The sequence below is a fragment of the Euprymna scolopes genome, chromosome 33 (genome assembly GCF_053919585.1).
Source record: "Euprymna scolopes isolate OS-2025 chromosome 33, ASM5391958v1, whole genome shotgun sequence".
Lineage (NCBI taxonomy): Eukaryota > Metazoa > Mollusca > Cephalopoda > Sepiida > Sepiolidae > Euprymna > Euprymna scolopes.
Window position 1 is genome coordinate 78,608 of NC_136514.1, and position 72,089 is coordinate 150,696.

Sequence of the window (72,089 nt, forward strand, 5' to 3'; positions counted from 1 at the left end):
TTTTAGTTATTGCTACTTCTGCTACAGATCAGCATGACTGTTTAGTATTTGGTGATAAGCAGACTTCAGGTCGAGTGTTGTAAATTTACTATACTGTACTATGTTGCCAATCATTTTATTGGTGTTAAGCATAGAATAGACATCCAGTTTTGTAAATCTATATTTTTTTGTTTAGGTATAGTAAAGAGCTTTAGTTTTTTGGTTGTATTTTTGCTGATAAATGTTTCCGTGCTACAAGAATCTACCATCGCATTTACAATGCCCATTTATTTCATATTTAGTTAATGTAATGTCTTTAGCTTCTGTTCCTAGTCAGACAAAACTAGGCGACAGATAGTCATGGTCGAATGATACAGCAGCATTAGGAGAGGAATATTTATATATTTTAGCCCAATGTGCATTTTCCTTTTATATTTCCTACACGACGTCGTGAGCTAGGCATGAGTATCAGAAGCAGCCATTGAAAACTTGAACAAACATCTGATTATATTGACTGTCTGTTTCGAAGCTTATAATCAATACGAAAATGTAATTTCAAACCCGTAATTTTTGGTCAATAAAATAAGGAAAGACCAAATTTTAAAATAATGAAAGGTATAATCGAAAAAATACAATTTTTTTTTCATCGGTTTTCTTAAAAAAAGATTTCACGAAATTCAAAACATTTTAACTGATACCAAAATCTATTAAATATATATAAATGCCAAAAAATCACTTACCTGTAAAAAAAAAAAACTAAGCAATAGCTGCTTTGATTCTTCATTTATAAGAATTGTCCATATCTATATTTTATATTCCATGTATTTTTTAAATAAAAGGATTTTTTAAAGCGAGGGTAATAGAAAATCGCATTTTCATAATGCTTTTTGCACCATAAGCTTAAAGCACTGCTGCTGCTAATTTGCAATTTATCAAATACGGATTCGTCAAAGGGACATTATTAATGTCTCTTTTTTATTACGTGCTGTTAATCAAAATTAGTATTTTTGATCCTCCGTAATTAAAAAAAGCACACATTCACTTATAAGTTTTTCCCGTTAAACAAACAATCCAGTCGACCAATTAAAAAAAAAAATTCTCTTAATGAAATACACGAGTTTTTGATTATTATATCTAATTTCTGCTTTATTGAGTGTTTTTTTAAATATCTAAAAAAAAAAACATTGAATGAAATAGAAAAAATTGCCGTGAGTGTCCAGTATTTACTTAAGCTTTCATTAAAAAAAAAAAAATCAACGTGGTTTTAAAAAAAAATTACACTTTGGACTTTATAGCTAAATTTCCAAAAAACATTAATTTGAATTAGAATATTTTATTTATTGATCTTTTGTCTTCAATTTGTGATATATAAAATTTTGGTACATAAATTACTTATTTAATTTTTAATAGACATTTCAAAACGGGGGAGGGGTAAATTTTATAAAAAAAACGTTTGTCTAAAATATTATATTCGGTTTAGTTAGAAATCTTTTTAACTTGTATATTTTAGATATAAAAGAATTAGCATTTATTTGCCCCCAACGAGGACAATGTTAGATGTTTTACACTTTGAAAAATGGATTTTTTACACAAGGTTTTTTTAATTAAAATGTGTTTGTAAGTAAAAAAAAACCCCAAAAAACAGTTTTTATAATTATGCATTTTTAAACTTTACATTGAATTTGTAAGTAGATTGGGGCAGATAATACGCATTAAAAAAAAGTAATTAGAAATCCTTCTGGACTGAGACAATTTTAATTTTTTTTTCTTTGGGGAGAAAGCTTCATTAAAATTCGATGTTTTATAATGCATATATATGACATCCTATTTTCTTATAATAAATCCCCACTTTAGGTCGATCTTTACCGGCATTGGAAGGTCAGTAAATAGACAAGTTTGTTTGTTCTTTTTGTATAAAATGCAAGTTGTTAAAAGATTTGTAAATAAAATTTTGTATCTTTAAATATTTTTGTTTGTTTGCTCACTATATAAAAATGTAAACTTTTTTTATTTTTATTTTATTTACAAATACGTTTTGTTATAAATACATTTTAAAAAATAAATTTTGTAAATAAAACTGTTATTAAATAAAACGCTATTTTCAAATAGTAAAATCCTAAATTAACCCTCGTAGGGAGGCAAGTAAATTTCAAAGTCTTTCATTTTGTGAAACTGTCGACGACCACTAAGAAATAATGTCCATTTAAAGGACCTGCATAATCGATATGTAACCGAGTCCACGGTGTATCAGTCTTTGGCCACGGTTGTATCTGCACAGGTGGTGCCTTTGCTGCTAGCTGACACCCTTGACACTCTCTTACGAGTTTTTCAATGTCCTGGTCCATCCTAGGCCAATACGTATATCCACGCATTAAAGCTTTTATTCTCGACATGCCTGGATGACCACTATGAAATTCTTTTAAAATTCTTCTCTGAAGCATAGTCGGTATGACGACTGTCTGCGTACATCAAGGTTTGAGCACAAATGGAAAATGGTAAAATTTTAGGGTTTTTCTTTGATTTTCTATTTAGTTGCACCAACTTTTTCATTTTCACAACATAGTCATCCTTTTTTGCTGCCTTATTTATTTCGTCTAGAGTCACTGGTAACTCTCTTATTGTGTTGCACAGTAATCCGGAGAGTTCTTTTTCCTCTGTCAATGCAGCTATTACTGGTCTTCCAAAGGTTCAGCACACTTTTGGATAAGCCTGGACAGTTCATCTGCATGTCCGATATTTTTGGATGAAATGTACTCCATTTTAAAGTTATAATTTAGTAGAATTATGCTCCATCGTTGAAGTCTGTTCGCAGTGTGCGTAGGTATGCCTTTTTTAGAGCCAAAAATAGTCAATAAGGGTTTGTGGTCGGTTTGCAAAGTAAACATCCTTCCATGAATAAATCTATGGAATTTTTTAATGGCATAAATAATCGCCAAGCTTTCTTTTTCAATTTGAGAATAGTTTCTTTCAGCCGGCAAAAGTGATCTGGATGCATGGACTATTGGCTTTGTTGATCCATCTTCAAGTTTATGGAGAAGAACTGCTCCTACTCCTAGTCACTTGCATCTGATGCAACAATCAATTCTTTCTGTGGATCAAAATGTGCTAGAGCTAAATATGATAGCAGGCATTTCTTAATATCTTCCAGCACATTTTGGCATTCTTTTGACCAAATCCACTTTTGTCCTTTTTTTAACAAATCATTCAATGGTGCTCTCAACTTATGCATGTTTGGAATATAAATAGCATAATATTGAGCCAAACCCCAAAAAGATTGTAACTGGGCAACATTATTGGGTGCTGGCATCCTCTCGATTGCTTCTGTTCTCTGAGGATCCGGTCTTCTGCCTTGGCTGTCGATAATTTGACCAAGATATTTTATCTGTTTTAAAAGGAATTCACATTTTTCGGCACTTAACTTGAAACCAAATTCCTCAATTCTTTGGAAAACTGCTCAGATGTGTTCCTTATGTTCCTGTACATTTTTACTTTTGACAAAGATGTCATCCAAATATGCGATTGCAACATCTAAATCAGCAAGCATCGTATCCATTATTTGAAATAGTGCTGGGGCCACTTTTAATCCAAAAGGAAGTCTTTTTAGTCGGAAAAATTCCTAGATGTGTATTGATACACAAATACTTAGAACATTCTTCGCTGACTTTTACCTGAAGGTAAGCTTCCGATAAGTCGATTTTGGAGAAAATTCTACCTCCATTCAGCTTTGTAAAAATGTCTTCAGGAGATGGAAGTGGATAACTATGATCCATCAGACAGTCATTAAGGCCTGTAGAAAAATCGGCACATATCTGAATCTTCTTATTTTTCTTTTTAACATACACAGTGGGGCTCGCCCACTCAGAATAGTCAACTTTTTCGACTACACCATTCTTCTGTAGTCTGCTTAGTTCAATTTCAATATCTTCTTTTGAAGAAAAAGGCACATTTCTTTTTGGTCTAAAAACAGGTTTCACATTCTGTTTTAATTCAAAATTTACTTCAATTTTGGTGCACACTCCTAATCCCTCTGAAAAAACTTTGGGGAATTCACTTTTTAACACTACCAGAAAATGGGCATTTTGTTTGGAATTTTTCTTTTCCAACGCTCTTACATTATTGCAAAATGAATTTATGGGTAGCTCCCATAAATCAAACAAAACAATTCAATCAATTCCAAAAAGGCAAGAATTTACTCTTGGAACAACTGAAAGGTTTGAGGAAAAAGTTTTTGATCCAAGAGAAACACTGCAATTAAATTCTTCCATGAATTTTAATCGCTCTCCGGAAACACCTTTTGCAATTTTTTGTGTTTTTCTCAGTTTTGGACCACCAATTCTCTTCCAGGTATCTTCGTCGATAATTGATATATCGCTACCTGTGTCTAAAAGTAGCTTCACTGAGTGACCATTTATTTGTGTGTGAACGAATTTCCGTTTCCCTCCTTGTTTTATTTCTTTTTGGACAAGACCACATTTACTTTTGGCTTCCATTTCTGTCTTTTGTCTTGCTTAGTTCGGCAGTGGGATGCCCGGTGTCTCACTAGGCTACATTTGGTACAACGTTGGTCTTTATAAGGGTAGTTTTTTCTTAAGTGCGGACCCGCACAACTCCAACATTCAAAACTTTTCCCTTTGTCTTTTGGAAATGTCTTCTGTTTTACTACCTGGACTTGGGATGTGACTTTTCCCTCTATCCTCGTAGTGTTTCTTTTTACATTTATCAATTTTTGACATTCTTCTGTCACTTTTTGCAAGTTCATTTCCGGGTCTTGTTCCATGATTGATAATATCCTTGACCTTAAATCCTTGTCCTTCGGTTCTGTCAGTCCCTGGACAAATATGTAGCACTTAAACATGTCCACTGATAAATCTTTTAATTTAAACAGTTCACACTGGGCGTTGATTTTGCCCGCATATGTGACAATGTCATCAGTTTCGTCTTTTGACATATTTAAACACCTATACCATGTATGAAAAAGACTATCTCTTTCACCGAATATAACACACAAAATTTTCACCGTTTCAGAAAAAGAGATCTCTTCCGGTTTTTTAGGCAATATCAAATTCGTGAATTTAGTATTTTCTTCTATGCCCATTTTTTGTAGTAATAGTGTTATTTTTTCCTCATCCGACCACTTCTCGCATCGTTTTGTAAATATCGTTTCAAACCTACGATAATAGGCTGGAAAAGTGTCACCTTTTTTCTGGGTCATATTTAAACTCTGAAAGCGAGTTCGCTATACCCTCAGCCGAAAAAAATCTGGATGCACCCTCCTTAGATTTTTCTGACAAAATCGTTTCACAAAATAAGCGATTATCCGTCGTTTTTTTGTATTACAAGAGTTTCGAAACGTTCTTATTGAATTAGCATTTGTTTTTGAAAATCTATTTGGGCTTTTTGTTGAGCGATTAAACTCTCAGTTAACGTTTTCGTCAACGTCGCTATTTGTTCCGATGTCATTTTCTTTTTAAATGTATCAATAGCAAGTTAACGTATACCACAGAGAAGAAAAAAATATTGTTCAAAAACAAGATGCTTATTTTCATAGAAAACTGTCAACACATAGGAAAGTACCGAAAAAAAAAAATCACCGTTAAAATAACACTTGACAAAATTTCAAGAGACTATTTTTTCGTCTACTTCAGTAGACACACGTAAACTGTCGATATTTCCTACCGACGAGTGGGGGGGGGGAAAGACGTTTAGCTTGCAACGAAAAATTACCTCGTTGCTTACAAGCAAACGTATTCTTGTAAATATAACGTGCTGTTAACAGGTGTCGTACCGGTCTGATAGATCTCTAACAACGACAAGAACAACAACAACAAGCCTACAAAGGTGACTCTTTTTATAGTCTCAATCTCTCGTTCAGCGAGATTGAAACGAGACTGGAATGTCTATTTAAGCTATAAAGAATAGACATCCTATTTTCTTCATTAACAAACACCAGGCCGGGCCGTTCACAGCCATGAGTGTCTTTCCCTTCCCACCGAGCCACCCTCGGTAAGTCAATCAACTTAATTATCACAAAACTTCTTTTAAAAATTTTCTTTATTAAATAAACACAGATTCCTCAGTATTGTTCATTCGCTGGTTTTTATCGTATTCACCAAATACAAAAAACACGTAAAAATATCTCTCATGAAGAAAGTCACAATTTACACACACACACACACACACACACACACACACACACACACACACACACACACACACACACACACACACACACGTTATATAACGTCAACTCTTTGGGAGTTTAAAAAGAGAAAAACGGAGTTTAACTCGTCAATAATATAAAAATTATTTTTTACTTGCGTAAATTTGTTGCAGACACCAGTCATTCGCTTTCTCAGAAGCTTTTTCTTCAATTAAAAGTGAACTTTGTGAACAACAATTTTCAGAATGTTCTCGGTTACCACGTGTTTCTTTTTTTTCTATTTTTTAGATGAATTTACAGTTCGTATCTCATCTTCGTCGCCAGTTGATATATCCTGCGGTGGGTGGCCGTAATAAAAGGATATTCAAGAAAGGTATTCCACCAGGGAAATAAATGGATAAAGAGGTTCTGAAGTAATAAAGAAATAGAGAAGTTTATTGAGAATATTTACAGAGACAGCATGTTACGTTTTTAAGTGTTCCCGCCCAGAGAAGGCTCTCCCAACCGGTGACCGGTGATAACGTTCTTTCGATAAAAAGTTCTGGCGGTGAATTGCTCATCTCGCCATAACAATTAAAAAAATATATTTTTAATAATTTTTTTTTTTTTTTGCGTATTATCCATTTCTGATTGATTATTTGTCTTTGTTATATATTTGAATATTTATTTAAATGTTTGTTTATTATTTGATTAAATATTTATTTATATATTCGAATTTCTTTTACACGATATTAAAAAAATACGTAAAATTTTTGAAGCAGCAGCAGCAGCAGCAGCAGCAACAGCAGCAGAAGCACCCCCACTAATCTCAGACACGAGTCGCCACTGTCAGTTACATAGTTAGGAATCCTACACTCTGCTATAGTCTTCAGTTTCATATCAGTGCAGAATACATGAATACGAAAATGAAGTTCACATAACTAAATTAATAATCTAAAAGAATGATACCATAATGTGAATATTGGTTAAAAACAAAGAAAATATAGTAAACATTTTACGATATTAAATCAGGGTGGTAGTGAATTTATTATTATTATTATTATTATTATTATTATTATTATTTCACTTACTAGGAGTTATCACACAGGCTATCATCAGTGATCGCCTACTGGCAGTCACCACTAGTGTTCCCTAGAGACAGAGTGACAAGTCTCCCCAGATTTCCAATGTTCTCCATCTCTGGACCGGACCACTTGTGCAGATGATTGCACATTATTGTAACAGTTGCTTGCCATTGATTTCTCGTTGGCATCGGCCATTGGTGTTTCCTGGGATTTGGGTGACAAAAAGCCCCCCCCCCTCAAGGTATCAGTTTTCTCTGTACACTTTCAGTGGAAAGCTGCTTAGTATTCTCTCATCTCGATCCTTCCATACTCCCTGACACTTCACAACTACAGGGTGGTCAAACAGTCAGGTAACATTTTAAAGAAAAACGATATTAGCAATACACGTATATTTAAGTACCATACATTGAAATATAAAATGAAACAAACATGAAATATGTTTATTTTGTTAATTGTCGTCCATTTCTCTCTATCAATCGCTGGAAGCGATTAACCACTGATTGTGTAACAGTAACACGTGTAATCATGTCAGCTGATATCCGCGCAATCTCCTCTTCAATAAATAACTTTAAAGACGCTATTGTATCAGGCTTCTTGCCATAAACGCTATCCTTTACATCGCCCCAAAGCCAGAAATCAGGAGGGGTAGTTTATATACTACACTCAAATATTTAAACAAATAATATTAAACGAATAGAGATTATAATGGATCATATTGTTTTTTCTACCTTTAACATGTTACCTGACTTTTTGACCACCCTGTAGTTTGTAACTGTACCCGGTCGTGAGTAAACAAAAAGGACAAGGCTTGAGGCGTTCATACTGATGTGATAAGGAATTTTATTTCGCAGTTAACCTCCTTAATTCACCGTGAAAACTGTAACAAAATAGAGCAGAAAAAACAAGAGAATCAGGCAATGATTGAAGAAGGGAAGTAACGATGCTCGAGCAATACACAAGGAAAATTAAGAGAGAAATCGATTAAATTCTTTCATCGTTCATTGATAATAATAATAAAGGGAGTATTTACCCTAGTTCACCTGCGTGGCCGTGTACAATTTAAACTTTGCGGTTTTCTCCCATTCACCGAGTCGCCGTCGTGTCCGCCATTAAGGATTGCATCTTCTTCTCCCAGATCGATCCTGCAGAAAGCAGGTTGGTCACGTGGCCGTTCAATTTAAAACACGGTTTGTTCAATTCATCTCTAACCTATGTTTCAACTAAGAAGCAAAAATGAAATAATTAGTGATGTTTTTTCAAGGAAGGGAAACCCCCCTTATTCTTTGAATTACCGTTCACATTTTATTTTTATGAATGTGGCTTGGCTCGCCCCTGAGCAGTAGCTCTACCGACAGTTAGATAATTGGCGTGGCCGTGGCGCCAGTCAAAGTACTCTACACCAGTTTTTTTTATTGTTATTAAAGTGAGTAGAGAAAAAGACAGAAATAACCTTAAAAACGGAAAGCTTTAGACGATAAAATATATACACGACTGTTTTCTTTAGAATATAGTTCTCTACTGAAGAGCGTATAGAGAAGGGGGAAATAATACACGCTAAGTCAACACGATTAAAGTTATTGGTGATGGGGGAATAACTTTGTATCGCCATATATTACATTCTCCCACCCTTAAAAGATTTAGAGTTCGTCGTATCGTACTGGTTTGCGACGCTCTCGTGTAGACTGTTACGTGTATAAACAATACCCCCCCCCTTTAGGTGTAACTCTCCTAGTAGAGGTAGGTACACTTCCCTACTTACCTCCCTTGGCCGGCATAACTCACCTTGGTGTGGGGTGTCTGTAAGATAGCCATTATGGAGAATAAACTACGATATGAATCTTGTCCCTAGCATCCGTGTTTGTTGTCCATCGGGTTAGGGTCTACACACATAACATGGTGGCAGATTGTGGTAAAAACCGAAACACGTCTCCTAAACTATAAAAACAACTGCCGGTCGTCATAAAACCGAGTAAGCTTATTTTTTTATTTTTTTGTCTTCTCTGCTGTGTTCGACGTCTGTACGGACGGTGACGGTGTCTGGTCTGTTTACTGTTAATTTCTAGTGCTTACTAGCATCACTTTGTCACTGTGACTATTTATCTGTCCTGTTTACACTACCAAGATGTCTATTGATGACACGGCAGCTACTACTACTACTGTCAGTAATCTCTCTACTGATATGGCTGGTCTACACATGGGGGCTCCTGAAAGACTCGTATTCGGTGGGAATAAGGCTGATTCATGGAACTTGTTTTTCAAAAGATGGTCCAACTATGCACTGCTAACCCGACTCGACCGAAAACCGAGAGAAATACAAGTGGCAGTGCTAGAAAACTGTTTAGGCGATGAAGCTATGAGGATATACCAGAGTATACAGTTCGACACCCCAGATACAGACCGCACTGTACAAGATATACTACAGGCTTTAAATGAATATGCTGTAGGAATAACGAATGAAACTTACGAGAGGTTTGTTTTTCGTCAGAGGAAGCAGGAGGAAGGTGAAGCTTTTGATGTTTTCTATAACGACTTAAGACTCCTGTCACGAAGCTGTAATTTTTGCTTCAAATGCTATGAGTCGATGCTCAGAGACCAGCTTGTGGAAGGCATCCGGAATCAAAACACAAAGCAGGACCTTCTAAAACTCCAAAACCTTACCCTGCAGAAAAGTGTAGACATTTGCAGGGCAGCTGAAAAGGCCTCTATATAAAGTCAAAATATGGGAACAGAGGATGCTACTGCTCTGATAATGAGGGTCAGTGAAACCAGTAAAGCTTGGGAACCAGCTCAAAAGAAGAAATGCTCCTTCTGTGGTTACTTGCATGCAGCAAAGCGCAGCAGATGTCCAGCTTTTGGTAAACGATGTAACGCATGTATGGCGAAAGGCCATTTTGAGTCAAGGGGCCCCAACAAGTCCAGTAAAGCTATGGGACAATGGAGCAACACATCAAAGAATAAAAAGTACAGTAGGCCACGACCACATGTGCACCATGTCGACACTTCATCAGAGGATGATGAGGGAGAATATGCCCACTGGGTGAATGCAGTGAAGTCAAATAAGAAGCATAGGAAAGATGCCAAGTGTCTCATGCTCCTCGACAACCAGGAAATTGTCTTCCAGATTGACACAGGGGCAACCATCAACACACTTCCTGCAAAGTTTGCAAATGAATTAACACCATACAATGGGGTTCTGACAATGTGGAACAAATCTCTTTTGAAACCACTCGGAATATGTCACAAAAATGTCAAAAACCCTAAGACGAACAAAACATATTCAGTGGAGTTTGTCGTATTCAGAGACGAATACGACTGTCAACCTTTATTGGGCCTACCTACAAGTACGCATATGGGCCTGGTTGAAATAAAACAGCAGAATTTCCACCGTGTTGCAGCAGTCAGCATAGACAATAACTATCAAGAAGTGTTTGATGGAAAATTGGGAAAGCTACCAGGAGTTACAACCCTACAGCTTAAGCCAGATGCTATTCCAGCTATAATGCCGAACAGGAGGACACCTGTGGCGGTACGACCAGAACTAAAGAAGGAACTAGACAGACTGACAAAAATGGGAGTCATCGAGCCAGTATATAAACCTACTCCATGGGTTAGCCAACTAGTCCTCACAAGGAAGAAGAATGGAGCCTTAAGAATATGCCTGGACCCGCATGAGCTCAACAAAGCACTCATGCGGGAACACTACATCATGCCTATCCTCGAGGATACCCTCCACGATCTGAGGGATGCAAAGATATTCAGCAAGGCGGATCTATCTTCAGGATATTGGCATGTCGAACTTGATGAAGCCTCCAGCAATTTGACCACATTCCAAACATGTTTCGGCCGATACCGTTGGCATCGACTACCTTTTGGTCTAAACTCGGCAGTCGAAATATTTCAAAGGAAGCTGGTAGAGCAATTCCAGGACATGAAAGGAGTCATTATCATTGCTGATGACCTGGTGGTTTATGGAACTGACCAGGAGGAACATGACAGACGACTTCACAGCCTCCTAAAAAAATGCCAGACAATAGGGATAAAATTAAACCTTGAAAAGTTAAAAATAGGCCTAGACGCTATCGTTTTCATGGGGCATCGCATAACCAAGGAAGGTATAATGGTTGACCTAGAAAAAATCAGGGCCATTACTGACATGCCAGCACCAGAAACTATTGGAGACCTACGTAGATTTCTTGGCATGGTAAACTATGTTGGGAAATTTATCCCCAACCTGACGACAATCTTAAAGCCCCTCCAAGACTTAACAAAAAAAGATGTCACGTGGACGTAGTCAGAGGCACAGCAATCGGCTTTCAAGACAGTCAAAGATATGATATGCAAAGCACCAGTGCTCTCTTACTACAACCCACTTAAAGAACTCACACTTGAGAATGATGCATGTGAGTATGGGTTGGGAGCAGCCCTGATCCAAGAAGGGCAACCAGTTGCCTATGCAAGCCGTTCCCTATCGAACACCGAAGGAAGATACGCCCAAATTGAAAAAGAGATGCTTGTAGTGGTATACGGTCTGGAAAAATTTCACCATTACACGCATGGAAGGAAAGTGAATGTCCTCACTGACCATAAACCACTTGTGGCAATCTGCCAGAAGCCACTAGCGAAAGCACCTAAACGACTCCAAAACTTGCTGCTACGGGCTCAACAGTATGATTTCTCTATCAGATACAAGCCAGGGAAAGAAATCCACTTAGCAGACACTCTCTCACGTGTGCCCATAGATGAACCAAAATCAGAAGAGCTCATGACTGTAAATAATTTGACGATGCATCCCATCAAAGACCGCAGACTTTCTGAGATCAGATTCAAGACACATGAGGATCCTATCATGAAGATATTAGCCGAGGTTATTGCAACAGGCTGGCCCAGTGACAAAAAACTGTTGCCCGACTCAGTAAAACTTTTTTTTGACTACAGGGACGAGTTGACAGCACAAGATGGACATATTAAGAGGACAAAGAATAGTAGTACCTCAATCTATGAGAGCGGAAATGAAACAAAAATGTCATGCGGGCCACCTAGGCATAAACTCTTGTCTCAGAAGAGCGAGAGAGCTATTGTTTTGGCCAGGTATGTCCGCTGAAATACGCCAATATGTCCAAGCCTGTGCCACATGTGCAACATATGCAGACCGTCAACCAGCGGAGCCCCTCATAATCACAGAAGTACCAAAGAGACCCTGGCAACGAGTTGCTACCGACATTTTCTCATGGGGTGGAAGTGAATATTTGGTCACGGTGGACCAGCATAGCAGGTTTTTGAGGTGGACAAGTTGAATGGCTCAACGTCAGATGCAGTGATCAGTCGTCTTAGAGGCCATTTTGATAGATATGGTATACCAGACATCCTCATTTCTGATAATGGACCCCAATTCTCATCTAGCATGTTTGGGAAGTTCGAAAAAGATTGGGCGTTTACTCACGAAACAATATCCCCTGGGAACAGTCAAGCAAATGGTGCTGCTGAGGCAGCTGTGAAAATTATGAAGCGTCTAATGTGAAATTGCAAAGCTTCGGGAGAGGACCTATTACTTGGGCTACTGAACATGTGAAATATACCCACTGAAGGTCTCAATACTAGTCCAGCACAGAGACTGCTAGGCCGACGGACAAAGGCAACAGTACCAACCACCGAGGCCCTACTGAGGCCCAGCTACACTTACTCACATTATGAGGCACAAAAGAAAAAAGATAAGAAGCTGAGGCGGCAGGGCAAAGGCAGAGAACTGAGCCAACTTCATGTGGGCAGCAATGTCTGGATCCAGCCTCTAAGACCTCACGTAAGAGAGTGGGAGGAAGCCACGGTAAGAAAAAGGTTACCTGGTCGGTCGTACGAAGTTGAAAATGCAAGCGGACAACGATACCGCCGCAACCGTCGTTTCATACGCCAAACAATACAACCAAAACACTATTTCTCCATACACCAACCAAGAGGCACCATCTACAACCACTCTGAGATAGAAAGACTCACCCCAGACAATGCAACAAATAGACAAAATGAGATGGAAACACCAGCAGATCAACAAGACCCAAACGAGAGACCAATATCACCAATACAGACAAGATCGGGCAGAGTCATAAGAAAGCCTGTCAGATATTGTGAATGATCTACCTGAATTTTGAAAAGGACACACTTTCTCTCTTCCCCTGTAAGGAGGGAGATGTTACGTATATAAACAATACCCCCCCTTTAGGTGTAACTCTCCTAGTAGAGGTACACTTCCCCTACTTACCTTCCTTGGCCGGCATAACTCACCTTGGTGTGGGGTGTCTGTAAGATAGCCATTATGGAGAATAAACTACGATATGAATCTTGTCCCTAGCATCCGTGTTTGTTGTCCATATTATATGCATGTCTACACACATAACATATACCGTCTCAACTTTTCAGGTTCCTGGGTTAATGGAGGATCCTCATCCTCTGCTGACGGGCGGATGCTCTCACCATCCGTCATGCTCGTCTCTGCCGGGTCATCTTCCATGTTTGGTCCTTCAGTTGGTGTCGGTGTAGGTGTGATTTCCTCATTTCTGGTGGTGGTTGTGTCTTTTCTTAAGGATAAGTCACCAACTGGAGCCAAGTCACTCATGGAAACTGTCGATTCCCTTCCGTCAGGAAAATGCACATGTGCATATTGTGGGTTCGCTTCTACTAAATGCACCTCTTCTACAAGGAGTTCATACTTATTGGTACGAACATGACGATGTAAAAGTACCGGGCCTGGTGTAGCAAGCCAGGAAAGTAGGGAGTGTCCACTTGGTGAGCGTCGTTGATAAGAAAATAGTCTCTCATGAAGGGTTGCGTTAGTTGCAGTGCAGAGCAAAGATCTGATTGCGTGTAGTACTTCTGGGAGTACGGTTTCTCATTGAACTTCTGGGAGGTTTCTAGAAGCTAGCGCCAGTTGCACGTGTTTCCAGACAATGCCGTTGTAGCGTTCACATTGTCCATTCTCATGAGGGTTATATGAAGTCGTTCGACTGGTTGCTATGCCTAAACCGGTAAGGTATTCCCGGAGTTCCTTTGACGCAAATGAAGACCCGCGATCGGTGTGGATATATTAGGGCATTCCAAAAATGGCGAATAACTGGTTTATACACTTAATCACCACAACTGTTGTCATATTTGGACAAGCAAAGGCGAATGGGAAGCGCGAATATTCGTCGATCACTACCAACATATATCGATTTTTGGAGTTGGAAGGTAAGGGTCCTTTGAAGTTCATGCTGAGTCGTTCCATTGGTTGTGTGGCCTTAGTTTCGCTGCGTCTGGTGTGTGGAAACGAGGTTTCCAATGGGCACATATAGGACACTCAGCACATACCTTTTTAACCGCTTCTATCGAGTATGGCAGGTATCTAATTTTTATGAAGTGAGTTAGTCTGATGATGCCCAGAGGACAGAGTCGAGTATGGAGGTCGAATAGTTTTTCTCTGCTAAAGACAGCTCCACAATGTGCTCTTGATAGTGTGTCAGCAGGGATGTTATTCTTGCCTGGGCGGTACATTATGTCGTAGACATAACACCCCAGCTCCATCCTCCATTTTTGGATCTTATTGCTTTTAATTTTACCTCGTCTCTCTGAGTGGAACATGTAATGCACTGCTTGTTGGTTGGTGACAATTGTAAAATGTCGAGTAGATAAATAGTGGAACCATTTTTTGTCAGCTTCGACTATGGCGCAAGCCTCTTTCTCGACTGAGGCGTGTTTACGCTCAGTAGGTGTTAGTGTACGTGAGAAGAAAGCCACAGGATGACCGGCTTGTTTGAATGTAGCCACAACAGCTGTATCAGAGGCGTCTGTTTCCACTACCAGTGGGATATTCTCATCGATGGAGTGTAGTAAGGCACCCTTGATCTCTTCTTTGAGGCCCTTGAATGCCTTTACGGCATTTTTCTTCAGGGGGAAGGAGTCGACTATAATCAAGGATCTGATCTTGTCTGAAATTTTGGGAATCCACTGAGAGTAGTACGAAAACAACCTGACAACTCGCCGTAGTGCCGCTTTATCTCTTGGGGTTGGCAGTTCCTTCAGTGGCCGTAGTCTTTCTGCGTCAGGTTTTATTTTACCTTGAGATATAGTGTAGCCCAAAAAAATCAATAGATTCTGTTGATATAACAGATTTATTTTCATTGAAGGTCAGGTTGTGTAGCCGAGCTACCTCCCTGAACTTCGTGAGGTTCTTATCATGTTCCTGCTGGGTTATTCCTACCACTACTATGTTGTCTACGTACACATAGGTACCAAGGAGGCCGTTTGTTTTACTAGATTACCTATGGTTCTTTGGAAGCAGGTCACTCCATTCGTGACTACAAAATTGGTATAATTTCCTGTTAGCTTCAAAAGCCGTATACGTTTTTTCTTCCTCCCGAATAGGTATCTGGTGATAGGCGCTTTTTACGTCTAGTGATGTGTATAGTTTATATCGGGAGATTTTCCACGCCAAGTGATCCATTCTAGGTAAGGGATAAGCATATAGTTTTGTAAATCTATTGATTGTTTGGCTGTAATCAACCACCAGTCTTTTTCTTTGTCGTTCATTCGAGACAATAAGAACTTGAGCTCTCCACGGAGATGTACTCTCTTCAATTACTCCCTCCTGAAGCATCGTATTTATTTCGGATTCGATAAAGTTTCTTTCATTGCCTCCGAATCTCCTAGATCTAGTAGCAATGGGTTTGTAGTTAGGTGCAAGGTTTGAAAAAGGTAGGGGACTGTCTACTGAAGCTGATGGTACGCTGCATGCAGTAGGGTTAGACACGACAAGATCTTTCCTAGGACCACCGAAAGCAAACAAGACTCCAGAATGTTGTCTCATGAAATCCTGATCAAGAATGACATCACTGCAAAGATTTGGTAGTACAGAGAGAGGAGTATTTGGGTAAGACTCACCTAGCAAGTTGAGGTTGACTGAGCAAAGTCCTTTTACTGGAGCGTTCAGTGGCGAAGAGGCCATGGAGACGGATCCTGAAGCGGGTTTTATTTTTAATTTATTTCTTTTTGCGTAGTCGAGCGAAATGAAAGATCCAGAGCTCCCGGTGTCCATTAATGCCGCAGCTTCATTTTTTCCAATCATTATGTATACAGTGGCTTGCCTTAGTATCGATGAAGAGGAACAAAGAGAAAAAGCTGCCGTTTAATCTGAAGCTACTGTTACGGGTGCGGACTTATTGTTGTTTGTAATAGTAGCAAGTCTGTGTGTTTCAGTTGACGAATGTATTGAAGCTGAAGTAGTTGTATTTGGCCTGGACCGACAGGCTTTCGCATAATGGCCGATTTTGTTACATCGGCGACACGTGCTTTCCTTAGCTGGGCAGAATTGGCGATTGTGACGTGGTCCGTTGCAGAAATAACACTGTGATTTTGTGTTGGGGAGCGCGGCACAATTTTCCATCGTTGAAATGTTCCCATTCTCGGTTGTAAAACCACTGACTGGTGGAAAAGAGCGCGAATAAGATTCGCAGTTTTTCTGAGCTGTGTCGAGTGCCCTAGCTTGATCAATAGCGGTATCTAGGTCGAGAGTCCTGTTTTCCAATAACCGTTTCCTGATGATGTTCAATCGTAGACCGGTAATAAAAGCGTCTCTTACACTATCATCCCGGTTTTGTGCCACGTCAACTGCTTTAAAATTACATTATTTTGATAGAAGTCGTAATTCTTGTATGTACTCGTCAATGGTTTCTCCCTCTTTTTGTGCACGAGTTGACAGCACGTGTCTGGCGAAAATTTCGTCGATGGGTTTAACGTATAATTCCCTGAGTCGATTGATTGCTGCCTCGTAGGTTTGTTGCTCCGCTACGCATTCATAGACATCCAAGGAAATGTACGTAATCAGCAGGTCTAGTTTATCGATATCATCCCGTATTTCAGTTCTCCTCATCAAAGCTGAAAAAGTCCGATACCAGTGGTTGAATATTTTCATAGAGGAAGCGCTGTTAGGAAGTGTATCCAGTTTGTCAGGTTTTAAGAATTTGTCCATCTCCATGCTTTCGTAGTTATATATATTTAATATTTTATCGTGTATTAAATTGAAGTGAGTAGAGAAAAAGACAGAAATAACCTTAAAAACGGAAGGCTTTAATACACGATAAAATATATACAGGACTGTTTTCTTTAGAATATAGTTCTCTACTGAAGAGCGTATAGACAAGGGGAGATAATACACGCTAAGTCAACACGATTAAAGTTATTGGTGAAGGGGGAATAACTCCGTATCGCCATATATTACAGTTATAATAATAATAATAATAATAATAATAATAATAATAATAATAATAATGTTTGTGCAGTGTATGCACCATGCTATATTTTAGATATTTCCAAGTTAAATTAAATTTTATGGAATCTTTTTTTCATGAAATTATTAGGTGAAAGTGCAAAATAGTTAGAAAGTCTCCATGTTAAGAATAGCTTTCTAAATAATAACGTTATTATTATTTCAGCATGGTGTGTTCACTGCACAAATACCAAAATAATAACAAGAACAACATTTATTTATAAGATAAAACACAACAAAATATATTAATTTATTTATTGCGGCCTATTATCTTCATCTTTCATAGTTGTTGTTTCACAATGTTTCGGCCAACTACTCCTCTGGCCTTCGTTAGGTGGTAACTGCAACGGGATAGGAACTCCGAATCTCCTAACTGCATTCTCAGCAATTCTTGGCATCCATAGTTGTTGTCACTCACCTTTGGGGCCCGGTGTTGAGACACTTGTAGTCTGTCTAAACTGTACGAACGAACTCACTAAACCAGGATGGCCGACTCCTATTTATATCACCACAAGCAAGGGAGGTAACCATGTAACTGAAGCAAGGGAGGTAACCAATGTCTACATTAACATTGCTGCTGTCCTCAAGTGAATAATTTATTTCTGATTTAACAAGTCCCTTAGAAGCTCAGACGAAGCTCCTGCCTTGGTCAAACAATCAGAGACCTGATCACAACCCTTGATCCATTCTATCTGTATCTCCCCTCTACTCTTCATTTCCTTCAGTCTTGCTACATCTATTCTCAATCGTCGATCGCTTACCAGATTGTTGGAATTCAATGTCTCCACAAGTGATGCATTATCTGTCTTGCAGAGAACGTCTGGCAATTTAGATAACTGAAATACCTCTTGTATCATAACCGCAGTCAAAACACCAGCATCCGCTCCCTCATTCAGAGCAAGAGTCTCTGAGGCCAATGGGCTTTTTGTCACTCTGTCCAATTTCTTTGACGCCCAACACATGGGGGCCATTTTGTCAGTACTTCCTCCAATAAAGACAACAAAACCACCCTGTGAAGATCCATCTTCCAGACTGGCATAAGAGGCATCAGTATAACACAAAATGTGTAAATCTGAGGGCTTTCCCAATTTTGGAAATGTTATAGAACCCTTCTTGGATTTCAATTTTGATAAGGCTTTATTCGCCTCAAATAAGGCTTTTACTTTGGGATGCTTTCCAGTGTTGCTCATTTTACACACATCAAAAGCTATATCAGGGCGTGTTTGAGTTGAAACCCACATCATCTGACCTGCAAGTCTCTTCAACATGCTTTTCTTCTTCATTCAGTTCATCATTTTTCCTCAGTATCCTCCCTTTGCTTATTTCTATTGGAGATATGGAAGATACATATAGATCTTGTTCTACAGTGATCCCATTTTCCTGTTGATTAACATTCAGTCCAACATATTTGAATGTTCCACTTTCATGAGATCCCACCTTAAATTTTTCTTTCAATGTTGCAATCACATCCCTTTCAAACTCTGTGTTTCCACAGAAAACAAAATCATCCACGTGCATAGCAAGAATTCCAGTCAAATTTCCTTTAATATCATGCCACAAAAACAATGCATTATCATAAGCACTTGCTACTCCTTTTAATTCAATCAAAGCCTGAGTAACTCTCTTGTACCATGCCCGTGGAGCATCATTCAATCCATAGATGCATCTTTTTAATTTCCACACTTGAGATTTAGGACAAACATCTGATGGTGGTCTCAGGTACACATCTCTCTCTAAAATACCACCTTGCAAAAAGGCTGAGGTAAAATCTATGGTCTGCAGCATCCAATTCTTTATTGATGCGGTTAGCATGACCATTCGCATAGCTTCACGGCTACATGTTGGGGAGTCCGTTTTCAGATTACTATTTTCTTCATAGCCTCGTGCTACAAGGCGAGCTTTCATTGTTTTCTGATTATCCTTGAATTTTTCAGTAATCACCCATCTTGTGGATATTGTTTTTTGACCTGTGTATGGCACACATTCAAATACTTCATAGGTGTTCATGTTTTTTATTTCTTTATGCTTGGCATCCATTACAGCTTTCGACTGCTCTTGTTCAGCGGTGAGCAGGACTACATTTTCCTGTTCAGTATATTGGGGCACTTCTCTCCAATGATCAATATGATTCCAGTTGATACAAACTTGATCCTCGTTTTCATCCTCAGGTTCTATATTGATCCAATGACTATATTTGCCAGTTGATTTAGGCTGTACTGACATAACCTTTCCTTTCTTCCACTCCTCACTTCCATTTATTTTATAAGTTATGGTCTTATTTCGGCCAGGTTTTTCAGTCTTATCTCTTAAACTGGCAGAACTATCAACAACTTCTTCTCTGTCTATATCTTCACTTTCTACCACTTGATTCTGCAACTCCTCCTCCTCAACTGAAAGGTATTCATTCTTCCCTTCTGTAGTGTTTCCCAGCATTTCAGCTTTTTTTGTTCTTTTTTCGTTGTTTTTATTCACTTTCATCAATTGGCACGGATGCATCCTATAAAATGCTCCGCCATGTCTGATTAAGACAAACTGGCCTTCTCTGCCTAACACTTTTGCTGGACCACGCCATCCTTTAAAACCCTGCCTCCGATAATAGATTTGGTCTCCGGTAGCATAATCTTCATCAGCATAAGTTCTGACATTAGACCTGAGAGCTCTCCTAATTCTCTCACTGGACTCAGCTTCCAAAAAGTTTCTCCTTGCACTATGGAGAGCATTTAAATTTTTTCTCACCATGTCACTTGTAGTAGAGGACTCCATAGCAGGTAACTGGTCTGTCAGAATTGAGGGTGTATTTAAATTGAAACCGAATACAAGTTCATTTGGACTGTGTCCAGAGTAATTGAGGAGGGCATTTTTTGCACAAATAGCCCATGCCAAGGCAATTTCAGGTTCACACTTCTCATCGTCAATTGTTTTTTTCATTGCCTCAGCAACTATCAAATTATGACGTTCTACAGTACCGTTGCTGAATGGACTTTCTGCGGCAGTAGTACAGGTCTCTATGTTGAGTTTTTCATTCATCTGTCTATAGTGTTCGTTGTTGAATTCACCCCCATTATCACTCAGAAAACGAACAGGAGATCCGAAATAGGTAATCCACATCATAAAGATGTTTTTGATGATCTCCTTCTTCTTTGTTTTGATCAATGTTGCCGCTGAATACCTGGTAGCGGCATCAATGAGATGTAGTATCCACACCTCATTGTGGATGAACTCTTTCAAATCCATGCAAACTGTGTGATTAAATCTATTGCCAAGAGGCAATCCCACAACCGGTCGCAGTGGAGCTTTTTTAAATCTAAGGCAAATTTGACAGTTTTCACAAACCTCCTCAATCGCCTTTATAAATTCCTTGTCATTGAATTTGCCACTTTTTTTTAACCAAGGAAACAAGTTTTTCCTTCGAGGCATGAGCAAACTGTCGAAGTTTTTCTGCTTTTTTTTTTTTTTCTGTGAAAGAACACTGACCAAAATTCTGAACATGTAATACAATGTTCTTAGTACCACTATGATCCAACAACTTATTTGTTAAGGGGAGACAATAGTGCCCTGAAGTTGTGGTCTTTAGTTCAATACATTTATCAAAAATCCAGCACATATCTTTCCGGAAATCTAGCACTATTCCTGCTGTCTTCATTGATTTGTGACTTAATAGAAGAGGCAAGTCGTTTTTCACAATATCTGCTTCGATATAAACTCTTATACCTCCGAGTGTAACCGGAAATTTAGCAACTTTAATTGCTGTGACAGCCACTCCATCACCAAAACAAAAACTCCGGTCTGAGTTCGTATACTTCACTAGTTGCAGGTCACTTTCATTTAAAGTATCTAAATAAACATCAAGCCACACTTCGCCAGCCAGTGTGCGAGTACAAGCAGAATCCAAGACTGCCATTCCAAATGTTTCCTTTACAAGATTTGAGATTTTTTCATTTGTACTGTTCAAATAAATATTTTCTTGAATGAACAACGTAATGTGTATTTGTTCTGTCGCTTCCGTAAACCTGGGCGTATTTCTAGGACACTCTCTAATTAGATGGTTCGGAGACTGACATTTGTAACACAACAACACGTTTCCACTTCGGTCACATGGATTAGATTGTCCTCGACGAAAACGCCTTTTGTTGTTACCCGGTTTAGAATAATTATAGTTGACGATTTCGGGCTCTGATTTCACTGCCGGTACATTTTCATCACGATAAATGTCACCAAATACTTTCTTTATCGATTCCTTCATGTTTTGATACGTCAAAACAGAACACGTTGTCCGCGCTAATTTTTCGTTCTCTTCCGATATGTTAACCGCGTTCAAAACAAGAAAAGCTTGCACTCCTTCCGGTAGAATAATGTAGAATTTTTTTAATCTTTGGTACAAAAACTCATAACGAACAAGAAAGTCATTTATACTGGTACCTGACGGTCTTTTATAAGTGTAAAATTCCTTAAAAGTCATGTAAGCGCGCGTGTGTTCATCCTTTAAATATATGTCATCCAGTTTCTTTATTAAGATCTTCAAGCCATCTCGTCCGCCGATGTCACTTGTTGGCAATTCACGGACACATTCTCTAATATTCGGTGGTAGCGTCAAAAACACTGCTGGCCCTTTTTTTTTCCTCAGAAAGATCCGTGAACAACGACCACATTTCAACGTCTTGTTTCCAGTTCTCGTAAACATCCTCCCCCTCCAACAATGGAGGTTGTTTGTTCGAAGTTGCCATATCCGATATCCGATCTGTCTAGTGCTACAGACAAGCTGTACAAAAAAAAAAAATTTTTTTTTTTTTTTTTTTTCGTTTTGTCGCACACAGAGGGATATCTCTGCTACCATTTGTTGAGACACTTGTAGTCTGTCTAAACTGTACGAACGAACTCACTAAACCAGGATGGCCGACTCCTATTTATATCACCACAAGCAAGAGAGGTAACCATGTAACTGAAGCAAGGGAGGTAACCAATGTCTACATTAACACCCGGGGCACAGTGGATAGAGACGTTGAATCTCTACACTCCAGGTGAGAATTGTCTGAAGATAGCGATTTCAATCCTACCCAAAGTCGGCCAAAAACGTGGTGAGATGACAAAATCTATGGATGGCAGTAATTGCTAAGAATGTAGTTAGGAGATTTGGAGTTCCTATCCCGTTGCGGTTACCACCTGACGAAGGCTAGAGAAATAGTTGGCTGAAACGTCGTGAAACAACAACTAAGAAAGATTAGGATAATAGTCCGCAATAAATAAATGAATAAATAATACTCATCTCAATAATGAATTCCTATTAATTAAATAACAAGAAAATGTGTTAACTAAAATTTAATGTACTCTTTATTTTTAGTTCATATCAAAACTAATTAAAACTGATTAGTCTTACCATGTTTGCATGTCGGGTGACGTCGGACGATAAAGAGAGAGAGAGAGAGAGAGAGAGATTAAAGATAGTGCCTGTGGTTTTATAAGCTGTTGTCGCGTAAAATCTCACTGCACACATACAAATGGGGAAGATGGGCGGCTTTTATACAGCCCAAGTTGAGAAGTAGGATTGTGACCTTTATGAATTATTGGATTTCTAGCCACACATTTGGGGGACTGCTGTCACGACTGCTCACAAGTTGATTTACAAAACAATAATTTATTTACATACTTTGTTGTGGCAGATAGTGTAAAGGCCATTAGGGTCTGACATCCATACATTAGGTGTGTTCAGCTCTCAAGCGCTGATTGGAAAAATCTGCACTGACTATTTCCTTGTAGGCCTGCCATTTTTTAAATTCATTTGTGAGTAAGCTCTGAATCTGATAAACTATAATGAGTCTCTCCTCATCGGTTTAAGACTCCCACTCTTGAGTCATTGGAATGAAGCATTTTTCTTCCAGGAATTTTCCTGCTCTATGTTAGTTCCATTTATTCTTGTTTCTATCTCAATTTCTGTGCATTTCTTTCCTTTCTCTCTTGCAATATGTGTTGCTGGTTCATGTTATGGTGTGATTTTGGAGCCGGTCAGTGCCAGCCACCATGATGGGCAATTGTAAATAGTTATGTTCTAATCATCGACCGATAATGTAAGCTGAGAGTCAAAAAATAAACAATGAACAAGACAATTCAGGTGAACTTTTACCTCAATTAAAGGAATTCCCGACAAAATAAAATGAGAGATCATTGACCGACAATGAGCAGAAGCTGGGAGACATATGGGCATTCTCTCATCAAACCAACAAATTGATCCACCAATCTTCCATTTCACTCCATCTGTCACAATCCACCGATTTGTGTAAATAAATGCGATGTTTTAATATTTGAGTAAATGTTATTTTTAACACAGATATTTCAGCAATGTGTCCAGAACAAATTGTCAACATTGAGTGTATACATTTTGGCACATACGTGAAACCAAGCACAGCAAATTATAATATACGTTACTATACAATCACACGTCTGTTATATACCCATGAGTAATATAACAGTTCATCCATCGGCAGTATTCTCTAATATGACGCTCTCAAAGTTTTCAGCAAACTTTGTTATTTAAGTTTGTTGAGGTAAGTGTTCATGGTGGTCCTTCGCCATGCCCATTGTCATATCTGTTGAGGTTTTGATGTACTGTACCACTCTTACTATGGTGGTTTAATATGCATGATTTATTTCAGTTAGGCAGAGACTTCTTTTTGTGATAGGTATATTCTGTCCATGCATTAGTTTCGGTATTATTATTTATTAGTATTATTTTATATAGGGAGAGCAGTTTCCTAGCCTTTGTATAAAGTCTATTAATATTACATTAAGGCCAGTCAGTAATCCTAAATCAATATGAGATGACAGAGATTGCAAGCTGGTTTATGGCAGTAATTTTTATTTTTCAGTAAATTCGGATTGAGGAACTTTTTAAGGTGTACTGAGTATTCTTGTTTCATTTCAACTTATGTCTCATATTTTCATGTTCCAGTTACGTTTTCCTCTATAGCAAGGTATGTATGTGTGGCATTCTTTCCCAGGTCTTCAATACGGTCGTTACTGAACCGAGGATGTTCGCATGGATCCTTTTCCACTTTTTTATGATACATATAGCACACTTGTCAAAGCCAAACTCCATGCAGACATCCTTTGTGAAAATTTTTTACAGTGTCTATAAGGGAGAAAAGGCGTTTTTTGTTTTTGTTTCAGCATATAGTTTGAGATCGTCTATAAAAAGTAAAGGGTTCACTCTTTTACTTTCATCCTTTCTTATGTCTCTACAAAGGTTTACCTAATTTTAACTTTTTTCTTTAATTTAAAAATAATTCTTATCAGTTTGTTAAAGCTGGAGGTGGAGCATCCTACTGGATACAGGACATTCAAATGCTAACTCAGATATTCTAACTGAAAGAGCGTTTGAAGATTAAGACCGTCCCTTTAATTGCAATTGTCTGAATCTCTCCTGCACTTGGTTCACGGGGTATATTTGCCAAGTAGTCTTTGAAATTCTTTTTCATGAGTTCAGTTGCTCCTATAGGTACTGGAATCATAGAGATCTCCCTAAGATTTCATTTTCTTTGCATGTCATACATAAGACCTTGGTATTTCGTTATCCTTTCTCTTTCAGCTTTGTTTAGTGCAGCATCATTGGGGATACTAACTTCTACTAAGGTTGCTTCTTTCTCCTTTTCCCATATTACTGTCAGATTTAATAGCTGTTTCCTAGGTACATGGCCATAGGAATTGCATAGTCATAGTGAATAGTTTATAACTTATTTCTAACTATTCTTTCTAGTATACATTCCTAGGACATGCTGCTGCTGCTGCTGAATTCGATATTCAACTTTTTAAAGATCGTCCTTTGTGTCACGTCCTTTAGTAACTATCCTTCAGCAGAACCTTACAGTTGGATATCAGGTAGCTCACACTCTCTACTTGTGTGGCAGAACCTACACTTGCTGCCATTGCTGAAACCACTAATTTTTTAAAAGCATTGTTCATCAAACCTTCATCTTGGCCAGCCATTATAATCATGTCCTGATTATAGTAGAGCGATAATCTTTTTAGCCAGTCTATAAAGCCTTCCTTATCTAGATATTCCTGGATGAATTTATCCAGAAAATACCTGGTACGCTTTGATTGGCCCATTTATTCAGTTTCTTGTAAGGGAAATACTTTGTGTATATTTTTCGACTCTTTTTGGCTGTTTTCGCAGCAGACTTGTTTTCTGATTATTTCATTTGTAAGTCTTGTTCAAAATGTTTGGCCAGTTTTGTGATGGACATTGTTCTGCGGGCTCTTATTTCGTTATGTTGGTGTACTATTTTGAAGTTCGGATTTTGGCTACTCATAAAATATTGCACGATATTCATCATAATCATATGATGTTGATAGTCAATCTCTGAGAGCCCCATACCTCTAATACGTCTAGGCAGATACAGTCTAGGCAGACACTAGTTTCTCTGTGTTATTCTGAACAGTGTCAACATTTTCCACATTTTCGTCTCCAAGCTGTTTAGGTCTAGTTAATTAATGCTAGTGATCTTGGTTTTGTTTGTAAGTTCTGTTTAATAGATTTTCCTTATACAGTGTATATATTACTTACCAAGTTTTTCTATCATCTTGGCATGCTGAATAGAGTCATTCTCTTCTTTGTCAAGGTATTTGAATTTTCCCTGTTCTTCTAGGTCTATTTATTTTACCTGCTCTTCTAGGTATCATTATTTTCATCAAACTGTTTTCTGTTTTGACATTCTTCTCAACTCTGATGGAGCACATGGCACATTTTTCTAAACCCAACTTCATTCCAATATCTCTGGAAAAGATAAGTACTACCTGCAAGAGTCGACTTAAGTAAGGATCTTAGCTTGCATACAGTTTGAAGTCATTCATGAAGACGAGGTGGTTCACTCTTTTGTTTGGGTCTTGTTGGGGGTCCTGACTTAGATTGTCAACACTATTTTTATTTAGTAATTTACTTAACAGATTCATTGCTAGGCAGAATAGTAAAGAAGATAGGCTATCCTCTTGAAAGATTTCTCTTTTTGTCTTGGCATTAGGGATTTTACAGTTCTGTTAGTGTTGCTTAATGCCTTTAACAGTTTTTTCAATTTTTTTTATCAGTTTGTTCAAGTTGAGGATAGAGCATCCTACCAGATGTCAAACATCTGCCCACTATTTCATATATTCCAACAGCAAGACCAGTCTAAGATTTTGTCAGTACGTATAAGTGTTAGATTGTGCCAGAGCGATACTGGGTTAACTTGCTGATAGTCGATTTAGGAAAATAAACTCTTATTATTAAAAGTTAAAATGTTAAATAAAAAAAATTGTCGGTATGAACAAAGACAAATATGTTATAGGTTTTGGAATGGGTTAATAGAACAATAAACAAAAAAGCAGGAATGCGGCCTCGAGAAATGAATCTACAAGGAACATTATAAAACACTCGACAATGCAAAGAAACTCATTATAGACCCACATACATTATGTACTCTTCTTACACACACACACACACACACACACAATTATATATATATATATATATATATATATATATATATATATATAAGGCTTTTCACCAGTGTGTTTTAGCATGTGAGTTTTTAAACTTATTCTGTGGGAAAAGTTTGAACCACATATTTTACATGAATAAGGTTTTTCACCAGTGTGTGTTAACATATGACTTTTTAACATTGATTTCTGTGAAAATGCTAAACCACACAATTGAAATATAAATAATTCAAGACTGTGTTTATTGGTACCGTAAGAAAACGAATATATTTAACTTTATATACAAAGAAAACAATGTAAAATAACACCCTTCAAATAAACATATTTTAAAATGCAAAACAAATCATTAGAGATTCATTTTTTCATTAAACATTTCAATATGAAGTCTCTAATTGAAAAATATTCTGAAATATACAATCATCCCAGCAGCTCAAAAGAATCAGAAATAGTTACTTATAATAATTACTGAACAAAACTCGAAGCGAGATCATAATAAAAATGGACATTTAGTTTAGCATCATATAGCATTGAACATTTCAGCGAAATTTATATAGATTAACCTAATAATTAAATAGCTTTGTTAATGAAACAATAAAGGTTTTTATACATTTATTCTATATTTTTATTTTTTACAAGGCAAGTCGAAATATATCATGTATAACATGTTACTAATAATCAGCTGTCTTGATATTTTTATGTGTTTACATTTTTATAATTCATGTCCAGATTTGTTTATATCCTGATACATTTCTATCGTCCCTGGAATAAATTATGTTTGTTCACGAAGAAACAAAATTGAAGCGAAAATTGATTTCTTACTTGTTGTATAATTTAATTTTCGGTGCGTGCTTGATGGAAGATGTGTTTTTTTCCTCTTTCAAATGTTCATCTTTACTTTTGTAAGAATGAAGTGTATGTAGTTGTAGGGTCGAAGAATTTTTTTCCAAATGAATTTCAAAATCAGAGAGCCAAATAAAGGCGATATTTTGACTACACCCTGAATGTGTAAATTTGACCTCTTGTTGACCTTTAGCGTGACCACTCTTTTTTCAATACGATATTCCAACGATCTCACAGCTAGAGATGAAAGAATTCACAAATGATGAGACATAGGTGATTCTAAGTCATCGCATATTTGAGGGTCGTAAAATAAATGAGTTTTTCCCGTTTCTTTATTTAAAGAAATTTTATCGACTGGCGGGTGAGTGATTTATGACTTTTAGTCACCCCAAGAAATTTTCAATCGACTGTGGCGACCGATCGTGTAAAGTCCCAAAGGCTATATATATATATATATATATATATATATATATATATATATATATATATATATATATAGATGATGCTAACATATGGTTAACCTGGCACTAGGTAAAATAAGTGCAATTGTTTTAATTCATTTGATTACCGGATATATCTGTCAGATAGTTTTACACAGTGGTCACCACTTATCAAGGCCCGAAAGCCACTCAGGGATGAGGGTTATTGCAAGTACATTACGTTAGTGTGGAGATTTGATGAAGTGTTTACATAAGGGGGCGGTTCATTAGGAATTTGTTAACGTTGGACTTGAACGCATCCAAGTTGTAATCAGGTGGGAAGCAGGCAGACGGAACAGAGTTCCACAGGCGTGCATGTCTAAGAAAGAAGCTTTGTTCATGGAATCCAGGTTTTGATTTAGGCACAGATAAAGAGTGGCGAAATTTTCACAGTGGATTCGGCTAGACGGGTGTTTTTCGTGAAAGATTGGCAAGGGGGGACCAGAGATTTTCCTGAGTAGTTGCTCTTACAATTACTGGAATAGCATAAATCTTCCTAAGATTCCAGTTACTTTCCATGTCATACATAAGACCTTGGCATTTAATTTTTTTTCCCATCTCATCCCTGTTTCATGCAGCATCATTGGAAACACTATCTTCTACTAAGATGGCTTCTTTCATTTTCTTGTACCATATCACTTTTTTTTATTTTACTTTTGTTAGTTTGTAGAGATCAAGGGGCTCCTTCCTGGGGCTAACACTTGATTATTAGTACAGTTTAAATTTATATCCGAGGGCTCTTTTAAGAATAGACACAGTTCCCTTTATAGCTGCTATCTATTTCCTTACAGCTTGGTCTTCCATGGATTGCTTCTAAGTTTTTCTAAATGTTCCTTTTTTTTATTACGCCAGTTGTTCCCGTCACAACCGATATAATGTTTATTTTTTCAGAGACTATGTCGTTTTTAGATCATTTTTAGGTCCTGATATTTTGTTATCTTTCAGTGTGGGTGAACATATGAGCTTTCACATGTGCTTTCTGGGAAAATGTTGAACCACATATTTCACATGAAAAAGGTTTTTCACCTGTGTGTGTAAATATATGAGATTTTAAACTTACACTGTGGGCAAAGTATGCACCACACACTTCACACCAATAAGGTTTTTCACCAGTGTGTGTTAATAAATGACTTTTTAGATTTGATTTATGGGAAAATTTTGAACCACACACTTCACAAGCAAAAGGTTTATCTCCGGTGTGTGTTAACATATGACTTTTTAGATTTGATTTCTGGAAAAATTTTAAGGCACACACATCACATGAATAAGGCTTTTCACCAGTGTGTTTTAGCATGTGAGTTTTTAAACTTATTCTGTGGGAAAAGTTTGAACCACATATTTTACATGAATAAGGTTTTTCACCAGTGTGTGTTAACATATGACTTTTTAACATTGATTTCTGTGAAAATGCTAAACCACACACTTGACATGAATAAGGTTTTTCACCAGTGTGTATTAACCTATGCCTTTTTAAATTTGCTTTCAATGAAAATGTTAAACCACAAATTTCACATGAAAAATGTTTTGTACCAGAGTGTTTTAGCACATGATTTTTTAAACTTATTTTCTGTGAAAATGCTGAACCACACACTTCACACGAATAAGGTTTTTCACCAGTGTGTAATAGTGTATGCCTTTTTAAATTTGCTTTAAGTGAAAATGTTAAACCACACATTTCACACGGATAAGGTTTTTCACCTGTGTGTGTTAACATATGAATTTGTAACTTTGATTTCTGAGAAAATGCTGAACCGCAGACTTCACATGAATAAGGTTTTTCATCAGAGTGTATAAACATATGTGTCTTTAAATTTGTTTTGAGGGAAAAGGTTGAACCACAAACTTTACATGAATGAGGTTTTTCACCAGTGTGTATTAACCTATGCCTTTTTAAAGTTGATTTCTGCGAAAATTCTGAACTACATATATCACACGAGTAAGGCTTTTCTTTTGTGTGTGTCAACATGTGATTTTTCAATTTATATTCATGCGGAAATGCTGAAGCACAGACTTCACACATATATACTTTCTCACTTTGTTTCATTTTACTGCAGGCACTGTTCTATGAGATCAAGAGGTCACTCTCTGGGGCTAATACTTAATTTCTATATGAAGTTCACATAGATATTTGAATATTTGATTAATGTTCTCCTTTATGTCTGAAATGTTGAGTTAGTAAAAAAGTTGAAAACTTTATTTCCTTCTCCCCAAATGATCAGTTACTGTGTTGTATATATTTCTTGTGGTCTTTTTGCATTAAGGGATTTGAGAACGAGAGTTAATCTAGTCTGGTAGAGCATTTAGCTTACTGATGTTAGGAGGCGAATCATCACTTGAAGACGGTGCATAATTCCTTGGAAATCAAATGTGTAGCTATACCAAGTGGGTCCTATTATGGGCGTCGAATACTATGCTGTTTTGAATATTTGCTTGCAGTTTACTTGAAGGATAAAGTCTTTTCCTGCCAGTTTATCCTGACAAATTCCTATAAAGAGAAATTTTATACACTCGAAGAAAGTATCTAGTAGACATTCAACTTCTATTTGTTTAATTTACTTCAATTAGTTTTAAAAGACCAAGGGACTTTCTCCTAGAGATACCATTTGATTTTATTACAAGTTGAATTTATATATGAGAGTATTTTAAGCATAGAAGTTGTTTCCTTTATGGCTGCTATCTTTATTTCACTACAGCTTAGTTTTCAAGGGATTTTTTCTAAGTATTTTAAAGATTTTTCTTCATTAGGCCAGTTGTTCCTTTCAAAACCGGTATAATGAATCGGTTTTCATGTCTGCCTAAAACTAACTCACATTTGCTTTTTGTTGTTTCTTTTTTATTGGCACATAAATGCTAGACAATTGCCAGCTATTTAGCCTAATTATAACTGATTGTGTACCATATGTAATGTAAAATTGGAACAATTTAAAAAATTTTAATCGTACATTTTACATAAGTTTGTTTCCTGTGTGTATACACATATGTATTTTTACACTCGCCTCTCCTGAAGGTTAAATCACCCCTATTCTTTCTACCTAAGTATGTTCTTGAAATAATTTGTGTCTTTCTCTAATTAAACAATGAAAAATAAACGAAAATCCAGTGTTCAATATTGAATCAACCCAATCCATGTTATATATATAATCATATAATCTCAATCAAAATATGTCCATCAGTTTTCCATAGTTGAAACCTGAAAATAAAAATTATGTCTTAATTATATTGCTTCATTACAGTAACAGAAACAAAAATTCTAAGTAGTTAAATGCATTAATTTGAAAAATGATTTCTTTATCTCTTATTAGTTTAAAACTTTTTGTTTTGTCTGTAGCCATGCATTTATCAGGGCTATTTTGGTCGCTTTTAGATCAAAAGATGCTTGGTAATCAAAAATCACGTTTGATGATAGCAGGAACATAATCAGGTAAGTATGCTTTGGAATTTACTACTTACTGTAATGTTATTAGAATAAGACAGATTTGTCATTACATCTAAAATCACGAGTTGCAATTATTTTCGATGCATAGAAAAGCAGCTCAGCAAAACATGTTTTGTTACAATAGAAGAGACATAACCAGGTGAACGTGTCAATGGTTTGTATGATATCCAAGATAAAGATAAGAGCGATGATTAGAACATGAATTTCAACCTTAAACAACAGGTTCTATGCCTGCATTGATTAATTCAGTTCAGCAGTTTTTCGCCATGGGGGTTTGTGATGAGATTCTCAATAATCCTACTAGTAACATCTCGTTATTGAGACAGTCAGAAGTATTGGTGTCAAGCCCTGAAGATATATCATGCGTTATCAATGTCAGAGACGTGGGCACATTACTCAATTTTGTCTGGGAAACGAGTAGAGGGGAGGGGGGCAAGAATTTTGCACCAATCTCATTCCCTAAGCAGTTGTAAATGGTGCGTTGCCGGTTGTAACTCTTCACAAAAACGGAATATTATGTACAGCTCTGGTGAACACTGGATGCATGCAGTCACTGGTCCTCAAAAACTTGTTGTAAGGAATAGACAAGGAAAGTGGCCTCTGTGCTCACAGTAGATGGAAGCACACTTAATTGCTGTGGAACAGTAGTAGTCCAAGTTAACATTGGTGCAAAGCTGAGCATTAACATAGAAATAGAAGTTGTAGTTGTGCATGAATATTTACTTGGATTTGATTTGTTGTTTGGACTGGATCCAAATTAAGTGCATGTGAGAAATAGCTGTGTCTAGTGCCGGTGAGATAACGTTTCCTTAATTCAGCAAACCAGATTTTGCTGCCATCACCATTACCGAGCCTTATTTCACTGCTGAGTATGAAAAGAACAATCAGAAGTGGACCACATCTTGAAAATGGGCTGGTGACCACTCTCCAATTATGTCAACAAATAGATTTGCAGATTATCAGCCCAAGACACACAAATTTGTGAGGAATATGATCGTGAACAGCAAATGTATCTGGAGGAAGAGCTCGATCTCCCAAAGGGTCTAATTCCCCTTATGGCTGTTAAAAATAAACAGAAGGTTAGTCCCATTATGGATTATAGGGAGCTAAATTAATACATGGACGTTTATATAGCCAATACGGGTGTTTGTTTGCAAAAATTAAAGGAATGATGACAGCAAGGACCAAATATTGCAGTGTTAGACTTATTCTGAACCCATTTGTAAGTACCTGTCGATAAATCTGTTTGACCATTCCAAACAGTGGAGATACGTAACGATAGTATTATCATACCCGCCTTGGATATTGGCTCAGTGTCGCCATTTTAATACTCAGGGCCATTGTTAATACTGTCCTCAGCAAGGATGAGATCATAAACATGGCTAGATCATCTTAAAATGACATTTTTGTGAATGAGAGTGTGTGTTCTGCAACCCATGTCAAAGAACATTTGGAGAAGTTTGGTCTGGCAAGCAAGACCCTAGAATAACTGAGACTAGGCTTACATATATTGGGATTATGTATCCCAAAGGTAGGGAAAACTATCATGGTGGCATGGAAGTGACCTTCCAGTAGTCCCTGATAGACTTACCATTAAATTATATTTTCTGTGTATGGGGAAACTGACTGGCCACTTACACAGATGCGAGGTGTATACATACGATTTTGGTGCACCTACATACCATCAGGAAATAGAATAATCGATAGGTCCCATTGCACAATAAAGTGCATTGCAGCAAAAATATGGTGCATGATCTTGGAGGCACAACATTATTCCTAAAGATGACAAGATGGCTATGACTGAACCTGCGAATCTACAATATGCACATTGGATGTGTATCAAGGGTATCGGTGAAGTGGTGGTGCCTGACAAGGTGGGAGATGCTGTTTGGGTGAAGAATCTACGGGAAAGATGTACAACGCAGTTCAGCATGGGTACAGTGACGAAAATCAATAGCTAATACTTGGTCTCAGTTGATAGAACATTATGCCATATAAAGGATGTACGCCTAGCATGCCAACAGGATTGCTTAATCCGTGACGAAATTACCTGCTCAAATGACAAAGCCCCACTGCTATACAAATGACCACACGAAGAAAGCTCCTCAGAGAATGATGCACCCAAGGTTCTAGAGCAGAAAGAGCTCAATGATGCGACAGACTAAAATGCTACTGAAGAATTTTCTGAGCCTGCACCATAAGGGTGAAGTACCACGAAAAAGTAACACGCTGAGCATTGTAATTTGTGTGATCTCTAGATCCGGGAGGAGCATGATGAGCATGTGCAGAAGCACTCAAAAATTGTATGTCAATATCTTAAGTGAGCCTACCTGTCGAAAATTAGTTTCTTTCTTATTTATGCCATTTTTCCTTTCGTGTTTTGTAGTTGCCTAAATAAACTAGAATGGCATTTTAACGTTCATTTTCTACTAAGTGAAACACACTATTGGACTTAAGCGATACTAGGATTTTGTTAGGCCATTTTTTCTTTTTCTTTTTTTTAAATATATTTTTCCCCTTTCTGCAATGTTTTCTTTTTCTGTTTTTGTTTTCAAAACACGTTCATTTTTTCTCCTGATTTTCGCTTTTTGTTTTTCCGATTTATTTATTTATTTAAAAATTCATACCTTTCTCCCAAACAACCGTGCAACGAAGTTTATTTATGCCATATTTTTTTCCTTTCGCTTTATTTCGTGTTGTAGTTGACTAAAATAACCTAAATGGCATTTTACATTCATTTATTCCATACAACCGAGCAACGCCGGGTACCTCCGCCAGTTTAACATAAAATACAACTAGTAGAGATGCATAACAAATGAACAGCAAACAGAATGAACGAACAAGCAAACAAAGAAATGAATGAACGAACGAACACACCAATTTCCAAATTATTTTTAAGTTTATATAGCACATGCGTACTAACGCTACACATCACATCATAACAACTAGCAAATTCAAATTGTCAGGACACTGAAAAGAAAGATGTTTACAAAAAATATAATGCTCATATTTTGAACAACCAATAATGGAGTTGTTTTTTGATTAACCCATGAAAAATGATTACCTACTTTAAAAATAAACTGAGTTTTTGTGTACTTAATCAAGAATTTTTTTAAATGCGTAAATTTTATTTGTGTAATATGCAAAATACTTATTTTAAATAAAATATTTTGTGATTAGAAAAATATGCAGTATATTTATTTATTTTTGCAAAGAAGTGTTACATCTGTTCATTTATGATGAACGTTTTTTCTGTATTTAATGAAGTAAATTTAAATACGTTTTTTTTTCCTGTATTTAATTTAAGTATATTAAAATACGTTTGGTCTGTATTTAATTCAAAATTTTTAAAAAAATACAGAAAATTATTAAATTTCATTTTTGTAATATGAAAAATACTTAAAATGAAATATTTTGTAATTAGAAAAAAAATCAGTTATTGTCTCTATCGCAAGAAAATGTTAAAATTTTGCTTACTTTCCACCTTAATAGTCGACTTTTATAAGTTTTTGGGTATGCTGAAAACAAATCTTATATTCAAATTTTCCACAAATAAGTAGTTCTCCGGATATGAAGCAATGTAATTTATTATGTTATAAGTGATGGGGCGATGGATGGGGCCCATCATCGCCGATGGGATGGGCATACAAAAATGGTCACCACATACAACAATGCTTAATATTTGGAAAACTACTTGTTTGCCGAAAATTTTAATGCGAAATCCATTTTCAGTATACCCGAAAACATAGAAAAGTCGTCGTTTTAAAGGTTATTGTTGAGGTGGAAAGTAAGTAAAAATTTACCAAAACAAGTGGTGCATTTGTTCGGTTCTCAGTTAGTGATGGAGAAATCTTTAATTAAGAACTAAAATATTTTGTAATTAGATAAAAAAAAAAATACAGTTTCGTCTTGACAAAATGAAAATCTTCCTTTGTTTCCTTGTTTCCGCGTTCTAAATTATCTGCAACAAAATAACATTGTTTCCTGAGTATCTCGTTTAGATAAAAACCAAATTCCAAATAAGCGCTGGGTTAGCATATTATTATTATTATTATTATTATTATTATTATTATTATTATTATTATTTAAAATAAACCGACTAACTAAAAACAATAAATTATAGCGAGATGAACCATCCTTAAGAAATTTTGGCACTTCTGCATGACAGTGACATGAGGAGAATGTGTGTATTTTAGTTTCAAGAACGGCTGATGGAGGGCATATGTCAGCCGAACAGGGGTTGATAACTTGTACCTTTCTAAAAGTGTGTGCAAAGACAATCCCTTGGAAGGGGTTTTTGAACAAATAAGGGAACTCTATCGCCGTAACTGTGCAAAAACACTATATTCCAAAAACGAACACTATATTCCAAAAACGTTTCAGTGAAAATCACTCATTGAAACAAAACAAACAACAACAACAAAAAAAACGATATTATTAAAAAAAATTATAATTTTTTTAATAAATAAATAAAAACTTCTATATTAAAATTATACTTTGCTACATTGACCAACAAAAATTATATCTTGATATATGTTTATACAATCTTACTGTGAAAAAATCTTTCTGCAAAATATACATATATTCTTAAACCTCTATAAACGTTTCATGCTTGTAAAATTCTATTTTGCTACATTGACAAACTAAAATTATATTTTGATATATTAAATCACTCATTGAAAAGAAATTAGGTACTTGTACAGTTTAATCAAAACATTAAAAAAATGAAAATATCGAAAAAGGTTATATTGTACGTATCTATTTTGGACTGAAGATCTAAAAAAAAAAATTACTTAATTTGATCGAGTTCTTTTTTTTTTTTTTTTTTTTTTTACAGCGGAAAACACGTTTTAATGACAGCACGTTGGAGGTAGCCAACTTTGAATTTTTTGAACGTGCCACGAGGAGATAACTCAGTTTAAAGCGCCAACACATCCTCCCCATCTTTTATACTAGCTTTTCTACCTAAAAATCGAACCTTTTGCTTGGTATCATAACGAATTGTTTTTTTTTCGATGTAAAAAAAAAAAAAAAAAAAAGATTTTAAAAAATGCTTGATGAAATTAAGTGAATTTTTCTCGTATATCTTAATTCCATAACGGATATGTATAATATAACCTTTTTTTTTTTTCGATATTTTCATTTTTTTAATGTCTTGATTAAACTGTACAAGTACCAAAAATTATATTAATACATTAAAATTATATTTTGATACATTTTCATAGAATAAACGTTCCGATTTTCATATATTTTTGTGTTACTTATTTCGTTATATATTTTCACGTTATTGTAAACACTTGTTAATATTTTGAGGTTCACATAATGGCGCTAGATGAGACGGCAGTTCTCTTTTGAAGAACAGGGATCGATAACTTGTCTCTGTTGCTAATATGTCACTCATGTAGAATTTTTTTGCTACACACAGAAAAGTTGAAGTAACCAGAAATTATGTCATTATTTTGTTTTTGAACCGATTTAAAATTTTAACCCATTCATTTAAGATCAAAAACAAAAATAAAATACTTATTAAATGAATAATAATGCTATTTATAAATAAATAACAATGTTATTAATTAAATGAGTAACAATGCTATTAATAAATGAATAACAATGCTTATTATTATAAGTGTAAATATATAAATAATTGTTGCACACTTAGAATTGCAGTTGCACTTAATAAAAATAAATGAAAATACAGAAAATCTTTATGGTGTACATTCATCACGGAACGAAGATGTTATATTCCAAAAGATCACGTAAATTGATCGAGTAGTTTTTTTTTTTTGTTTTTGTTTTTTTTATTGAAGAAAATGAAATATTCAGATACGTTACAACAGAACACAACACCGACCACTCTAATTTGTTTTTTTAGGGGTAATCGAGGTCGATGACAACGAATCTGATAATCAAACCCGGGGCAAATTTACAGTTTGCATGGTATTAACCCCTGAACCCACGAACTACTTTCCGCCATTTTACAACTTCCGTTTACGCGCTTGCGGCAGCATAAACGACGGTTGTTGAATGTGCCTTCACGTAGAAAACTGCATTTTACAATTTCTCTACACAACTGTCGTCGAATTTTTATTTTTTTGTAATGAGAAACTAGACATCGATGCAATGCATCGAGCGTCCTAAATAATTATGAGATTTAAAAAAAAAAAAAATGAAAGAATCTTTTAGTAAAAGAGAGCTGTCTCTCTCTCTCTCTCTCTCTCTCTCTCTCTGTCTCTCTCTCTCTCTCTCTGCACAGTGAACGATTGTAAAACAGCGCCGTCGCCGTCATTATTAATTATCCTTTCTTCACGATATAAATTAAAACAAAATAGATGGAATGGTAATTTAACAAATCATCGAATATATTTTAAAGAAACAAAAGATAAGAAAAAAAAATGGAACTTACGGGCGAGGAAGAAACTTATGCATTGTTCGTTCGTAGAAAAGGAAATCATTGTTATAACGATGTCTTTTTAGCTGCTGCTAACGTTTTTCTCATAGTCTACACGGATGACCAAAACTGACAAAAAACACAAACGTTTTAGTTTTATTATTTTCCCATGGTATACGAGATACTACCGAAGAAATTATGCAACGTTTTTTTCTAAGCAAATCATACAGCAGCAGCAGCAGCAGCAGCAGCAGCATTTATGCCAAAAAGCATCCATCCATTTCCAGCGCGGCCACACGAGTTTGTAGTGTAATTCAAACCTTGATGCTTCGCCATCTAAAACATACTTATACGGAGTAATTTCCTTTGATCTAAAGGAACTCAACTCACGTCCAGGTTTTTTTCCACATAAAGTGTGAGGACGGCATTATTATTATTGTAGTAGTGGTAGTAGTAATAGTGGCACTGTTTAAGACAAAAAAAAAAAAAAAAGGTCCGAGACAAAGTGTTGTAACTCTTACATAACTGGGGTGGGGGGAGAGAAAAAAAAAAAGGCCGCACGCGGCGTGCACCTTAAACCGGTTATCCTGACGCTCCGCACTTCTTTATTTACATTGGAAGTGACGTCACACAAATCTTATAATACGGATGGCTACAATTGTAAAAATAATTTGTTTTATTTTTCTTTCATTTTGAGCTCCTTTTTTTCTCCCGTTTGTTTTTGTTTTCTACAATTAATAAACCAGTTTGCAAGTAAATTCAATCTTGGAAACTACTCGTTTGCCGTAATTTTAAACGTTATTTTCATTTTCAGCGACCCCGAAAACCTTTAAAAGTGGTGATTTTAAAGGAATTTGAGGGTGGAGTAATTCTTCATATTTACCTTTTTTTTTTAAAATTGAATTGTTAGGTGAAAGTACAGAATAGTTACAATACACCCTCCCTTAAATAATAGCGTTAAAAAATAGCTCGGGTCGTAAAGTGCAGGGCAGGACTGCAGTGCAGGGCAGGAGTACCTATAAAAGGTAACGCCGGATCGGAAAAAGAGCTCAAAATGTAAATAAAATAAATTCTCCGCTCAAAATAAGTAATGGGAGAAAAAAAAAAAAAAAAAGAAAGTTAAATTCTCCGCTGTGTTAGTAATTAAAAACTAAAACAAATTCTCCAAATGAAAAGAAATGTTAGATTCTCCGCTCAAATATCAATATAACAAATGGGAGAGAAAAAAAATTAAATTCGCTAAAATAAATTATTTTTTACTTGTAAACTGGTTTATTAATTGTAGAAAACAACAACAAACGGGAGAAAAAAAGGAGCTCAAAATGAAAGAAAAATAAAACAAATTATTTTTACAATTGTAGCATCCGTATTATAAGATTTGTGTGACGTCACTTCCAATGTAAATAAAGAAGTGCGGAGCGTCAGGATAACCCTTAAAGCTGAGTCACCTAATATTTTTTTGGTATAAAAATTTCCTTCATCCGCTATCATTAAACTATTCAAAGATGGAAAGAAATAAAATTAAACTCAATTAACTGTTATTTTTAATGTGGCCGATACTGTGATCGAAGTAGTTACTTTTGTATTTTTTCTTTTATATACTCGTTTTCTGCGAAGCTATTTCCTGGTCGCCATCTTGAATTTTCCCCTCGATAAGTCATATCACTCGGTGAAATTTATCACTAATCTTTTAAAAGTAAGTATAATGTTTCTTATATTTTTTAAAATTATTTTTTAAGAATTTCTTCATCGGCTTTCCTCAAATATCACTGTCAAATCTAATTTAACCATAAAAATTGTAACATTAAATCTAAATGAAAAATACTTTTTGTTTTTCGTTCTAACTCGACAGATTTTTAAATAAAACATTTAAAGTTAAAACACACACACACACAAAATAACTTATCCAGGTAGATAGAATAGTAAATTAATTTGTTTTTGCTAACATTAATTTGTTGTGCTTTTATTGTTTTCAACTGAAACAAAATGGGCGGACAAAAATGGGGGACCTAGTTTTGAGAGCTGATTTATCATAATTTTTTTGTAGGTTTCCGACTACTTTTTGATTGTATTTGAAAGATTAAGGACTAAACTTAGTTTCCAAAAGAAAAAAAATATTTGAACACTTGAAAAAAAAAAAAAAAAAAAAAAAAAAAGTTATGAAAATGTTGGTGCTAGTGCACTTACTGATCCGGATCCGCGCTATTTTTAAATCGTATTTCCAAGTTTAATTAAAGTTTTATGATATGTTTTTTTATTCAATTGTAAGGCTAAAGTATAGAATAGGTACAAAACACCCTCCCCTCCCATGTTAAGAATGGCTTTTTAAATAATAATGTTATTATTTCAGCACGGATCAATAAGTGCACTAATGCCAAAATGTTTTCATGGCGAGTTACCCAATACAGGTAAATTTTGAAGTTAAATAAATTCATTGTGAAAAATTCTTTAAAAGATAAATATTAGTTTTCTGGGTCTATTTAAAAAATAATTAGTAAACTAAAGTCCTAAGATATTGAATTAAATTAAAAAAAAACAACTAGTTTGTACAAAACATAAATTAATTAGCCCAAAAACCGAGTGATTCAAAACGCAACAAACTAAAATTTTGTAAACACGAAAATTACGAAGGCCCAAAATTTCAGGCAGTTGAAAAACTGTGAAAATGACGTCATGTAATTAAAAGGAAGGAAGTTCTTTTTTTCCCCAGTCGCGCATCCATACATTTCTTTTCTGAGCAGTTGTACTAATTTTTGCATTTTTTAATTTAATTATTTTTCTATGTCCCTGTTTTGTAATTAATCTTTTTTAAAAAAATTGTTCAATGTTATATTAAAAAAAAATATGTTACGCTGAAAGTTTCACATTCTTGCGAGCAAGGAAATTATCAAAATCTTGCTTATAAAAATTATGCGAAACCCGTAATTTAAAAGAAAAAAGTAGAAATATTTTTTGCAATTATAATTTTTTTGTGTGAAAATATTAAATAAGCAATGCTTAATTTGATGGTAATATCGGTAGTTCGAGAAATTCATTTTTCTTCGAGTTATATAGTATTCATTTATACGGATTTAGAGGCTTTTTTTGTAATATTCCTATAAAAATTATTTTATTTTATTTTTATTGTTACAAATTACGATGCTTTATTTATATAAAAAAGCAAAAATAAATTCTTGCGTTTTTTTATTTACTACTGAAAACCATAACTTTAGTAAAGGTATTTTTTGTTTAAACTAAATAATGCATTTCCACTAAGATTTAAATAAAAATAATTAGTTCATTATATTCCGGGATCATTATTTGATAAATACTGAAAATTTAATCAAAATTGGTTAATTTCCTGATTTTTGGTGTTGTTTTTAAGTAAAGGGAGGCGTCAAAATGTTTATACATTTTGAGCATTGGCATTCATTTTGCCCGTACCTATTGTTTAATAATCAAAAAATACAATCTTATCTTAAAATATGATAAACATTGATTAAAGTAAATACGTTTGAAAAATTTTTTCATTAAAATTTTTTTTTATGAAGTTGTTATAAATTTCTTATAACTTTCTCTCTATTTGCATATCTCCTCTTATGTGATTTTGCCATTTGCTATTTTTTATTTTGTAATTTAGCAGAGAAGCCAACAGACAACCATACAAAAAAATAAATATATACAAGAAATAAATGTTATCATAGCCAATAAAAGCTATTTTTATATCTACCTTGCTCATTTGTTTTAGTTTTCAAGTAGTTTTGTTCTTTATTTAATAAATAAAAAACGCAGTTTTTCCAAGTGGATTTGAAAAAAAAAAATGACATCATCTTTTTCTTTGGAAGCCAAAACAAATGAGCCAGGCAGGTATAAAATTAACTTTTATTGGCTATGGTAAAATTTCTTTTATTCATGTAGTTGTTTGTTGGCTGTGTGACAAATATCAGGGTTTACCAATTCGTAGAGGCCGCTTGGTAGCGGACTCCGCTTATTGGAGAGATATTGATTCCATATCAGAATAAAGATTGAGTTTACTGAGTATGATTAAGAATAAAGCTCGCTGAAACAGAGTTATGTATTTACATTTATACTGGAGAATTTATTTGTAAAAGAATGCTGAAAAATATAAGGTGTATTGGTGTACGTGCATGTATATATATTTCATGCATGAATTGGATTGTCAATTATATGTATGAGAGTTTGTAGTACATGTGTATGAATTTAGAGGTATGTTGTGTACATATGTACATGTGTATATTGATGCATACATGTGTCTTGATGCATTGAATGTTCATTGTGTATGTGGTGTGTGCATATACGAGATTATACATCCTTACCTTGAAAGAATGCATGGCTGTTGAGGCGCGTGTAGTAAAATTGCTTATATCACATTGCAAGCTAGATGAGAAAAGGAAGCATGTTCTCACATTGACGTCTCAAATGGAAAGAAAAAGAAGAGAAAGAGAAACAGAACAGGAAATAGAGAATGCCACCTGTTGAGCCAATGAGGAATACTGGGACAGGTAACCAATACATTATTTAAAGGTGTATGTTTGTACAGTTTGAATAACGCATGTTAGATTTAAAAGGGCATGTGCTTATAGCTTCTCTGCTAAATATCCTTTTATTTTATTAACATGGATTTCTGGCCACTTTCCACATTTTATCACTGTAAAATTCAGTAAAATAAAGCCTTGGCAGAAGTTCTTTCTGCTTGCATTTTCGTTACATTACAATGTGTTACAAATTTATTTAACTGATATTTTTCCAACTTAACTTTATCTCATGGATTAAATTATTCGGACAGATTCCACATATCTTCTGCAAACCCTCAGGCTAGCAAACTTTGGAAACTATGGTACCAAAACTTTATTTATTATTTTTCTTCCATCGAGCATTTTATTCCAGAAAAACTTGAAGTCTATACACGCACGTACACACAGACTGACTTGAAATCTAAACATTTCTGCTACAGTTGCTGACATTATCGAGGGTTGTTTTGAGTTCAAACATGTCATCAAATTACTAAAATCTGTTTACAACAAACTTCCCAATGGTATCCACACAAGACATCTACTTTCAACATGTCTAAAGTAGGACAATGATTCCTTAGATCAATTCCTTCAGGTTTTGAATCATCTTGCCGCTGACTGTTGCATCAAAGATGTTACTGCTCCTACCTACAGGGATGAATCTATCTGTGATGCTTTCATATGAGGTCTACAGTCTTCTGTAATATGTGCCAGACTACTCAAAAATGATATGTTGGATATCAAGGAGAGTACTCAATGAGCTAGGGCGTTAGAGCAAGCTCATTTTTGTGCAGAATCATGTCATTCAAACTTGATCTGCTGCCACTGCTACCCCAACTTAAAATGATTATGCCAATACTGTCACTGCTATTATGACTAGAAACGTACTCCTGACTCTATTGATTCTCATATGGTATTTGATTCTGTACTGTCTACTGTCCCTCTTACTTATGGCAGGTACTACAATTGTGGAGGGAAATGTCACCTTAAGGATGATCGTCGCCATTGTCCTGCTCATGATAAAATATGCCAAAATTGTGGCAAATTTAGTCATTTTGTCAAAGTTTGCCATTCTACAAGACCGACAACTTCATGTTCTGCTTCATCTGTTGTAACAGCCCGTGCTAACGATGTTGATAATTCTCCTGTTACTAAAATGGTAAAATTAAAAGATAAACTACTTACTACCCTTATAGACATGGGAAGTTACAATAATTTTATTAGCACTAGTCTCATTAAAGCCTTGAATCGATCTACTCGGAAACAGGCCTCTGTAATTTCTATGGCATCATCCTCCCTTTCCCTCAAACTATCTGAATATTGCACTGAGAATATTACATTCAACAGTTTCAAGAATAAAGACATTGACTTCATGATACTCCCTAATTCATGCATAGATGTTATACTCGGAATATCCTTCATAAAAATGCACTGGAGTAGTACTATTTCTTTTAGCGGGTCGCAAGATGGTCTAAAAATCTGCGCTGTAACTGAAAGCAATTGTGCTGCCATTAAATTATTCAAGAATTTGACCCCCAACTGCAAACCCATTACTACTAAGTCCCACTATTACTGTGCTGAGGATGCTCGGTTCATTGAAAAAGGAACACTTAAATTACTTGAGAATGATATAATTGAACCAAGTTATCCATGGCCTATTCAAATTGTAACTTCTTCACCTAATAAAAAGAAATGATTGCTAGTCGATTTCTTCCAGACTATTAACTGTTTCACTTTGCTTAATGCATATCCTTTGCCATGAATTGAAGATCTTGTAAACCAAATAGCCCAGTATTTTATCTTCAGTATAATTGACTTGTCTAAAACATACTATCGGGTTTAAATTTGCCCCTCAGATCGCCCCTATATGGCCTTTCAAGCTGGAAATCATCTATGTTAATTTAAATGAGTGCCAATAGGTGTTACAAATGGAGTTTCTGCATTTGACTGTTCATGAATTCTTTTATTTCTGACTAATGTGGGTTTCCAGCCTTGCCCGTGTATGTTGAGCCCCCCCCCCCCCCGAAAAAAAGTGGTAGTAGGCAGGCAGGTTCAAACCCGTGACGTGAAAGTGGAAAAGAAAGTGAAAGAAAACATTATATCTTACCGCTATGCTATGATGCGACAAGAAGTGTAAAGCGTTCAAATTTAGCAGTGTCAATCAAAAAGCTGACTTGCAGAAATGGATAGTTAAGTGAATGAGTTCACGCAGGAGCAGAAATGAACATCTGGCTGCAGGCTAGTTAAGCTTCCCGCTTTCTGCCATTTTATTTATTTGTTTCTCTATGATGTTTGGGAAAACCAGCACCCCCAGAAAAGAGGGAGCTCTGGCAGTGTCAAAATGAATAGCAATTTTTTAAAATTTATTGTTTTATAACATTTTCATCCCAAACAAGACACATCGCCACTTTGATGTAGAGGGCTACTATCAGAGACATAAGCGTCAGGGGTACTATGTAGGGAGTTGGGCAGCAAGATGTCAGTCTACATTACACTTGAATTTTTGCATGTCAGTACAGTTGGGGAAGCAGGGTCCCGGAAGGGAGTTCCAAAGTCTAGTGGTTCTGGGGAAGAAACTAATGGAGTAGAAGGCTCTCTTACATCTAAGGATCTCTACTGTGAAAGAGTGGGATTTAGCTGCTTGTCAGGTCTGTCGGGGGTATTTACGTCGAAGGGGTACAAGTGATTGCAGTTCGTCAGAGCATTCGCCATTAAGGTACTTGTTGAACACGCAGAGGGATGCAGCATTTTGTCGAAGGGACAGGGGCTGAAGCTTAGATGACAGTTCAGGACCTATCAGGTTGGCGACTCTCTTTTGGACCTTGTTTAGGAGCAAAAGACTAGTAGCAGATGCACCAGCCCAAATATGACAACAATACACTATACATGGGAGAATGGTGGCCTTATATAGGTACAAGATACTTTCAGGTGTTAGTAGCTTTCTAGCACAGTAGAGAGAACCTACCTTCTTCGCAGCAGTCCTGGCAATACTCTCAATGTAATTCCAACTCATGTTTCCTGTGAACGTTAGGCCAAAGAGTTTAAAAGATGTACTTTCAGATAAAGAATCTTTGACCATTGCTATTTGTGGTAGAGAAGGTTTATTGTAATTATTGAAGGAAACAAGTTTAGTCTTGGCAGCATTGAATTTGACCATCCATTTTTGTCCCCATTCCACTACAGATCGGAGGTCATCCTCTAGTGTTTCTGCTATTTTTGCCATAATCTGATATGAAGGGTTTCCCTCACATTGATAAAAGCTGATTGCCTTCAAGATATCCCTGATAGGAAAGCCAGGCGGCTGCATTAGCTTCGATTAGTTTCGCTTTATTTATACGAAAAAGACAAACAAACATATGAAATGACAGAAAGGAGGCAATTTTTTTTAAGTCGATCAAAATAAAGATAGCGACGATGTTCATTCTCAATTTGTAGATATTGTCATCTAGGATATTATTTGGATGACATAACAATTTATCGTAGGACCCATGAGGAGCACAACATTAATTTGGAGCATTTCTTAAAGGCTGCCTCTACATACAACTTTGAAATAAACCGGGAAAAGTCAAATTTTTCACTTTGTTCCATTAATGTACTTATAAAATTTATAATGGAACTCTTCACCCGATCCTGAGCATTTGAGACCTCTTTTGCAAATGACTCCCCCTTCTGACTCAAAATCGTTAAAAAGATGTCTTGGTCTGTTTATCTACTATGCAAAATTGATACCTAATTATTCATCCAAAATTCGCTCACTAGTTGAAAATAAATAATTTCCGATGCCTTTCCTGGTTGTAAACTCCTTGGAAGAGCTCAAGAAAGACATTGCTGAATCTTCTGTAAAGATTATCGATACTGAATTGTCATTTGTTATTGAAACTGATGCTTCAGAGAAAGCTATCGGAGGCACTCTCTTACAAGCTAGGAGACCTGTAGCATTCTTTTCTTGGTCGTTAAATCCCTCTGAAATGCAACTTCATATAGTCGAAAAAGCATATGTCATTATTTTTTTCAATTTTCACCCCCAAAAAAGGCACATTGCCACTTTGATGTAGGGGGCTACTATCAGGGACATAAGCTACAGAGGTACTATGTGGGGAGTTGGGCAACAAGATGTCAGTTCATGTTACACTTGAACTTCTGCATGTCAGTACAGTTGGGGAAGCAGAAACCCTGAAGGGAATTCCAAAGTCTAGTGGTCCTGGGGAAGAAACTACTGGAGTAGAAGGTTCCCTTACATCTAGGGATCTCTACTGCTTTAGCTGCTTATTGGGTTTGTCGGGGGTATTTACATCGAGGGGGTACAAGTGCTTGCAGTTCGTCGGAGCATTCACCGTTAAAGTACTTGCAGAACAGGCAGAGGGATGCTACATTTTGTTGATGGGACAGAGGCTGAAGCTTAGATAGCAGTTCCGGACCTATCAGATTGGCAACTCTCTTTTGAACCTTGAGCGAGAGACTAGTAGCAGATGCACCAGCCCAAATATGACAACAATACTCAATACATGGGCGAATGATGGCCTTACAGGATACTTTCAGGCATTAGTATCTTTCTAGCACAGTAGAGAGAACCTACCTTCTTCACAGCGGTCCTGGCAATGCTCTTAATGTAATTGTTCCAACTCATGTTTCCTGTGAATGTTAGGCCAAGGAGTTTAAAAGATGTACTTTCAGATAAAGAGTCTTTGGCCATTACTATTGGTGGTAGAGAAGGTTTCTTGTAATTATTGAAGGAAACAAGTTTAGTCTTGGCAGCATTGAATGTGACCATCCATTTTTGTCCCCATTCCACTACAGATTGGAGGTCATCCTCTAGTGTTTCTGCCATTTCTTTAGATATGTGTCTATTTGTTTTCCTGTTGTGTCTGTTATAGAGCATAATGTCATCAGCATATATACCCATCTCCCAGACAATTTTGTCAAGGAAGTCATTTATGAATATTAGGAATAACAGAGGTCCAAGGATAGACCCTTGAGGCACTCCCGCATTTATATCATATTGTTTAGATGTATGACAGTCGAGGACAACCTGGATTTTTCTCTTATCTAAGAAGGATTTAATTATGTTAAGTATTCGTCCGGTGATACTGTATGATTTTATTTTCCTGAGAAGACCTTCATGCTATACCCTGTCAAAAGCCTTAGATATATCTAGAGCTACTGCTCTACCCTCCACTGCTTTGTCCAGTAAATGGTATATATGTTCAGAGATTACACTTAGGATGTCTGCTGTGGAACGGGTTTGCCTAAATCCATATTGGTCGGTCAGAAGTTTAGCATCTGTAAGATGATAGACTAGACCTTGGTTAATTATGGAATCAAATATTTTGGCGAAAAGTGGGAGGAGGCTAATGGGGCAATAATTTACTGGGTCAGTTCTTTCACCAGAATTCTTGAAAACTGGTACCACAGAAGCAATTTTTCAGCAGGCAGGAAAGCAAGATTCATTAAGGCATTTGTTGTAAAGTTTGGAGAGAACTGGAGCTACTTTGGCAGAGCACTTTTTTAATAGCACAGCCGGGATGAGATCAGGTCAACATGCTTTTGAATTGTCAAGATTTTTTTATGATAGCATGCACCTGAGAAGGGGTTATTTTCAGATCGTTTAGTGTGGCGTCTGTCCGCAAAGGAAGTCAGGGAGGGGGTGGCTAGCAAGAACCAGTGTGGAGTTGGAGGAAAACTGACTTGCAAGCATGTTAGCCTTCTCGGTTGCTGAGCAAACAACCTAATGATTGTTGGATAGTGGGGGAATTGTGGATTGCCCATTATTTCCTACATTGTTGTTGATTTTCCAGAAGTCACGGATTCCTAATTTCTGTGCTTCAATGCGTTTTTTGCTGGTTTCAGTAAATTCCCTCTTAGTTGTCTCTATTTCTTTCTTACATTTACTTCTGGCTTCTATATACTTCTGTCTGTTTGAACTGGACTTATGTCAGTTAAATCTGCAGTATGCATGCTGCCTTTGCGCAATGGCAGCTTCACAAGTAGAAGTAAATCATTGGGGAGAGTGGGGCTTGCTATAAAATTTCAGCATGGGAACATGTGCTTCAATTGCCGTTTTGAACCATTCAGTGGTCTCATTTGTGCACTGTTCAGCAGGAAGTGAAAAGATATTTCGCATGGGGCGTCTCTGATGAGATCACTGATGGCTTCTCAGTCAGTCTTTTTATAATATCTCGTTGTTTTGAGCAATAGCTTTTCAGTTTTGGCTCTAGAGTCTAGGGCAATTTCAACCATTATCACTGCATGATCAGCGTTCCCAAGTGGGCTTTGGGCATTCATAACGCAATCATCGGGAACTGTCATCATAAACAGATCTAGAAGTGATGCATGTTGTGTTTGCTGGTCTGGGAAATAAGTTGGAAATGTAACCATCTTTCGTAGGGAATGAGATATAGAGAAGCTATGTGTTGTGCTACCAGCTGCGTCTGTGTAAGTAGAAAATCCAAGCCAGTTGCTGTGGTGGACATTGATGTCACCAAATACATGAGCGCATAGCGAGCCGTTTTCCCATTAAATTCTATATTTTGTAATTTCTTTAAAAGATAACATTTTAAAGAAATTTCCGCACAATTAATAATTATTAAATATTTCCATATTATACATGAAAATAATTCTGAAACTACTATCTGTATGAAAACGGATGATATATACTGATTTATCTTACAAATTTTGAAATATACTTCGTCAACTTTGATCGGTCATAACTTTGCTTCCAGTGGTTGTAAAATATAAATCAAAGTCCAGTAGAGATGGACTTCTATTCTTATATAGCTTGTAAAATTTCAGCCATATCCAATCAAATTTGACCCCGTGCATTTGTATCCAAATGTAACATATGAAATGTAAACATTAAAAAAACAGTTTCCCTTTTTGTCGTCATTTTTTTACCACTTTTTATTTTTAACTTGAAGCATAAAATCATTGAAAAATAAATTAACATCATTGAAATGCTTATTCTATTCTCTTTCCATCAATGTAATTCTTTTAAAAATTGACTCAACATAAAAAAGATATGACTTGTTGAAGCACATTAGGTATGTAATATTGCCAGTGTCCACGAAAATGCATCATACACTTGTAATGCTAGTGTTAGTAGCTTTCTAGCACAGTAAAGAGTGCCCTCCTTCTTTGTAGCAGCCTTGGCAATGCTCTCAATGTGTCTATTCTAACTCATGTTTCCTGTGAACGTTAGTCTGAAGAGTTTAAAAGAAGTACTTTCAGGTAATGTTTAATCACAAATATGTGGTACTGCTATTTCTTCTCTGGAGGAACTAAAATCAATTCATAATTCTGTAATACAGCTTTTAGTATTTAGGCCACAAAATATGCCATATTCAAACGATGAAGTCCAGCACATGACTTCTGAATGTCCTACTAGTGCCAAAATAAAACCCCAATTCCTTAATTCTCCTAGTCATATTCCTATCCGTTCTACTGCCCTGTTCCAATATCTTTCTGTTAATTACAAAGAACCTCTTCCAGTATCATCAGGTTGTTACATAATTACTGTTGTTGACAAATATAGTCAATTTCTTTTTGTTTTCCCTTATGATTGCTCTTCTCAAACCACAATACAGTGTCTGAAGACTATTTTCTTTATCTTCGGACTTCCCTCATTTATCCATTCCGATCGAGGACCTTAGTTTATGTCAGGAGAATTCAAGCAATTTCTGCTCTGATTTGGGATTTGATCCCGTAATACTACTGCTTATAACTCAAGAGGTAACACCCAATGTGAGTACTATAATGGAATTATATGGAACACCCTATTATTAGCTTTAAAATCTCAACGGTTACCCATTAACACTTGTCAGGATGTTCTATAGGATGTTTTAAATGCTATTTGCTCTCTACTATGCACAACCACTAATGCCACCCCTCACGAATGCATGTTTAATTTTGTAAATATGCTCTTTTACTGGTACTGCATTGCCTGTTTGGCTCTGTGAAACTGGAAAAGTGTTATTAAAACAATTTGGTGGCAGGAGCAAGTATGACCCTATTATTGAGGTAGTGGAACTCTTCAAAGCCAACCTTACACACAGGAGAATTCGACATCGTGATGGTTGGGAGGATTCACTGGCATTAAGACATTTGGTCCATTTTTCACACCCTCAGGATCCTAGTGAAAATCCATACCCAAATTGATCTCTGGGTTCTGCTGAGAGTGTGAATCTAGATCTACCTCAAGATTCTGCTGAGTGCATGGACCAAGACTGACCTCAGAATTCTGCTGGGGATGTGGACCCCAAAAATCTGCCATCTTCACCTGGTGCAAATCCTGAGATTCATATTTCCTCAAAATCTGAGACTTCTGACTCTTCTGATGGTAAGCTGCCTCTCTGCGGGTCTAGCAGGACTCAAAAACCCGTCCAGCAGCTGGATTTATAATAATCTCTGTTTCAAGTAGGGGGAGATTGTTATAAATTTCTTAACATTCTCTTTATTTGCATATCTCCTCTCACGTGATTTTGCCGTTTAATATTTTTTATTTTATTAACATGGATTTTTGGCCACTTGCTGCATTTTATCATTGTAAAATTCAGCTAAATAAAGCCTTGGAAAAAGATCGTTTTGCTTGCATTTTCATCATTACATTACAGTACAGAAGTGTTGAAATTAAAGGTTTCCTTTAAACTGCTGAATACTGTTAAATGTTCATGCAAAATAAAGGTTTTTCTTCACAAAAAAACAATAATCCTTTATTTCTTCCTGTTTCGATGTTTGCAGAAAATCCATCTTTCTTTCTTCCCACTGATACGTGAATTAACCATATTTTCAAACGACTCCAAGTCAACCAACAATTTCCTCACCAGTGAAAGAAATACCAGCCTTTTATATGCTCAAATTCAACTGTGTCTTAATTTGCATATGTCACCTTTTCATTTCCTATCGGTTAGGTTTGGAGTTTGAGTGTCAGTGACTTTTTACAATATGCACACACTACCTTTAGACGCTTGTTTCCATGACTGTTGTCACACTCCCCCCTGACCTCATGATCACATAGGCTGCATCCTGGTGGTAGTCACCTACTTTCAGACCTGGTCTCCAAAGATGTTGTACTGTCGGAATCTTCTGATGAGAGTACACTATTGGGGCAGAAGTCCTTTATGTTTTGGGGCATCCCATCCACAAATTATCTATTGGTGGACTAATTATCTCAGTTACCCGACCCTGGCCAAATCTCATGGTACAATGACTCTCTGGTGCCTTCGCCCATAGTCTCTAATTTGGTATGGACTATGTTCGGAGTTTGCTACTGGTGGCATAACATTGATTCCTTTTGCTCAGACCTTGTACCAGTATATAGCATTAACTGATGAAGTCAAAGATGACTTGTCTTTTGGAATCATGTTGTACCAGTAGACCGTTTCTGGTATGGAGCAGTGCATTCTAGCTGCAATCCATTTCACAGTGTGATGGCATCGCTCTGCTATACCATTCCCAGCCAGGGCATCTCAAATTCATGCACCATTCATCTGCAAACATATTGAATTCTTTACTGTGGAAAACTGTTATTATTTGCCAGTAGTATGTGAGGTGAGCCATGTTTAAAAAAGACCACTTCCAGTTGGCGAATTATAGTTGCTGAGTCCTGCTGTGCTAATTGCTTCCATGCAAAACCACAACAACCCACAATTCGTGATAGTTAGGAAATGGTAAGCACCATAGTGTGTAATGTCCATTCCCACCCATTGCTAATTACAGCTCCCCTCCAGCTTTCCTTTCTCCCTGAACTGGTGCTGAATCTATAGATTGGCATACCATGCATATTTGTATTTCCAATCTGACTGTTGCTTTTGTTGCTGCAAGGCAAACTCTTTGGGCAAAATAAGTGGTGTGCCACACTCCTGAATGTCCACTGTTTCTGTAAATGGACATGATCTGGGCTGCATCCAGCTAAGCACCATGCACAGCACCAATCAGTGGCTCGGGTCCCACATCCTTCTTCATTGCATTGAACTAGCAATACACTTAAAAAAATTGAAATAGCTTAAAATATTTCAATATTGGTATCTATAGAAAGAGCTTGATGAGCTAAGAAAGAATCTTTTTAATTTTTTAAAATTCAATTAAAATTAAGGAAGGTATGGCTATTTTTGTGACTCACACATTTGGATATTTTTCCCTCTTTAAGACCATATGTATTTTGTCACTTTTTGCAGGAATTAGAATATGCTACTGAAAATCTCTCAAAATTAATGGTTTCCGAATAATCTGCTGTAAATGCACATAAATATGCTGCAATTCCTTAAAAATGCCATGTATCCATTAAAAGAAAATAAGTTAAAGAACTCAAAGCTGAATTGTAATGCATCATATGTACAAATAACTGAAATTGAAATCTAGGACTGTTTAAAAACGAATATACTGTCATATTTCTCTGGTATTATTGTAGATTAATACCTTTCGTTACCCCCCCCCCATCTGATCACCTCTCTAAAATATGCGATTTTACATTTGTAGGCAATTATGTGTGAATACCTTAAACTTTAATGAAAGATAAACAAGTATTATTTTAGAATTTAATGTCAAATGATTCCCCGTTTGAGCCATTCTAGCATTTTAGTGTAGTTAACCATTTTTTTTCTATCAGAGATAAATCCTGTGCTCCGTTTTTTTTTCTAAAGACGATTATGTGTGGTTTTAAGAGGGTCTTTGTGCAATTATGAGAAGGTGGGGAGAATGCCACTCTGACTTTGGATTAATGATAGAGCTAAGGAAAATTATGTGAAATTATGTGTGAACACTCTGAAGACTTGATAGAAACAAAACAAAAATAATTTTAGAATTTAGAGTGGGGGTTAGTTTCACATAAATTTAAGGTAAAATAATTCACCATTTCGAGACCATTCTAGCATTTAAGGACAGTTGACAAATTTATTTTTTATGGGTGATAAATCATGCACTTTTCTTTAAGCAAGGATTTTATTTAGACACTTATATGTAGCTTACCAAGGAACTTTGTTGGTGAGGAGTTTGCCACTTATACTTAGCCTTATTATTAGGGCTAAAGAAGGTTTTAAGAGGAGGAGACTTGCCAATTATACCTAGGGTTAGAGGTAGGATTAAAAGAGTTTTTTTTAAGAAGGCATTTGACTCCAATATTTACGGTTAGTGGGTCATAATTATTGGCTTTTGAGAATGTTATGCCTTAGATTTTGGAAATCAACAAATTACTTTTAAATATGAAATTTATTTTTGTTTGTTGTAATTCTCTAGGGGTGTAAAACTTAACAATTACGACAAATAGATAAAAATAAATTTCATTTCAAACAAGTGACGTCACTAACAGAAAACGTGATGTTTGGAAAACTTAAGTATTTTTGCCCACTTATTTAAATATCAAAAACATTTTTTGCTAAAGCTAACAAATCGTTCACAAATTTTTGATAAATTTGGTTTATAATTTCAATTACATTTCTTGTCTGAGTGACACATTATTTCATTAAACTTTCCAGTTTAAGACGTTTTTTTTTATTTCTCTACCTAGACTTCGGGCCCAAATCACAGTGTAGTATTATGATGCTACACTTCGCCTTTTCTGCCCTCTGTCAGTGAAGGAGAAATCCTTCATGACTGAGACAATTTTTATGTTAGTTTCTATCCAGATTCATCCTTTTTAGGAAACTGGATTTTCCTCACATTAACTGACATTGTGTCTAACTGTCCTCATGGGGAGGCAAGTAAATAGGAACTTAACTAGAAACTGAGCACCTCCTACAAATATTTAAATACTGATTTTGTATTTTATATATATATATATATATATATATATATATATATATATATATATATATATATATATAATTGGATAGATTAGTGTCCATTCGGTCATTATAATCGGTGAAAAAAATTGTAAAAAAAGACGAAAAAAAATATTGGGAGTGGGAGGGTACTGCTCACACACATGAAGCAAAAAATCATATTTCATATTTTCGTTTTTTTTTTAAAAAAAAGCAAAACACTGTTTAATTCACCATTAAAAACTAATGTAATGGATTAAAGTGCACGCGTTACATATTTGTTTTTCAACTATATTTTAAAAATTTGACCAAAAATAATGCCGGATTGCTTTAAAATCCAATATTCTGATAACCGAATAGCTCTAGTTAAGCTTATTATGTTCTGATAATATGAACTCCAACTAAATGTGTAAGAACATTTTTTTTTATATTCATATTTTCATTTCTTTTTATTTTTAAATCGTTCTGGAATAAAAACAAAAACAAAAAAGTTAGTTCACAGTAAAGTGATTAATATCAGCGATAGTAGCTGCTACTTCTACAGGTCGTTTTTAGATACTTTTTAAAAATAGAACGATTTTTTCCAGGTATCATGATTGTTAAATTACTCGGTACCACAAGAGAAAGCTGGTTACATTTTGTAGTAAAAAGATTGATTTATTTAACAGTGGGTGCCTGAAGAAATTTTTTTTTCAAAATTTTCCAAACTCGTCATGTTGAAGTCTTTTTTTTAACACAACAAAAAAATGAGCTGTCAAAAGAATTTCGAACAACTGAATCCATTAAAAATGATACCTCTTCTTGTTAATTTCCAAATTTCATGACAAAATTCTTAAGAGAAACATGGTACGACCATTTGCAAATCAGGGGTTGGGTCATTACAAAATCTTACCGAAAATGTTGTTTTATGATGTTAACATTTTTAGCACTTTATTTGCTTAAAATTCTTAAAATATATAATGAACATTATTATTTATTAATTTATTTGAAAGTATATTCATTTTCGAATAAAACGATGGTATTTTGAGGACTTAAGGTGCTTTGGTTTTTAAAATATGACGATTTTAGCAAAACCTCCTTGAAATCCGTAATTATCCAAAGCATTTTATCGTCCATGTGTATTGCTAATTGAACCATTGTTGTCATACGCACATCAATTGATCAGCCATGTTGTGAATTGACACAACCAATATCACATCTACTGAGAGCTCATATTCCGTCACCAATTCTTTAACAGTATTTAAACCTATTAAGCATCTCACTAGCAGCCTAAGTGTGAACTCGTGCTTTCTCACTGAGAGTATTTGCCACATAGTTGTGTACAAATGTAGAGTCTTTATGTGCAACAGCTTGGTCTGCCACTAAAGTGACTATTTGATTACTCTCCATGGCATCCAATTCAGACAAATTAATATGCTGTGCATCATTTTCAGGTCGCAGTCAACAAGCGTCCTCTACCACAGTTCCATCTCTTTCTAATGCAACTCTGGTTGCTAGCACGCTGGTATCGACCCATACATTCAGTTCCTGGCTGTCCACACACCAGTCTCCACAAGCTGGATCATTTTGCTTTACTGCATCCACTGTCTTGCACATCATATGCCAGAGTAGGGAGTCTGTCACCTTGTTATTCCAACCATTTGTGATTGGACAGGTTATTTTTATTACTCCATATGCCACACACAGCCATGCATATACTGAGATGTGCCCTACGAGCTTACAAAACATAAAATATTACCAAACATAAAAATATTAATAAACTTAAAAAATTTTTTATGTTAACAAGCATTAAATTCCTAATTAAATTTAGAGGGTTTTAAATGTTACCAAACATCAACTCTTAATAAAATTTAGAGAGTTGTGAATCTTACCAAAGCATAAAATTCCCAATGAATTTAATGCATTTTAAATGTTACCAAACTCAAAGCTCATGTTAAATTTTTAATCTTTTAAAATTTTATATAATATAAGTATCTTTATAAAATTTAAAGCTTTTTTTAATGTTTGTTTCCAAACATAAATATCAAAATAAAATTTCAGTTTTTTAAATGTTACCTACATAAAATCCTAATAAAATTTTAAGTTTCTCTTTAATTTAGAACAGTTTGATTATATTTTTTTGAGAAATACATACTACAATGCTTTTATCTTTATGTGATATTTTCTTTCATACTATATAAAATATTTAGTTATTTGTAAACTGTAAAACATAAGTTTCTGAATTTTGAGAGGAAGATTTCTTACTGCTATTTTATGTATCCTTTGGACTATTCTTCTCAGCTAAAGTGATATATATAATGATTACAATGAAAACAGTAGTCCGCAGAATACAAATAAAACATGCAAAATATGTAGATTGTTCATTAACACTTAACAAGAAAAATGATGAAAAGACACATTTTATATTCTTATATAAGAACGTATCTTTAAGATAGTTAATTATTATTTTTGTTTCTTTACAGATTTAAACTCATTGGGAATGATGATTTTCCAGTCTGGAAAAGAATAAAAAATGTTTGCATGAGGTTTGCTATATTTTCGTCAGGTAAACACGTCAGTATTTTTAACAGAAGTTCTGTTTAAAGATATGTAGAAATGTTTAAAAAGTAATTGTATCTATTCTAAGAAATCATCTTTGAAATGAAATAAAACTATACATGAAGCAAAGAACTGATAGAATTATTAAGTTACTGGATATGCATGTCACTAAATTTCTATTTTAAAAGTTACATGTTGTTAGAAAGAAAAAAGTCTGCTTTTTTAGTGATTGACACTAACATGAATACACACATTGCAGAGAAACCATATTCATGTCACGTTTGTGGATCAGCATTTTTGCATACACATCCTTTAGAATTGCACGTACGAACACATACAGGTGAGAAACCATATTCTTGTAAAGTGTGTGAAGCTGCCTTTACACGAAATTGGGACCTAAAAAGACACATGCTAACGCATACAAGAGAAAAACGGTATGATTGTCAGATTTGTGGTGCCGCATTTACACGGAATGATCACCTAGAAGGTCACATACGAACACACACTGGAGAAAAACCATATTCTTGTCAAATTTGTTGTGCTAAATTTTCACGAAGTGATATGCTAAAAAGACACACACGAAAACACACAGGAGAGAAACCATATTCGTGCAAAATTTGTGAATCTGTATTTTCATCGATAGAACAACTAAAAAATCATATGGCACAGACACATAAAAGTGAGAAACCATATTCTTGTAAAATTTGTGGATCTGTATTTTCATGGAGAGCTCAATTAAAAACTCATATGGTACGAACACATCTAGGTGAAAAACCATATTCTTGTGAAGTTTGTAAAGTTGCCTTTTCACGAAATGCAGAACTAAAAAGACACATGCTGACACACACAAGTGAGAAACCATATGATTGTCAGATGTGTGGTGTTGCATTTCCACAGAATGACCAACTAAAAGGTCACATGCAAACACACACTGGAGAAAAACATTTTCTTGTTCTCAAAACAGAGAAAAGAAGAGAAAAAAGGGTTGAATTCAAAATTATTCTCAAGAATCAGCGTTCTATTTCTTCACCCTCGCCACTGCTGTCATAATTCTATTTTTCTTCTTAGCAACTGGAAACAACCTCATTACGTTCATGAGATAGTCTCATAGCCCTGAACAAAAAATCGTCTTTTTGTATTACCGCATCAAACCATGATGGCATCTGAATTTATGTAATTTTTCGTATTCCAGCAGGAATTGGAACACACCTTACTAAAACCTGATTATAACAGCTGGTGAATTTCAAAATGCAATCTGGATGTGGGGACACTTTAGAAGAACAATATTCAATAAAATTCTGTTTTAAACTTGGAAAAAATACCACAGAAACATATGGAATGCTTCAGGTTGGTTTGGACTATCTTACCTGAATCAAACATCAGTTTTTTAGTGGTATAGGAGACTAAAGGAATGCAGGGAATCTGTAAGGGATGATGAAAGGTGTGGGAGAAGTATGAATGTCAGAATACTAGAGTTGATTGGCTAAATAAAGAATTTCATGGATAATAACAGTCCTGTGTCTATAAAGACAATAAGTGCACAGATTGGAGTCAGTGTGAGACCTGTACACACAATTATTTGCAAGGAATTGAAGATTTTGAAGCTTTGCACAAAGTTTATACCAAGAGTGCTCAGAGAAGAAAGACATCATGACAGCAGGGAGATGAGCGATCTGATCAATACAAATCCCACAGTTCTTGATGCTCTGATGACATGCAATGAATGTTGGATCTACTGTTGTGACCCAGAGACCAAGTAACAAGAGTTTGCAGTGGAAGCATGCTAGCTCTCCCAGACCGAAGAAGGGCAGACAGAGCAAGCCAACCCAGAAATTTATGATGATTCCTTTTGACAGCACAAGCATGCTCTACATGTACTGAGTTCTCATTGGACAGTCAAGAAGGAATACTATGTCAAGGTTTAAAGAGAGTTCAGGAAAAGATTTCATTGAGAGAGGTCAACACTCTACAAATCGGGTTAGTGGCATTTCCACCAGGACAATGCACCAGTTCACGACTTCATCTTTGTCACAGACTATTTAACCAAGATGGGTATCAAGATAGTTTCTCACCCTTACCATAGTTCAGATCTTGCTCCTTGTGACCTTTGATTATTCCCTAACCTCCAGGAAATCAAGGTTGTCGTTATGAGGCTGTGATGAGAGTCATTGACATGATCAAACGAGGACTTCTATGTAGCCCTTCCAGAAGTTGTTCAAACGGTACAACAAATGAATTTCAGCCGGTGGAGATTACTTCGAATGGGACTAGAGTTCCATGTGTGTACTATCAATAAAAGTGCCCATACAAAAAAGTCTGGAAGGTTATTGAAGGCACATCGTACATGGATTTAAGAAAAATATAAATTCTTTGTGTAATAATAAATTTTTCATAATTTTTTTAATTTACTGAATTTAATTCCAAATTTTCATTCATTTATATATATATATATATATATATAATGTTTATGAAATGGCAGTTTTTATTTAGGAGGGCACATGTATACACCTGTTGCTTTTATATTAGAAATCATATACTTAGTCAAATTATGGATTTTAATTTTCGAGGAACTTTGATTTAAAAACGAATATTTATATACTCATCAATGAAGTTTACAAAGAATGAGAAATGCAAAAACCCTTATCACTTTAGCATCATAATCACTTTCGATTTAATATCTATTGTTTTTTTTTGTTTTTTTACATAGGCATCCCACTTATTAAGGCCCAGAGGCAACTCAAGGATAAGAGGTAAAGAGTGTACAGTAGTCAATCGGACAATATAGTAATCATTAGTAATGGAAATTTGGTAAATTTCTTAACTTGAGTGGGGTGGCTCATTAGGAACTTGTTCATATTGGACTTGAAGACAACCATATTGTAGTTAGCTGGAAATCAGGCAAACGGAAGACAGTTCCACAGGCGAAGAAAGAAACTTTGTTCATTGAATCTGTTTAGGTTTAAGCACAGATAAAGAGTGGGAAAATTATTGATAGTGTTTTCAGAGATGAATGTTTCTTGTGAAAGTTTGGCAAGGGGGGACCATACATTGGAGCTCAGACGAGCACTTGACATTAAAATAATGATAAGACAGGCTCGCAAAAGAAAGAGGTTGCAGGGAAAAGAAAAGAGCATCCCTACTAGGCTGTGAAGTCTATTTTGAACTTTATCAAGGCAGGATAAGTCCTATCATATCTGTCGTACATACTATAATACTTTCAAACTATTATTATATATATCCACCTTTTTTTTTCAATAATATATCCTATATTTTTCACCTTTAAAATCTAATATCCTAATTGTTCGACATCATACAAGAACTATACTTTTTATCTTGCTATAGTCACATGTTTCTCTGTACTGTTCAGACATTATCTTTATCTCATGTAATCAGATATAAGCCTGTGTTTACAATTCAAAATAGACATACTTAATTTACTTTTCTTATTTAGTCTTAATGTAACATATTGCTTCAACTTCTACTAGCTAGTCCTTCCTAACCATTGCGATGTAAAAACAAAAAGACTGAAGGATAACAACATTATAAAGTAATAGAAAAGTTCATGGAAGAACTTAAGAATATTGACCAGGAGTCCTAAATTTAACGACTCAAAAAGTTTTATTTGATGAAGAACATGTTTTAATAGGTGACAATAAATAGATTTAAGAAAATGGATAATAGCTGGTCTACAAAAATTAACAACGCAGGTTATAGCATTCAGATAGATCCCAGAACTACTGAGAGTGTGGACTTTCACCAGTAGCATCAAAGGAAAATGGTTCTCTAACAAAACCATACAGAGAGACACATGCATAAAAGACAATGTCCTCAAACCTTCTGCTACCTGTTTCCTTGACTGTACTAGTATGCAGAAGTTTAAATGTACCATAAACCAACATCTTGTTAATCTTTCATAGGCGTGATTCCAAATAGTAGCCCCTTGCATCCAAGTCGTGATATGCCTTGTTAGGGATGAACGTGAGTAAAAAATAAACAATGTATTTTGAATTATTCAATTTTTAAACTGCCCTTTCATAGTATTGTATATTAATGGTGCAAAAGGGTGCCACAATTGAAATATCTTGTAACTGTCACACAATAGATGAGAGGTAAGACGTTAACTTCATTTTCGTTTTCAGTTCAGTGAGTTTAGTCCTGCTTAAAGTCATTGGTGAGAGATACTCATCCATCAGCCTTTTGTACGCTCATTGATAGAATTACATGTGATTATAATATAAATATTTTGAGTTTGATCCTTTTGTTTATAATAAACGCATGTAGGCTCCTCGATTTGTAATGGTAGGTAACAATAACAAATACTGATAGACTTTAACTTTATATGAACTGTAACATCCAGCGGTTTTTAATGTTTGGGTTAGTATAAATATCAAGAGACAACCCCCTTGTGCCCCCCTCAATGTACATATCCTGAAAAACCCACTTAATAACGAAATCACACTTCTTCACTGTTGAGGTCCCTAAATGTCAGAAAGTTTTCTACTCAAATAGCTTCTTCCCTAGAACAGCTAGACTTCAGAATTCTCTTCCTGCTACCTGCTTCCCAAACTTTACTAACAGGCAGAAGTTCAAGTGCAATGTAAACAAACATTTTAATCTTTCTGGGTATGGTTCTAATTAGTCCTTATGTCCAAGTGGCAATATGCCTTGTTTGGGGTGTAGGTGAGTAAAAAAACTTGTTCAGCTTACAATAGCCACGTTGTAATAAAACCTAATCTGCTTTATTTAAGGACAAGTAACTTATTACAGCTAAGCTGAATGGATGGTGACTCATGTCATGGCCGATAACTAAATCAGTGTAGTTTGATTGGCAGTAATTTGCATATCAATGAGGCTACACACCAAAATGGGGTAATATAAAGCTGGAAGTCAAGATAGCAATAGTGGAATTCAGGAGAACCGAACTGTATGGGTACGAACTTACAATGTCATTTGGATGCTGACAAGAATTCATTTTTTTATTATAAGCTATTTCAGCCTGAAAATAAAGTCGATGTGACTGAGGCAAAATTTGAAAGCATTGAGAAAGGGAAAATTTAAACGAGTCGCATCAAAATTTAAAGTCATCAAGAAAGAGAAAGATTACATGTGTTACACTGAAAATTGAAAGTGTCGAGAAAAAAATTAAATGAGATGCATTGACATTTGAAATCCTTGATGAAATGGGAAAGATTAAATGAGTTGGATTGAAAATTGAGAGCGTTAAGAAAGGGAAAACGAGTTGTGGTCAGAGAGGTTAAGATACGACGATGATGAAACCAGATCAGACTATTTGCATGAGGAAGCAGCGGAAGCAAATGCTATCATTATTTGTCTGGGGGCGATGAAGTGATTCAAACTTTTTTGTCTTTTTTTTTTGTTGGTATTCCCAGTAAGATATATTGGATTTTTTGTGGGATGTTGGAGGCCCACTTGAAAGTCAAAGTGAAAATTCGTCATGCTATGGATAATTGAAAATATGTGTATATTTATTAAAACACTTGTAGTTATTTTATGAAAGTACAATCCGAATTGGATTTTTGAAGAAATGGCAGTGTCAAGTTTTGGAGAACCGTAAAGTACAATTCGAGTCAGACTTTTTTTGTTTGTTGAAAAAATTTGTCACTTTTAAAAGCACTTAGCGTAGTCCGGTGTACTTGTATGTAAAAAATTGTCGTTTTTATATGAGGAATTTAAAATGAAATTTGTTTGTATATGCTGAAAAGAACAAATTGTTTAAAGTTCGATTCAGTTGAATTTTCTAAGAAAAAAGTTGCCTTTGAATGAAGAAATTAAAATGGGATTTGGTTGGATTTCCTAGAAAAAGTCGGCTAGAAATGAATTTAAAATGCGATTTGGTTGTTTTTTTTTGTTTTGTTTCTGAAAACGTCCTCACTTTTAAATGAACACAAATGCAATTTGGTTGTGTTGTATAAGGAAGGAGTCCTCACTTTTAAGTGAAGGCTAGCTGAGTATCGTGGGCTAGCTGTGTCTAATGTGTAGTGTGGGTTATGTGTGTCTAGCCATGTGGCGTGGGCTAGCTGTGTCTGGCCATGGGCTAGCTGTGTCTAGTTGAGTAGTGTGGAGTGGCTTTGTCTAGATGAGTAGTGTGGTCTAGTAGAGAGACTAGCAGAGTTTTAAGTTTATGAGGTGATCTTTAAGGATCAGTGGGGAAATATAGTTTGATAAGCAGTAATTTGCATACCAATGGGGCTACACACAAAAATGAGGTAATATAAGGCCGTAAGTCAAAATGGTGGTAATGGAGTTCTGGAGAACCGAATTGAACAGGTCGAAACTTACAATGTCGTTCGAATGCTAACAAGAATCCATTTTTTAAAATTAAAATCAGTTACCACACGCTGTGATTGTATGTCATCATTACCTCCCCTTAAATAACTTGCCAAAAAGAACTCTTTCTCTGGTGTGAGAGATTGAAATATAAAGATAGGTCATTATTACGACTGAATTCACTCTATTTTGTTATCTTTCTTCCCAAAAAACAAATATTTCATTGTGGCAGTGAATGGGGTTTAAAAGTCTATGAAATATGACACCCGAATAAATATGTAGGACTGACTTGAGTCACCCGTAAAAGTCAAGAAGTAGGATGAAAGCAATACCATTCCCTAAGAAATAATAGTTTCTTATCCCCTCTCTTTCTCTTTCTCATAAACCGGACACAAACCAGAAACTGCTATCCAGAGTCCCTCATCATCTCTCCCCCTCTCTCTTTCTCTTTCTCCTTACAAATCCCTAGCTAGCATGACAGGCGAGTAGCCAGTACACTCTTAGTCCCGAACTAATAAGACGTATGTTGCCAGTGAACATTATTTATAAGAGGTGTACTCACTCCAAAATGTAAAACGGCAAATAAGTTCTGTCCTTTTAAAGGTCAACATTTGTATTCTATTATTCCAACTACCACTAATGAAGACAAGTGCCAGCCAGTGTTATAAATATATATATAAACATATATAAACATACACAAAAAATAAAGAAAGAATTGTATGTGCACCATGTAGCATTAAAAGAAATTCACATTCGGATAGTTGGCTACATAAAATAAATACACAAGTACGTTTTTCTTTCATATCTCGTTAAAAAGAGATAGGAAAACCCCTTTGAATCATTATCATCTGGCAATTAAACATTAAAAGAAATGGCTACATACGAACTGTGTCTTGAACATCTGCAGATCTAACAAGCATTCAGGTTTTTCGGTAAAAAAAAATCTCAGGAGAAACAGGTTGCCCGTATTCTATTACTGTCAGGAGAAGGCCTTAAAATGTAAAACATATGGGCAATCAAAAATTAAGTTGATAGAAATAACCTAGAAGCTATTTTGCGAAAATTTGAACAAAAGTTACAACTACATGTGAATTTCTTAACTGCTTGTTTTCATCTGCGTTAATACAAACAATCAAACATTTTCGATGACAATCTAATCAAATGCAAGTTACACGAAATGAAATGTAAGCTCTGATCTGCCTGAGAAACAGGAACCTCTTGTAGAGCAGGTCATCTCTGGAACAAAGCATTCAGAACAAAACCTAATTTCACAGTGTATGAAGCTATAAACTATGGAAGGACACACGAACCTTCTATAGATTGCATAAGATAATTAGTTTAGCTCCACTAAGAAAAGAGTCGAGAAATAAATGTAGTGCAATACAAGCATTGAAAACGATGTGGAATCTCCTATCGGAAGAGAAAATTTTAGCATGGCGTATCATATGTTGCACCTACAAAAAAAGCAGCAAGATACCTGCAACCACCTACAATATGGAAGGAAAGTAATAGTAAACCAGGACGCTGTGAAATATAAAGGAACCAACACAAACACAAAAAAAACAACAACTGCGTGCACTTTGTAAATGCCTGCAAGAGAGACAATAACAGGATATTTGAAAAGTTCAAGCCAATTCTTTTCGATATTTTTAGAAACAAAATGACCATCAAACTGATCTTCACAAACCATTTTAGTCAAACTTTCCAACCTCCCTGTAATATCATTGCTCTTTCGTTTCAGTAACTTTTATATAGACTCTTTCGTCCCGGTTTCCTGATCTAACTTTTGTATGCGCTCACGCATGCGCATAGCAATCTCTTAATAAAGTGGGATGTCATTATTATTTCAGTTTCTTCCTTATCAACCAGACACGTGTTCCAGGTCTCATTATTATACATATATTCACAATGCAGTATGACATGGTGGCAAGCGGTATTATCATACAACACAATCTTATAACGTCACGGACAAAGAAAAAAGGAAAAAAAGAAAGAGTAAAACAGTGAGATAAAAAAAATCGCTTTTTTGTTTTTTCTTCCCTTGCACGCTAACCGAATTACTGCGCATTCGGATTTTTTTAATCTGTTTTCCTAACCTCCGCCGCCACACAAATTGTCTGGGTTTTTTTCACACTTTCATATCATAATGGCCACAGTTTCGTTGCAAGTCCCGAGTTTTGATTGGAGCTTGACATGTATTGTCGAATCATTCAAACTATTTTGATAATGTATGGGACTATTTCACCATCAAAGCGACAAAACACTAGGATAAAGTCCCTCTAATTCTTCTCGCGACTGGCAAAGAAGGTTTATGCCGGTATAACAGTTGGTCGATGTTGGATGATCGCAAGGATCCACAAATGATATTTGCTGCATTTTTGGAGCAGCTAGAACTGACAACAAATCACTGCGTTTGTAGATTGGAATGCGGAAAATACCAGCAGAAACCAAATGAAACAACAGGCATCTTCATCAACAGATGTCCACTGTTGGCAAATAAATGTTATTTCAATGCCGACAAATTAAATGAATGCCTCGTCGAGTTACTAATTGCTAGCACACCCACACCCAAACTGCAAAAGGAACTGTTAAACAAACCGAAGGGTTACAGAATCGAAGAAGCTGTTAGATTAGCCCGTTCCCATGAGGCATCAGCAGTTTATATCAACCAGCTCCACCAGTTATAGGGATCACCACAGATAGCTGCAATAAACTGTGGTACACACCAATGGCAAGGGATTCACCGAAAAGACAGAAAAACTTGCAAAAATTGCGGACGCAGTCACCATTTTGACAAAGAACACTGCCTTGCCAAAAATGACATATGCCACACATGTGACAAAACAGGCCACTGGGCTACAGTTTGCATCTCAGGGAAGCACAAAACCAAGAGACAACAAGGAAGGCCCCAGTCATAACCAACAACGGAAATTTGGTAGGAAAATAAACAGCGTCGCCAAACACAACGACCAAGCCATGACTGACATAGATACAGCAATGGAGAACTTCACCTTTAGCTCCATCACAACTAACAACGGAAAATAAGCAAACATGAAAGATCCTCGAAATGAGGCATTTGTCGATCTAAGCATCAAGCTGAAGGACCACCCAGGCACTCATACCTTCAACCTGGGGCACAAGCAAATATATTGCCTATCCACATATTCCACAACATGTACCCTAGCAGTAGGGACAAAGCTGGAAACCCAACGCTGGATCACTCACCTCAACACAATGTCTAACAGCCTACAACAATACAGGATAAACTTATGGCACCACAACTATTAGGTGCAAGTATAAAAAGTCCCCATAGCTGGATACCCAATTCTATGTGGTTGATGTACCAGGAGCAGCCATATTGGGCATGCCAACATCAGTAGCTCTTGGATAGTGACAATGAACTGTGCTACCTCAGCCCAGTACCAACCCATCAATAATGTAGCTGACCTAATTCATTTCTACTCTGACAGATTCGACCGTATTGGTGAATTTCAGCATCAATGAACCCACAAACTGGGTAAACTCTCTCACTTATGTCACCAAACGTGACAACACAATTAAGTATGACATACCTATCGTGTTTTGTCAAGGACTTCAGCTCCAAGACTGCAGTGTTGTGTGGTCTATTATGCAAGGACTCTGTTTTCCAGTGGGAGGTATACCATAAGAAAGCTTTCAAAAAGATAAAAAGTGAAGTATCTTCACTATTGTGGCCCTAAAAAACCGATATACGTGCACTGTGATGCGAGTTTACATGGAATCGGTGCAGTTCTACTACAACCAGATGATGATGGCAATCTATCGACTATCACCTATGCTAGCAAGAGCCTCACACAGACAGAATAAAGATATGCAGGTATCGAACGTGAGCTACTGGCCATCGTATTCGGCACACAGAGGTTCCACACATACCTCTACGGCCACCATTTCCAAGTCGTCACCGACCACAAACTCCTCACTATGATCATCGACAAACCGCTCACTTCAGCCCTGGCACATCTGCAAATAATGTTAATAAAACTCCAAGGATACAACTTCAGGCTCACATATAACAAGGGATCTGACAACATCTTGGCTGATGGACTATCATGCCTACCACCACCTTGTAATGTGGACCCTATCGAGCTTGATGTCTGGGTTGATAGAGTTCGTTTTTCCACTGATCACATCGAATGGCTGAGACAGTGTACAACAGCAGATCCTCTGCTTAACGAGCTGATAGAGACCATCATCACGAGATGGCCAGAGACAATCAAGCAGTTGCCCACTGATATCAGAGTGTTCTAGGAAAGCAAATTGTCATCCCCCCAGACACTTCAAAAAGACATATTAGAACAATTTCATGCTGCTCATTTAGGGCAGGAGAAAACAAAACTCCTTGCACAATTATGGCAGGTGATTGAAATGGCGAGGCACGCACATCTCTGATATTGGGTTTTGTTACTACAGCGGTGGCATTTAGCCTCTGGTCTATGCTGTTGCATGTGCTCATTTTTTTGTCGATTCTTGTAGTGAAATTCTCGTCCGGATCTTGTTATGTGTTTACCCTGACCTTGTCTGCGAATTCTGTTGTCACTAACGTAGTGAACTGCAGCATTAGTTTAAATGTGGTGAAAATGTCTTCGGTTTTATCACCCATACAATATATTAAGGTGTCCACCTGACAAGGACTTGGTTTTTCGTCAAGGCTGGACACTGTCCAGTAATAGTTGAACCATCGTATCCATTTTTCCCATAACTCGAGTTGGTCGAACGGAAAGGGTTCTGGTGGACTCATACTGGCTATTCATACTGGGGTTCTTATGGAATTTCACTTTTTTAATGGCTCTTAGGTTCGGTATTTAATATAAGTCTTTCCCCGTATTTTGCTCACATTTGTTTGTAAATTCCATGTTCTGACACGATGTTTTGTTACGTTTCTATCATTAACAACAGGACAAGACAAATCATCATTGAGACCCAAAATGACCGACCACCCGAGTCTTGTTTATTCACATTCATGTCCGAGAGTTTATATTTTAAACATTGAACAAAGGGGGTAACTCCAACCAATTCAAGTGACATAACAGAGTTCACAAGCGATGACTGATGAGCATGAAGGTTGAAAATATGATGACCATATGATGATCGGACGAGGCATCACATCTCGTTCTGACAGAAGGAAAATCCTGATCCTTTACCTTTGGTACGTTGTCATCCTTTGCTGCGACATGGGCATGTGTTTTAGTGCGGGGTAGGTGTCGCTACTTGCAATTGTGTCTATTGAAGTGGTGGAGACCTCTGAAGTATCTCTGACATATGGGGATATTTGGTGTTTTGGTGCTTGCTGACGGAGTTCTCAAGGTGGCCGGTGGTCTCGATTGACTTGGCTTTTGATGATCGTTTGATTTGGGTGAGGATGTCTGGTTAATTAGGTGAGCTGGTTCGTTGTGGGAGGTGTTTTTCTCTGATTGGACCAATGTTATTTTTGAGAGAAAAACGTGTCTTGTGAGGTGGTGACAATCAGACTTTACACAGGGATTCAAGTATCATTGTGCTTCGCACATTATACCGATGGCGTTGTAGTGGTTGGTAATCATTTTGATAAGGTGAGGGTAGAGGTTTGTATTCCATACTTTCACTGTTTCGATCATAAGCATTGCCCTATGATTGAAATAAGTTCGTCAACAAATAGCTAAAAACTTTTGTCCTTTTTAAATTTGCTTTTTACGTGGAAGGCGACCTCTCTAAAAGTATTTTGGAGTCAGCCTGTGAAATTGAGTTCAGGTGTTGAAAGGTAGTCATCTCAGGTGTTGAAAGGTAGTCATCTGGCTGTCAAGAGTTGCTAGAAGGCATTTTCAGACGGTGGAAGGTGGATGTGTCCTGAAATATAACCTGGTCTAGCAAATCTTTTCAAACGTGACAGCTTTATTGAGCGGCCATGTTACAAGACATAGTCCTCCTCCATTTTAGGAGAGTTCTATAGAAAGGGGAGAGGGCAGTGGTGAGGGTTTAGCTATACGCAACATCTCCCTCCGTCAAAGAGGGTGTTTGTTCATTTTTTTTCTTCTAAGGGGAAGGGGTAGGGATATGGTTTTGAACGGCAACATTGGGGAGGGTGAATTGTTCATTCGTTGTGGCGTGCAGGTTTTCGAATAATGTGTCCTGAGTGCGTGGTCAGCTATTGTTGGCTGTCATTCCTTTCACAAATGCTTTCTTCAGTCGGTTCATTTTCCTATGTAATCCTTTCTTTTTGTAATATGGGATTGTCAGGCTGTATTTGGGACTGACGGTGATCATCAGCTGTGTGTGTTGCTTGATGGTGTCCTAAGAAGGAATGTTTTGACTCAGGCGTTTTGCACAGGAATCGCCTGTTTCGGCGGTATCGTTGTCCGTCTCTTGTTTCCACTTCATAGGACCTACCCGTAATTTGTTTTCGAACCGTTGCTTCCCTCCACTGTCTTATGTAAGGACTGTGTGGCTGGACTCGAACATTATCCCCCACGTTGAGGCCTTTTAGCTCTTTTCCCGTCTGATGGTGCCTATTCCTCTCCTGTTTCCTCCATGCTTCATCAGTTGAATGTGAGTAACGGGGCTTGAGCTTTAATTCAACAGCTGATACCGTTGATCTTGTCCTTCTACCAAAGAGTCTTTGTATGAGGCTGGTGCTTAGTCCTTCAAGTTTGGTGCGTTGCGTAGGTTACACAGTCCCAGGAATGGATCTTCTGACGCTTTGCATTTCTGGAAGAGGCGATTGGCAATTTTTACTGCTACTTTGGTAGCACCATTTGCTTGGCTGTTGCCTGGCGATATCGTCTCGTGTATGAGTAACCATTTCCTTGCAAATTTTCTGAATGCGTAAGACAAAAATTGAGGACCATTGTCAGATGTCAGTACCTCTGGAATTCCATGGCGTGTGAAATGCACTTCCATTCATTCAATCGTGGCTTTTGATGTGGGCGTATCCAGTTTGTCAATTTCAAAGAAATTACTATGTCTGTCTACTGTGATCAGATAGTTGTTCCCTCCCCATGATAGGAGGTCTGCTGCTACTTGTTGCCAAGGTCTTTCCAGCACTAGTTCTATGATCTGTGCTTCTGTGGCTGGCGGTCTGCATAGGTTGCATAGGTGCCACAGGCTTCGATGTATGGCCTAATATCTTTATAATATATTATATGAGGTCCCTTGCTCTTTGCAGACATGTATTTATGCCGAGGTAGCCGGCATGGGCCTTTTGTTTCATCTCACTCCGCATGGCATGCGGTATGACTATTCTCTGTCCTTACAGTATTAGCCATCTTATACCGTGAGTTCATCTCTGTAATCAAAGAACAGTTTGATAGAGTTGAGTAAGGTTTCTTTATTATGCGGCAACCTCTTAGCGATTACTTCTGCCAGTGCTCTCATGTTGGTGTCCTCAACTGTCATTTGGCGAATCTCTGTGAGCCTGTGGTCTTGTATTGGCTACATTGTCAGATTATTCACTTACATTATTTCTTCCAACTCTGGCTTGCTTGTCGGTGCACGTGACAGCGTATCTGCTAATTGGATATCTTTCCCTGGCTTATGCGATCGTAGTGTGTATTTGTATTGCTGGGCCCGTAGCAGGAAGTTCTGTAGCCGTTTTGGTGCCCTTGATAGGGTTTTTTTTCTGATTGAGACGAGCGGCTTGTGGTTAGTCAAAACTACTACTTCTTCCATGTGTATAATGGTGAAATTTCTCTAGCCCGTATACAACTGCCAGCATCTTCCTTCTTTGTGCATATCTTTGTTTGGCATCTGATAGGGATCTACTTGCAAATGCAATTGGTTTGTTAACCTGTATTAGTGCTGCTCCTAACCCGTACTCACATGCATCATTCTCGAGAATCAGCTCCTTGTGGGGGTCGTAGTATGTAAGGACGGATGAGTTCACGATTGCTTCTTTGATAGTGTCGAAAGCTGCTTGTTGGGAATCTGACCATGACTAGGGCACATCTTTTTTAGTGAGGTTCTGGAGGGGTTTTGTCACTGTTGCAAGATTTGGAATAAATTTCCCTATCTAGTTCGCCATACCTAGGAATCTGCGAAGAGTCCCAATGTTTCCTGGTGCTGGCATGTCAGTGATAGCCCTTACATTTTCTGGGTCGACTTCAATGCCGTCTGCAATGCCCCATGAAAGTGATCGTGTCTAGTCCGGTCTCCAGTTTTTCTGGGTTGAGTTTAACTCCCATTGTTTGGCATTTCTGGAGTAGTTTGTGGAGCCGTCTGGTACTCTCCGATTGGGCATTATAGTTGGTATTGCATCTGGCTTGAGCTGGAGAGTGGCAACACACGGCAGCTTGCCCAGTTGATCATCGAACGCTTCCTTGTAGTTTTCCTCTATGTTGACTACTGCGACACGATGGAAGTTCTTCTGCTTTATCTCCACAAGGAGGCCCATTTGTACGCTCGCCCGCAGGCCAAGCAGTGGCTAGCAATCATCTCCATCCCTAAACACTACAAATTCCACTGAGTAGGTTTGCTGCATTTTGGGGTTTCTTATCTTTCTTCGCCATACACCAAGTGGCTTATCAAAGACTCATTCCACATTGATAAGACCCATTTTTATGGTTGCATCCTCTTTGTAAACCTTTCACGGAGGGTATTAATGGATGCCCCTGTGTCAATCTGGAAAACAACTTTTTTGTTCAGAAGCATAACGCACTTGGCTTCTTTTGCCTGTTTTGTTTTTTTGGGTTTTATCGCATTCGCCCAGTGGGTGTATTTTTCATCCTCCTCTGTTGAGGATGTATCAAGTTAGTGTACCCGTGGTGGCGGTGCAATACGTTTCTTGCTTTCATACATTCGTGTGCTCTGTCTCTGTTTTCGCGTCATTCTGTCTTTGTTGGGACATTTGGATTCGAAATTTCCCTTCTCATTGCATGCATGGCACAATTTGCTAT

General features: G+C 36.5%; 2 long non-coding RNA genes across 2 annotated transcripts; one reads left to right on the plus strand and one right to left on the minus strand.

Annotated features, from left to right (window-relative positions):
* Positions 1–31,192: 31,192 nt before the first annotated feature.
* Positions 31,193–38,790, minus strand: LOC145258082 (uncharacterized). Its single transcript, XR_013864040.1, has 2 exons — positions 38,115–38,790; positions 31,193–31,465 (listed from the first exon to the last, which is right to left on the minus strand). It is a non-coding gene; the product is annotated as an uncharacterized LOC145258082 (long non-coding RNA).
* A 321-nt stretch (positions 38,791–39,111) lies between these two features.
* LOC145258081 (uncharacterized) lies at positions 39,112–59,316 on the plus strand. Its single transcript, XR_013864039.1, has 2 exons — positions 39,112–39,795; positions 56,823–59,316. It is a non-coding gene; the product is annotated as an uncharacterized LOC145258081 (long non-coding RNA).
* The last annotated feature ends 12,773 nt before the right edge of the window (positions 59,317–72,089 follow it).